This window comes from Chlamydotis macqueenii, chromosome 1 (genome assembly GCF_036417535.1).
Source record: "Chlamydotis macqueenii isolate bChlMac1 chromosome 1, bChlMac1.mat, whole genome shotgun sequence".
Classification (NCBI taxonomy): domain Eukaryota; kingdom Metazoa; phylum Chordata; class Aves; order Otidiformes; family Otididae; genus Chlamydotis; species Chlamydotis macqueenii.
The window spans coordinates 89,091,340-89,162,276 of NC_141556.1; the positions used below are offsets into that span (position 1 = coordinate 89,091,340).

The 70,937-nt window shown below is 46.6% G+C and overlaps 1 protein-coding gene across 8 annotated transcripts; it reads left to right on the plus strand.

Moving 5' to 3' along the window:
- Positions 1–1,899: 1,899 nt before the first annotated feature.
- CD58 (CD58 molecule) lies at positions 1,900–37,994 on the plus strand. Of its 8 annotated transcripts, none has more exons than XM_086760966.1 (11): positions 1,900–1,971; positions 3,829–4,128; positions 5,168–5,422; positions 7,599–7,691; positions 9,165–9,224; positions 9,439–9,495; positions 12,155–12,202; positions 13,839–13,910; positions 17,679–17,747; positions 19,869–19,957; positions 20,937–25,912. In XM_086760966.1, exons 1-10 carry the CDS (start codon positions 1,968–1,970, stop codon positions 19,955–19,957), a joined length of 1,047 nt encoding a protein of 348 aa, XP_086617092.1. In that variant the 5' UTR covers positions 1,900–1,967; the 3' UTR covers positions 20,937–25,912. The 8 variants fall into 8 exon arrangements, 5 of the variants coding, with proteins under 5 accessions (XP_086617092.1, XP_086617103.1, XP_086617121.1 ...); XM_086760977.1 differs by lacking the exon at positions 20,937–25,912 and adding an exon at positions 20,076–20,930; XR_015260361.1 differs by lacking the exon at positions 19,869–19,957 and adding an exon at positions 17,282–17,347 and having other exon boundaries at positions 1,902–1,971; positions 13,839–13,920; positions 20,937–20,998.
- Positions 37,995–70,937: the final 32,943 nt, after the last annotated feature.

Consider the following 70,937-nt stretch of genomic DNA (forward strand, 5'->3'; position numbering starts at 1 on the left):
GTCTTGTTTAGGCTGCAGTCCAAGCTCTACATTCAGACAAGTGAGTTTGTTGCATGGAGTTCCAGGTTACATGCATTAGCTGAGTCATTGTCAAACATGAGAAAATCTGAAATGTTTTCACATACCGCAAACCAGGCTAGGATTCCTGGCTTGCTGTTCGCTGCGGGCCAGATCTGTGCACCCATGCTGTTGTTGTGGTTCAGTTGATGCATGGTAGGCAGAACGCTCAACCGTGGCTCTGAGTCCTGGGTACGACAAGAAGGCTGCGTAGGCAAAGGTATCTGACCGCTGGAGAAGTGGGAACAAAAGATGACGTAGATGAGATGAGGTGGTGCATTTGCAGAAGAGGCTTTGCTCATGCAGTATTAGCTTCTCTTTATCAGTAACACTTTCATTATAGGATTTGTTTGGAAGGATAGAACACAAAGACGTGGCTTAAGAAGGAATTTGGAATGAGTTGAAGGAGATAAAGGAGCAGGTATTCTGATAGTTTCTCTAGAGGCTACTGAGGGGTGTTAGCGCAGCACTATTTTGTTGTGTGAACTTTATCTTGGAATAATAGGCTACAATAAGGAGAGAGGGAGAAAGCAGAGGACCATCATTCTTATTTCTAGCCTTACAAAAAGAGTGTATGAGAAAGTGTTTGACTGTTACTTCTCTTTGTTCACAACAGAGAAGCTAACTGCTGTGCAATGGGAAATCTGTCTCCGTATAAAGTGAAGTAGAAAAGAGGGGCAGAGGCTCCTTGGAAATTTAGAAAATATATGATGACACATGCTTTCTTCAGAAGCTCAAAGATACGTGGTGGAGACGTTATGCAACATTTCTGTATGGTGTATAATTTCCTGGAAAAAAAAGAAGCTAACAGCGTTGAGTGGGAGGTTTCTTCACTTTGTCACTAGAGAGTGAAGCAGGGAAGTAAGTATCCAATCCCTGGTTTTAGACAGGAGGAGACGACGATTATCCTGAAAGGATAACTTTTCCCTGTCTTGCTCCTGGGAGCCCTGTGTGTCCTTGGGCAGGAGCTCTTCAGCTTCTTGCTGTCAAGCCTTTCTTTCACGAGCCAGCAGGAAGAGTGTGTGGAAGAGGGCAGCGCTCCCGTATACCTAGCAGAAGTTGTGGAGGGGAAATGTGTTTTTTTTTTTTCAGCTCTGCTTTCCTCCAGTCTCATTTCTGGGCTTGAAGAAGAAACAATCTTACCCTTATAACTTCAGCCTAGCTCTTATGACTAATTGAAAGAGCAAAGATATGGAGAGTTTACATGCATGAACACCCAGGCTTAGGAAGCTGTTACTTGTCGGCTGAGCAGTGGTGGCTGTCCTTGCTCGTGTTTTTAGTCCCCAGCAAATGGCTGCTTTCCTTCCAGAAGAGAGTCCACGTTACCTTGCTTTCTCAACAGCTGCTGTGGCTTGGCTTATGCATGGTGATGTTAAGCCACCACAGCTTGATTGTATCTGTGAGCCAAAGCCATTGAGAGGTAAGAATTTCACAGTGGGCAGAGCAGGAGTTTTGCTCTATGCTAGGAATAGTATAGTTCCCTAGGCAGTGAGAGATGACTTCTTGAGGAAAACACACTACTAGAAATTATCTTTACAAAACAAAAGTCTGTAACAAGACTCTAAGCTTCATCAGATCAAAACAATGTTTTGTCTTGCCCAGTGTCCTGCCTTCTTCTGGTCTTCAAACAGAAATGTTGGAGCTCCTGGCTTCTTATCTTTTCTGGAAATTGTTAGAGATAGGTGGAAAGAAATGCTGATACATGTGCAGCAGGAGCAAGTGAGATGTTTAAAGTTGTCTAAAGAGGATAAGAAACAAAGAAAGGCAGGTGGGTTGCATTCAAAAGCTGTGGAAGTGATAGCTGAGCCCTCTCTACTCTATTTACTTTTCCAGCTCCTGTGCCTGGAGAAGACCACAGCATAAGTGCAGACAAGAAGTAGAAATTGTAATGACATGAGAAGAGTACTTTGATGGGTAAATTGCAAACAAACTGGATAGTCCATGAGAAGTAAAGCATGGAGAAGACCTTCTGTGTGTGCAGTTCTGTACCCAAGCACAAAGAAGTGTGTTTCCCATTGCTTGCCTTCAGTCTCCTGTCTGAGAAAGTCTTTGTTTCTATGGTGTAGCAGAAGAGCAGGACACTTAGTATTCTGATGAGCATTATTCTTTGCCAGTGGAGAACCTAATCTTTTTAATGACTGGCCTGACTGACCTGGCTGCTTTCATATGGAAAGGAGAAAAGATCTGGAGCAAGATGGGCTATAGTTTGTTTTCTGGACTTCTATACAGTGAAGGGAAGTGACTTGTTTTGATGTGATAAAGCTGTAATATCTGCATTGATTTATGAAAGGTAGTAAGTTTTCATATGATGATGACATGAGAAGTAAGGGAAGCACAGAATGATATAAGGATTGTGGTGGGTTCATGACTTGATGCCATTTAGGAATCATGAAAAAAAATCAAAACCAAAACAAACCCAAAATAGTAGCTGTCACTTTGGAGCAGTTGGCTTGAGGAGTAGGCTTCTGAAATATTTCTCTTTCACCACACACAGTTACTATTTAAAGGGAAGTTCTCCATGGTGCATATTGGGAATCTCGCCTTAATATCAGACCTCATTTATGTCTTAATCATGCCCTTCCTTCAACTTAGTAGTAAAAAGTTACCACCCATCATGAAGCGGAATGGAGTCCTTGATGCAAGTGTAAGTTGAACTCAGTATTGACATAGAATCATAGAATCATGGAGTGGAGTTGGAGTTGGAAGGGACCTTCAAAGGCCATCTAGTCCAGCCCCCCTGCAAGGAGCAGGGACATCTCCGACCAGATCAGGTTGCTCAGAGCCTCATCCAACCTGGCCTTGAACATTTCCAGAGATGGAGCATGTTTTGTCTATGTCTACATACATGTTTGGCATGACAGTAGTCTTGTGATTTTATTTATGTATTTTTTTTTTTAAGCCATTCAGAGCTATTTGGAAGTAGGAGGTGATTGCTGAAGAATGAAGCAGGGACATAGAGATGCTAATAGCTTGCAGTATCCGTTCCCCACAGCAGAATTTGGTCTCATCTGTTACATAATTTTTTCGCACATGTAGCTGTTTTTAATAAAAACTAGAGAAAATCTCTTATCCCTCTTCTTTTTTATTGTCTGGGCCTTTTTTAGCAGAATATGATTGATTCAAAACCAGTAACAGTTAAGGTTTCTGGACAGCTCCTCATTCTTGCTTGCAGCTGTGCTAGATCTCAGAGGTTGGGATGCTATTTCACATATACTGGCTGTGAAATAAACTTGCTTAAGTGACATTTCCAAAGGAAATCCCTAGTATCCCCATGATTTTAGCGCAGGTGGTTTGAACCAAGCAGCAATTTTGTATCGAAGTGTGCTTTTTACTAACTCTGTGAATATTCATGCTGGAAAAATTGCAGTTTTTTTGCTCAGCGGGAGCTTCAGTCTGGGCATTCTGCAACAAGATGCTGAGATAGATTTTGCTGGTGACAACAATTCTTCATTTCATCTTTTTCACCAGACCACAGGCAGGAGGCCTAATTCAAGCGAATAGAGGGAAAGTACTGAGGATAGAGGAGCTTAGGATATATGATTGTACTTGAGACCAGAATGTGGAAACGGATCCCTTAGCGGTGCCTGTCACATGATTGGGCAGATAGGCTGAGTTTAGGTAGTTCTTAACAGACACATGCCTTACTTTGCAACATTTTGATGTGCTTCTAATCTGAATTCGAAGGTGTCTGATGGTGCATACAGGATTAGTCAAACAGTAGTTTATAAAACAGTTGTTAAAGTAACTTCTTGCTTTTTCCCCCCCCTGTAGCACCCATCCACTGTGAGGATGTGTATGGCATCGTGGGAGAAAATTTTACTTTTACAGTAAAAATGGACCAAAGACCAAGGGAAATGATGTGGACGAAAGACAAGGATAAAGTGGCTGAATGGGAATGGCAAAACAAAACAACATATTATACTTCTCTCCGTAACAGAGGCTTTCTTAACAAGGAGAATGGGTCCTTGACTATATTTAACTTGGAGAACAATGATACTGGCACATATGAGTTATACTACTGGTATTCTGCAGAAAAAAATTATGTCTTAACCTTCAAAATTGCTGTGTTAGGTAAGTAGTGGAAGAACTGCATAAAGAATTTGCACTTTATTCACTTTAAGGAGACTAGAAAGGGCATCGTTTATTTGTCGGGGAAGCAAACAGAAACAGAGAGGGGCTGTTCTTTGGCTCTATTGTTAAGTTGCTTTAAAGAGACTTTAAACAAATTTTCAAAGGTAGCATCTTATTTGTGTGCCCATTGTTACTCATCTTGGAATGACTTCTAAAATGTGTGTAGATGGCACCTGTACTTTCAGGTAGATAACCAAACTCTGTGAGCAGGCCGACGAAGTTTTCCCAGGCATTATGTGTCTACTAAAGAAGCTCCTGCAGGTGTATTATACATGCTTGAATATCTGTGGCATCATCCTGTGCAGATCTACGCAGCTTCACTTGGGAAGTCTGGGAAATATATTTGACCAGTGTGCATATTAGTCCTATTGACAGTGAACCATGAGGACTCTCAAACTAGACACTGAAGAAGCACAAATCCTGCAGTACTGCATCCAGTGTTGGAGCCCCCGACATAAGAAGGATGTGGACCTGTTGGAGCCAGTCCAGAGGAGGGCCACAAAAATGATCAGAGGGCTGGAGCACCTCTCCTATGAGGACAGGCTGAGAGAGTTGGGGCTGTTCAGCCTGGAGAAGAGAAGGCTCCAGGGAGACCTTATAGTGGTCTTCCAGTACCTAAAGGGGGCTGATGTAGTTGAAGATGTCCCTGCTCCTTGCAGGGGGGTTGGACTAGATGACCTTTAAAGGTCCCTTCCAACCCTCACTGTTCTGTGATTCTATGATATATAGGGCCACTTTTAGAAATACATTTCTCACACACGTGTGTACATACACGCACACATCATACACATCATACACATCTATGCAGTCACCTGCTGGTTTTTTTGCTCCAGCCCTTGTCCCGTGCTAAAATTCAAGGCAGTTTATAACCAAAGTAGTACAGAGGGTGCACTCTATCCCACTGTCCATGTCACCAACAAAGATGTTAAATAGGGCTGATCTTGATACTGGTGCCTGAGAATTTTTTCTCTGTTTTTAGCTCCCCCTTCGGAGCCTGAAATAAGTTGCAACATCAGTGGTGATGACCTTGTGTTAAAGTGCACAGCAGATTTCCCGAAGCCTCTGAATTATACTTGGAAGCTCAGTAGCACACCAGTCACTCATCAGGCCCCGGAACTTTTCATCCCGAAGAAGAAAGTTGATCCTTCTGAGAAACCTACATGTTTCATTAAAGTCTCTCAAACGGAAAAGAGCTCTGAAATCTCTTTGACTCAATGCTTTCCAGATGGAAAAGGTAATGAGTGTGTCAGGTTGTGTATGTAAGCGTGAGAGGCTCGGTTGGGAAGCAGCATGGGCTTTGACTGTAAGATTTCTCCTGGCTTCTCAGGAAGTTGAATTTAAAGAGTAAAAAGCATCAGAAGTAATTTGTCTGCTAAAAGTGTGCTTAAGGTTGGTGAAAGATATAAGGTTGACAATTTGATGCCCCCATAAGGATATTTTTTGCAAGGATCTCAGCTGAATAAAACCTTCAGCTGTGACTTGAAATGCATAATAATAGAGGGAGACACACTTAGAAAATCTCTTCTGAACCTTCTGGCCTTGTGTAATTAATGCTAATGGCTATTGTGCTCTTTGTACTGCTTTCCATGAGCTGTAATGAAACTGTTCAGTCATTTGAAGTGAGTCATCTCGCAGCCACTAGATAAAAATAATTTTTCATCTAGTGTGGGCATAAGTCAGTGAGCATGCTTCTTTTTTTCCTTCACAGACAGATATAAAAAGGAGAAAAGAGAGTTTTCCCGCTGTTGCTTATTGTTGCTTTGGCACAGCCTCAGCTGAGCTTCAGGTCAGCTTGAGGTTTGCTTTTTTTTTTTTTAAAAAGAAAAAACAAACAAAACAAAAAACCTCAAAAAACCAAAACCCAAAAGAAACCCAGAGGATGAGAACAAATTTTGAACCATCTGGTTTGTAGGATGTGTAAGGCAGTCCCTAACTGACAGTTTTTCCCACTTTGTGCAAAAGTTGTTTTCATAGTTTACCAGTATGGAATTCTTCCTCCTTCACTGAAATTATGTGTTAGAGACTTGTTAGAAATGAGGCATGTGGTGGGTTGAGCTTGGCTAGCTGCCAGGTGCTCCACGAGCTGCTCTGTCACTCCCCCTCCTCAGCAGGACAGGAGGGAGTAAATATGACAAAAGCCTTGTGAGTTGAGATAAGGACAGGGAGATCACACAGCAATTACAGTCACAGGCAAAACAAACTCAGCTTTGGCAATAAATTAAATTAAATTTTCACCATCAAAACTAGAGTAGGATAATTAAAAACAAGAACAAATCTAAAACTGCTTCCCCTCACCCCTCCATTCTTCCCGGACTCAACTTCATTCCCAATTTCTCTATCTTCTCCCCCTGAGCAGCACAAGGGGACAGGGAATGGGGGTTGCGGTCAGTTCATCACACGTCTCTGCCACTCCTTCCCCCTCACACTCTTCCCCTGCTCCAGCATGGAGTCCCACCCATGGGAGACAGTCCTCAACGAGCTTCTCCAGTGTGGGTCCTTCCCACAGGCTGCAGTTCTTCACAAACTGCTCTAGTATGTGTCCCTTCCATGGGGTGCAGTCCTTCAGGAACAGACTGCTCTAGTGTGGGTCCTCCGTGGGGTCACAAGTCCTGCCAGCAAACCTGCAGGCCCCACGGGGTCACAGTCTCCTTCAGGCATCTGCCTGCTCCAGCGTAGGGTCCTCCATGGGCTGCAAGTGGATCTCTGCTCCTCCGTGGGCCTCCATGGACTGCAGGGGGACAGCCTGCTTCACCATGGGCTACACTATGGGCTGCAGGGGAATCTCTGCTGGGGTGTCTGGAGCATCTCCTCCCCCTCCTTCTTCACTGACCTTAGTGTCTGCAGGGCTGTTCCTCTCCCATATTCTCACTCCTTTCTCCCAGCTACTGTTGCGCAGCAGTTTTTACCCTTTCTTAAATATGTTATCCCAGAGGTGCTACCACTGTCGCTGGTGGCTAGGCTTTGGCCAGCAAGAAGTCTGTCTTGGAGCTGGCTGGCATTGGCTCTCTGACATGGGGGCAGCTTCTGGCATCTTCTCACAGAAGCTGCCCCTGCAGCCCCCCCCCACTACCAAAACCTTGTCATGCAAACCCAATACGAGAGATCTGCTGAAATTTCATTTGGCTAAGATGTGGCTCGGCCTTTCATAGGCTGAAAAATAGAATAGCCATCGCCTTTCAAGCGGTGGTGTGCCTTCACTGAACTAAGGTATTTACCATGTAACTTTCCTGGAGCTGGCTTAGGGTTTTGCTAATAACCGAGTCTGGTGCATTCATTTATTGAGGTTACTTTTTAAAAAAAACAAATAGCTATAAAACATACTTTGTTCTATGAGTTATATTTCTACTGAAGTAGTGTATCACGGAGTTGCTTTTTAACTAACCAATTATTTATTTATTTATTTATTGAAGGAGACAGCTACCACAAAAGAAGCAGAGGTGGTCTTATTGCGGCTTTTGTTCTCTTAATTCCAGTCATAGGACTACTATTCCTGTGCAAGAGATGTAAGTATGGCATTTCCTAATTAAGCATAACGTGCTTCAAGATTATGCTGGTCTAAGGTTTTGTAGAATATGTGAAAGTTTCTGACCTTAGAATGTGTTGTAAATACAGTAGTAGAAACAAGTACAACTTAGACAAAAGCTAATAGATTTGAAGGAAATAATATACTGAACTTTCTTGCACTCGGACACTGGGTTCTATGTACTCGGAAACACTGTAGTTTGTATTTGCATATTTCTCCTTCAGGCTATTTCATTTACTGTATGTTTTTACTTACCAAGTATCTACGGCCTCTCCCATTCCTACCTGAGTCTGCTTTCACTGCTTTTTTTGAGAGCATCATAAAATTGCCCTCAAGATCAAATTTATTGTTGGGACAGGCTCGTACCAGGGCCTGTTAAATACCTTATGCTGAGTCTAATCTGACAACTCAGTGTGCTTAGCTGATCCATAGGGAATTCTGTGCCTCCTGTCAGCCTCTATTGCCATTATCTTGAAGTTTGTATTTGTTTCTTTATCCATCCCTACACTGAATTAGATTATCTTTTTTGTAAATCTGACAATTTACTAGGAATGGTAGTTGTAGGCTGTCACCGTGTGTCTCTTGTTGATGCTTTTTCAGGTTAATATGTCAGATTATATTCTGGCTTGAAAAAGAGGTGCACACCATCTCTTCTTTTTGTTTTTGAGAGAGTCTCGAACAGGAATACGTTGCTTCATCCTAACAGTACTCTACATGCAAAATTCCTGTTGGCTTCCAGGTGCAGTCACCACTTGGAGGTGGCATCAGGGTGAAGAACATGAGATGCATCTCCTACCTGGGAAGGCATAATTTATGATATTCTGGAGGGAGGCTCTGATCAGAGCATACATAGATGTACATTGCACATGGAACTTATGCTTTCCTGATTACTCTCTGTTTAGTTTCTGTTGGCATGGAATCATAAAATTAACTAGGTGGGAAGGAATCTCTGGAGGTTTCATCTAGCTTGCTGCTCACAGCAGGACCAGCTTCAAAGCTAGAGCAGGTTGTTCAGGGCCTTGTCCAGTCAAACTCTGAATAATTCCAAGTATGGAAATTCCCCATCCTCTTTCAGCATGTGTTCAAGTGTTTCACCACGCTAGAAAATAAACTTGTTATACTTCAGTAGGATAAGTACTGCATAGGTATAGTCAAACAGAAGATGTGATTTAAGAACAAGACTCAGAGTCATGAACTGCCAAACTCCACTTTAGATTTGGTTAAAAGTGTTCTGACTTGATATTGCAGGAGGCCCATTTTGTTGATGTCTCACTGATTGTCTTTGTGTCAAAACAATATTTCACTGTTTCTTCTTTTCCCAAGTCAAGTATTTAGTTGCATGTCCTCAGTTGTCCTATTTGAGCTGGAAGGGTGGGGAATGGATAGAGGCTGTGAGCTAGTTTCCAAAGGTACGAAACGTTATTCTGCAGGTTTTCTGTTTGTTTTGGTGCAGATATAACTAAACTTGGAACAGGGAGAGCTGCTGAGAAAAACAGTCCACTGCATGGCTCAGGTAAGAGAGCTAGAGTGTCATGAATGTGTGGGAATCAGACTATTGCTTCAATTTGGTCTAGGCTTGTAATTTTTTTTTCTCTGTGGCAGCATAGTCTTTCATTGGAGAAGTAAAGGAGTAAGTTTTCTTTCAGGCTTTAGTTGTTTTACAGACTGTAGTTATTTTTTCCAGACCATTAATATGCACTTTCTAAAATAGATAAATTTCATTATAGGAGAACATCAGCTACTTTTCCCTGTGGACATCGAAGAACAGCCTAACTCAGAGAGAGGTAAGAAACTTGTGTTGGGGTATAAATATTTTCAAACATCTACTCTGGTTAGAGCAAGGACTCTGATCTGCTCTTTCCTTTTTTGCAGTGTGTAAGCTTTTAAGTTGATTTTCAATGTCTGCACACACGGTCTCAAAGTCTCAGCTGAGGTCCAATATTGGATAATCATAGGGCCCTGCACTTAGTGGATGTGTTAGTGGAGCTGGCAGAATTACTGACAGTGAATGGCCTGAGATTTACCTGGTCAGCAGCTCTCTTTGGAGGTGAATTCTGCTTCTGGCAATGGAGAATGGGGGTTGGCCTCAGGATGAGAGCTGGAAAAGCACACTCTATTTTGCAGACCTATATTCTCCTTGTAACAGTCAAGATGAGGGAAGGAGACTGTCAGTGGAGGATCTTCTCACCTCTTTCCATTAGGGCAATCTTTCTGTTGGAGAACTTACTGTTTACCTGTTTGGTTAGGGCTGGTTTACGTGGTGAAATGAGGTTAATATTTCTTCCATCTGTTTTAATCTTACCTGCCTGTCTCATTTATATAAACTTCTCTTAGAAATTTGGTTGATTATTTTTCAAAACCCAGTGTTCAAATCAAGTGCTTAGAGCTCGACATGAATGTTATATATTACTTATTCCCAATGTCTCCTGTGGCAATTTCTTGTTGGGCTTCTTGGAAATTGGGCAGCTAGCCTTTTTCTCTGTGCATTGAATTTGACTTGGAAGGCTGGTGGTTCCGGTGGGTGGGGGTTGATGTTGTGCATGTAGCAGTAGATTTAATGATGACCATTGAAGGTGTTACCACATCAGACTGGTTAGAGTTTGCTGTTAGTTTACCTTGGTCAGATCTTGAAAATCCATCCAAGGACTGGTGAAGACAGGTGTGTTGCTAGTTTGATATGTAGAACTCTGGTCCTTGCTTTTGGTGCATGTTTACATCCTGTGGGTCAAGTTGCAATTGCCTTCTTTTTCTGAACCCTTTCAGTTGTTTCAGGAAAAAAAAAACAACTTTTAATAAGGACGTTTTGATTCACTCTTACTCTATTTTGCGTGGAGCTGGAAAAGCACACTCTATTTTGCAGACCTATATTCTCCTTGTAACAGTCAAGATGGGGGAAGGAGACTGTCAGTGGAGGACCTTCTCACCTCTTTCCATTAGTTCCCAGTCTGCTGCCCATCTATGATTTCTTTATGTGATGCCATTGTGCATGCAGTACAGATTCTCAGGGTTGTCTCCAGTCCTATTTTCCTGTCCAGATATCTGTTTGTGTTTGTGCTGTCCATTCTAATACTACTTTTTCTTTTTTCTTTTTTTTTTTTTTACCTTTCCTTAATTTGCAGCAAGATTGCTTAGTTCTCTGGCTTGTGGGTCTCTGTGGGGTGTGGGAATCACTCTGTATGATGAACAGCTAAGGAAGGGGACAACTCCTTTAGTCTGTGCTCCTTTCACAAGGGTGAATGAGGCTAACTTCTTCCACCTTTAAAATGTATGCATCTTGCTGCCAGGACCACTGTGGTCTGTTCTTATGAACCAAACTAAATCAGCCCCTAGGCAGTCAAGCAGATTAGGGAGAGCAGGGAGAGACTCTTAAAAATACTTTGTTGTGGAGATCCCAGACCAAATACTGTTTCAATGGGGAATGGCCAAAGCTCTCACCATCAGATACGAGCTCAATACCCTTTTGGAATGTTCTGGTGTTGAACTAATGATGGCTTCATCTGAGATACTCACTCTGGTGTCTTACACAAGCTACTGGAGTTGGTATAAGGCTGGAGCAGAAGGTTTATTGAATTGCGAACTACTGTGTCACCTTTGCAGAGATTTTCTGTACGTTTAATTTAATTTGTCATATTGTTCTTTAATTTGATTTCTGAAGTTTCTTGTATGTTTTTATGGGTTTAGAGGGTAAAATAATGTGATTAGGTCCTTGATGATGGGCCTGGAAAAGGTGCCACAGGTAGGGAGACAGTTCTGTGAAAGCAGAGTTTCGGTTTAAATCAAAGTCTTAAGAGCTTTTTAGCAGAATTTTTGCATAAAGAACTTAATTTTTCTTCTGATATTTCCATGCATTTGTTAAAGCTGTGGTTTTAGTCCACAGTTCAGAGATAACTGAAGTCTGGAGACTACTGATGGGTTTGAAGGTAAAAAAAGGAGTATAAGAGGAAAAAACAAAAAAACAATTCACCTGCCCCGCCCAAATCCTCTTTTGCTGCTTCACTTAAATTTAGCTTAGAATGGTCTGTGTTTCTATTAGAGATTCTTTAAGGTCTGCAAAGAGAAAGGGTTTAAAGTCACTGTGTTAGTGCAATATATAAATGAAGTAAAGAAAGGAGATGTGGATTCTCTTCTCAGCTGTCTCTGGCTTCTTATGGGAAATCTGTGCAGCTTTGTCACCTGAAGTAAACCTACTTCAGAAAGATTTTGTAAAGCTGTAGGCGTAACTATAGATAGTGCTGGTTATGGTCTAGGACCTTAAGTAGTTGCTGGAGGGAAGCTGAAATCCACTGTGAGGCCTTCAATAAAGTGGCATAACTTACTAGTTCTCAGGGGTAGAGAGCAGAGCTGAGAGTGTTATAATGAAACTGTCACTTTAAGGCTGTTTTGCATGTTTTGCAGACTGCTGTGCTACCTCCATTTCTAAAAAGGATTTCTGTTTTCTTGCAGCCACATCTTCACAAACTGTTGACTACAAGAATGAAAAGGCTGAAGCAGGTAACAAGTGAGATGTTGCCCTAAAACAGAGGGAGACGAAGGGAGGAATTAATTTTGCATGTGGCCTTTCACAGTCCAAAGCATACTAACGTGTTCTCAATGTAGACATTACCATTACCCTGTTGGCCTAGAAAGACCTGGTGCCTTAGGAACAGTAAACATTGCTGAGTAGATCACTAGATGAAATGTCAAAAAGACCTTGTGTTTGTTAACTAGTACTGGGCAAATACCTTCCTGGGACTTCAGCTTCCCTCTTGGTAGGTTGAGAATGATGCTGCGTGCTGTGTTCGCAAATCACTTCACTATCTGTGGAAAAAAAGCACTAAGCATGTGTGAGGGAACCCCTTTTTATAGTAAATAAGCAAATTACTCTTTTATGTAGTGTTACCTTTTATTTGCATGCAAAAGAGTGCAAGGATATTTTTGTAGTATGTTATCATGGGTAGGTGATCTTTGCTTTCTGCTGGAAAGAAACCATCAGGCAGGAGCAAAGATAATGAGATGCTGTGGCTTCAAAGCTTTGTTTGTATTGATGGCAAATAGATCTGAGCCTCAACACACTGGTTTAGAGACGGGTTGCTTACAAGCTTTCAAAATGCTAATTTAGGAGGTATAGCAAGCTTCCTTCCATAGAGAAGCACAATTTCTGGATCCAGTATCTTCCACTTGATTTATGCTCTAGGAAAGTCTTTTGACTGCATTCATCAGGCAGCTAAGCAAAGTCCCAGTTTTGTTTTCTTAGTACAGCCAGTGTAAATTTCAAGGAAATTCTAGGATCTGTATTTTTTTCCAGAAATTGTTTTTACTCCAGAGGGCTAGTCAAATAAGAACATTGTAGTTAAAGTCAGAATTTTTTTTTTCCCCCCAAGCTGTTGCACTGATCGTTCACTAACTCAGTCTTCTACCATTTTCCACAAGTAGCTGATAATAAGGAGGTGGGAGAAGGCAGAGGTTTTCCCTGGTAAAGGAAAGATCACTAATGATGGCAATAAGGAAAAGGAAACCCAGAAGCCCCTGGGTTTTGCTGCTTATTCTTCCTGGATGAATTGTAATGGGTGTAGAACAGCTGTCTTCATCTGAAGAAATAGGGGTTGTGTAGCTGGTGGTGAAGCTGTGGTGCGTGATGGGATTGGGTTGGGCCTTACCACTTGTGTAGCTATTTCCACATACATATACAGGACTGTAGGAGAAGGAGGTTTATTTTATGCCTGTCTTATGGAAGAAAGGAGGGAAATGTGCAATTCAGGCAAAAGAGTATCAGGTCCATAAATAAAGGTGATCTGATCAGATTCTAGAGGAACAAAATAAAATACTGTATTTTGTTGCAGTATAAAATGGGAACCCCAGGAAGGGGAGTGAGTGCACCTTTATGCAGTACACGCTGCAGCACTGAGGTAGCATGCAATCACTGCTGTACCCTTGGGAAATAGCAGGCAAGGCTGCGATGTTCTGTGAAATACGTGTACAAAGCAATTTTAAATAGGACTTCTGCTGGTAGGACAGTGGTATGTAACAATTCAGAGAAGGTGTGCTGCTGAGCTCTGGACAGCACAGGGCAATGGCCTATGCTAGTGTGGGGAAGAAGGAGGGGAGTGTGCTCCTGAGGGACTGTGGCTTTTCTCTGATCTCTTTTCAGACAAGGAATTCAACAAGGAGAACAATGCACTGAAAGATAAGCAGACAGTTAACGATGGTGTGAATCAGGTAGGTAAGTGCCTGTTTTATGGAGCAGTCAATGCTGATGACCGACTGGTCAAACTAGCCAGGATCCCTTGGAGCTGAAGGCTCAGAGTGACTTCTGCATAATGCTTCTTCATGGATGTATCGGAGGGGATTGTGCCATGAATGCTGAACACTTGTCCTCTGTGCGTGAGCTTCAGGAGCAGAGTTAACCAGCCTTCAGGCTGTCGTTAAGAGCAGAGCGAGTCTTGCATTTTTACCACCTTTGGAAATAACCCCAACAGAGCATACAGACTTGAAGGACCTGTGTTTTGGAGATTATTGAGGTTTAAAAAAGTAAACAAATAAAAAAAACCCTGCCAGAGTGAGATGAGAATACTGATCAAGTGGCAGTCCTTGCTGAAGTGCTGGCTTCTGGTCTTCTGATTACCACTACCTGTTGGGAGATCTCTGGAAGGGGGCCTCCAGTCCTCCAGTGTGTGAAGATGAAGCACTTAGTGAGGAGCAAGAGTTGATGTGACCAAGAGGAAGCTTTGCCAAGTGGTAGCTTGGTTTGGAGAGATTGCTGCTCTGTGAAATGGAGTCATGCTGTCCTTCATTGTCACTGGTGGAAAAAAGTACTCTGTGCGTGTGTGCATCTGTCTTTAATCTCCCCAACATCTGCTGGAAAAGCAACAGAGCAATTCAAGCAGTCAGGAAGATTTCTGGGCAACATCACAGACTTCTTCACTCAGGCTATCAGATGCACCAGCAAGGCCTTATGTGCAGCTGTATCTGCTGCTCACTAACAGAGAGGGACTGCATGGGGATGTGGTCACAAATGGCTGCCTTGGCTGTAGTGACCAAGAAACAGCTCCCGATCCTGAGAGGAGTGAAGAAGGTAACCATCAGAGCACAGGCCCTGCACTTTCAGAGAGCACATTTCCACTTATTCAGGAAGATCATAGGCAGGATCTCATGGGAGACAGTTCCAAAGAGCAAAGGAGCTTCAGACAGCCGTCAGACCTTTAAGGAAGACTTTCACCAAGCACGAGCACAGGCCATCCCCATAGTCAGGAAAAGAGGCCGGCAAATCAGAAGATCAGCTGGACCAAGCAGGGAGCTTCTGTCTAGACCTTCAGTGCAAAAATTGCTTCGACTAGATGTGGAAGGAGGTGCAGGCCGTGATGGGGGTTACCAGGCCAATGAGATTAGCTTCTGTTGATAGGTTATCTGTAAAAGAATAAATGAGGAAAACATGACCCTGTTACTGAACAGGGGATTGATTTAGTGATATCCGATGCTGTTGGAAGTATAAGCTAGATGAACAGACAGTGAGGTGGATGGAAAACTGGCTGAATGGCTGAGATCAGAGGGCTGTGATCATGGGTATGATTGGAGGCCAGTATCTAGTGGTGTACCCCAGGGGTCAATACTGAGTGCAGTCCTCTTTAACATCTTCATTAATAATCTGAATTATGGGATGAAGTATACTTTCAGTGAGTTTGCTAGTGATACAAAACTGGGAGGAGTGGCTGACACACCAAAGGGATGTGCTGCCATCAAGAAGGAGCTCGACAGGCTGGAAAAATGGACTGGACAGAACCTCATGCAGTTCAACAAAAGGAAGAGGATCAGATCAGAGATTTCTGGAGAAACTTTGGCCCAAACCAGTCCATATACAAGGGTTGCTACAAGAGCTGGCAGATGTCATTGTGAGGATGTTTTTTGTTACCTTCAAAAGTTACGATGGGGAAGATCTGTGACAAGTGGAAGAAGGGAAACATTGCAGCTATCTTCCAAAAAGGCTGATGGGTCCATCTGTGGAACTACATGTCACTCAGGCTTGCTTTCATCCTAGGGAGAATCATGGGGCAAGTCATCTTGGAACGTATTTCTGGTCACAGAAGGAAGATAGTGACTGGGAGCAAGCATAAATCAAGTTGACCGACTTGACAAGGTTTTGGTTTTTTTTGTTAAATGACTAGATCTGTGGATGAGGGGAGAACAATGGATGCCATATACCTTGACTTTAGCAAGGCTTTTTATGCAATGTCCCTCAGCATCGCTGGAGTACTAAGCTAGGTGAATATCCATCTACATGAGGTGAAAACTTGTTAGATTGTCAAGCCTGCAGGTAGTGGTTAATGGCTTGTACTCCACATTGATGCCAGTGGCAAGTGGAGTACTACAGAGGTCTGGTTTTTTTTGGAGACCTGGACAAGAGAGAGAAAACAGTGTCAATGATTTTATAGATGACAGTAAAATGTGGAGTGCATTCAATCAGTATGAGGGCATGACTGCTGTTCAGAGGAAGCTCAAAGGGAAGAGGCTTGCATGAACCTCATGAAATGCTGCAGGGCAAGTGCAGGGTCTTGCACTTGGATGGACCAACACCTTGCACTCATGCAGGCTGGGCACTGACTGGCAGGGGAGCACCTCTGCTGAAAAGTACATGGGAGTCCTTATGGACAGTACGCTATCAACAGTCAACAGTGCTCCCTGGCAGCAAGGAATGCTGATAGGATCCTAGGCTGTTTTAAGGAGTGCTTAAGGCAGTAGAATGAAGAAAGTGGTTATTTTCCATTACTTGGCACTTGTTAGATGACATGTACAGTATTACATCTAGTTTGTGGCCCATCCAGTGCTGGAAAAGTGCTGATAAATTTGAGCAAGTTCAGCAGAGCGCTGCCAGTGTGGTCAGGGGCTGGACTGCAGTTCCTCAGGCTGAAGAAACTGGGCTTGTTCCACCCCAGAGAGGAGCAGGCTTTCAAAGTACCTAACAGCAGCTCTCAGTACCCGTGGGGATATTGATAAGAAGGCTGAGCCTGGGTGTTTACTGAAGTGTATTGTCAGGATATCAAGGTGATGGTCCTAAATGAAGTAAGGGAGATTCTGTGGGGATATGAAGAAAAAGATTTCTGCCTCTAAGCGTAACTAATCTAGGACAGGCTGCATGCAGTCATCGTGGAGTTTCTGCCTTGGAGGTTTTTAAGACTGGAGAAAGTCCTGAGCAACCTAGAACTGAATGTTGACCTTTGATTGAGGAAGGTGTTAGGTTAGAGACCTCTAGGGCTCCCTGCCTGAGTGACCCTAAGTGATTCTGTGTGTCGTATGAATTGTAGCTGGTGACTCATCTCTAAGTAGTGAGACGCACTCCAGAGGACTGTAGCTGTCCTCTGATCTCTTTTCAGAACTCTCTGCCATGCAGAACAGCACCCTGACATCCAAGTGTGTGGTTGACTGTAGTGTAACTGAGGGAAGTGGTGGGGAGCTCTACTGGGGGCAAGGTGTTGGCTTTCTGGTGTTAGCTGATGGCAATATGTTGAGTTGTAGCTAGTAACTCGCTCTTACACAATGGCCAGTACCTTGAAGCTGAGCAAGTTAGGGAACTGTAGTTGTCTTCTAATCTCTCTTCAGACATTGTTAAGGAGAACAGCAGCCTGCTGGCTGAGCATGCAGATGACCATGGCGTAAATGAGGGAGGTAAGTGCCTGTGCTATGAAGCAATCTTTGCTTGTTGTAACTTTTGCCTGACGCTTATTGATGTGAAGTTACGGGTTGCACCATGGGTGCTGAGTGCCTTCTGTGCTTGGCCTTTGCAGGGTCTGGAAGGGAGCACGAGGACTGTGTGGAGTTGGATATGGAGGAGAGAGGGGAGGTGTTGTATGATGGCCCCTTGGGAGTGGGGGATGTTGGTCAAGGCTGCTGAAAAATGGCCCAGGTCTCAGTCAAATTACTCTTGATCCATCTGGGCCAGAGAGGGGGAGTGTTGTGAGCTCCAGCATTGTCTGAGTATTGCCTGTTGTCCTTGCAGAAGTGACCCAGGATGCAGAAGGTGAAAACAAGGAGCACTTGAGCAACTCTCCCAGCTGCAGTAAAGAAGGTATGTGAGGGTGAAGCTCCCTGTGTCTCCAGAGGGCGTGCAAAGTTGCACAGAGGCTGGGAGTGGCAGTGCTGGGCCAGGCTGTGCATGACCCTGACCCTTTTTTGCTCAAGTAGAAAACAGAGTGAGAATTATTAGGATGGAAGAGATGTGTGTGTGGTGGGCACATGCGTGTGTGATGTATACTAGGGAATCATATGTTTGTGATGAAAGTATTTAGAAGACTGGCTGATTTAGCCAGTTAAGAACTGTAGGATTAAATGTTACTAATATTCATTAATAACACACCTCTTGCTCATGCTTGCACTTTTATTTTATTCCATGCTTTAACAAGTGATAAAGGATTATAGTGGCTGAGGTATCAGTAAGGCAGTATGTTTTTGTGTCAGTAGATTTCTGAACTGCAGTTCTACCTTATTAGTTATGAATACTGCAAAAACGCAAATGTTTCTCAACAATTGTTTCATATTCCTTGAATTGGTTAGAAATTTTACTCAGGCATCAGTTCTGTATGCTGCATTTACTATGAGGGCATCATATGCCTCCATTTACCTCCAAAGATGTTTTGCTCTCATCTGTTTTCTATGGTATGTGTGCAGACCAGAGCATCTGTGAGGTCGCACACTTGCATCTTGGAGTACACCAACATGGAGAATATCGAAACTCAGATTAGTCCTGTCCCAGATCTGACAACAGAAGGATATAAGGGTTATCTTTTAATAAACTGCACAGGCAAGGGCTTACATTGGTCTGTCATCCACCCAGAGCATAATAGTGTTTCTATAGAGTTTTTCTAGAATAGAGAAAACCTATGGAATGCTAACTAGTTTCACTCTTGTTACTAATTAGTTTCATACTGTGATTCCCAAGAAGTATCAAGGATTGTAGGTTTGGAGCTGAGATCATTGACCTTTGGTTTATAGTGAAAAGTCTCACTGAGACATCTAAATCTTGTAAAGAATACCAAAAAAAGTCAAGCCCTTGCCAAGAGAGCAATTACTACACTCCAAGTTTGCCTTCCAAAGCACCTGGTAGTGTTGCAGAAGATCTTACTGAACACTTATCTGTTGAAAAACCAAAGTTCCTATCTGTGAAACAGGAAGGTTCCAGGCAGAATAGTTAAAGCTGTAGCATAGTGCTATATCTCAAAGTCTTTGGTCTTAGTGACAGCCAGGGGGTGGAGGTAGAAGTTATTTCCCCAACCTAGCAGATTCGGTGGCAGCATAGAGAAGTGAAATCAGCTGCCATCAATAATTGTAAATTTCTTGATTCCCAAGGAATACAGTTGAAGTGCATGATTTGCTTAGAAAGAATTTCTCTGGAGTTGTGTAAGATTTTTCAGAAGTAAAACTGTAGGTAAATATGTAATAAAACTTTCTCATTGCTGGTGTGTCTGCAAAGCTTACACAAATTAAGATGGTGCAGAGAACCGTTGCTGAACTTTGAATCCATCTAATGAGGGCAATCAACTTATCTGGATTTGAGTGACTTACTGTAATTTACCATAGTTCAAGCATGCTTTACTCTGACTCTAAGGGAGCTCTGTCTTCCCTGTGGATGGGTGAAAATTGTTCCACATAGACTATAATTTGTAGGATGGCTTGAGCCAATCCGGCCACTTACTATCACTAAAAGTGGATGTCTTGCTCTTTGGACCAGCTCTGATGTTCATCATCCCCCTCTGTGAGCCAGTTTACCTACCTCATGTACCAGGAAACTGACCCAGCATAGACTGTCCTGAAACAAGGGAACAGACTTGAACCAGGGCTGTATAGCTGGAAAGGAAGCTGTGGTATCTTGTAACAACTGAGTCAGATCCTGTTAGTTGCCAAAGAGTAACACTGAAGACCAAATGAAATAAGTCAGTGTGTCATTCCTGGCCTGTGTGACGTTTTGCTTTGCAAGGGCTACTTACTTGGCTAAATTGTGCTGCTACGTCCTGATTAAAGCCTTAGCATCTGAAATAGTTTTGTTTTTATGTCCTGTCAAGACATCAGATGTAGCTGTGCTTTCTTTGATGCTGTTTGCAAGCTGTGTGGGGACAGAACATTTTGCATGTTCTGTGGGGAGTGTGAAACCTGATGCTTATCACTGCAACTATAAAATTAATTTCATATTCAGGCCCTTTCACTGCAGAGACACAAGCAAATGGCAGCCTCCCCCAGGCCGGCTTCTTGGTCACGTTCTTTAGCTGCATAAGTCAGCTGTAGGTAAGGCAGTAAACTTGCTTGGATTTTAAGGATACAAATCATAAAAATACTCCAGGCCTATCCAGGAACCTTGTGAGAAGCAGACTAGGGGCATCTTCATTTTTCTCATTGTCTACAGAGATGAGTGCCATGTGTCACTGTGTGCTGCTTTCCTAGACTGTCTCCTGGCATCTTATCCTAGGTTGGAGTAACACTGGGCTAGAGACTAGTGGAAGGGACGGGTGGTGCTATCAAAATAGGAGCAAAGACTGGATGACACAGTGCCTTGGCACATCCACTTGATTCCCCTTATACTGTTGCTCTGTGTGCACCAAGACAGAAACACTGAGTTAAGTAGGCCTTGTTGGAAATCAGTCAGGTTAGAGGTTGATGCATGTTGCGTGCAGTGAGTTAGGTTAGGCACATAGTCTTGAACTTGCTGGAGTCTAATTTCCTACACTGTGACTTCCCTTTGCCTTCAGTTTCCTTGCTTCTCAAATAAGAGCTCTATTTGCAGTCCTCAAGAGAGAAAACTCCAAAAGCACCTGGCATTATTGTGTGGAAGAAATAGCAGCAGCGTCACATGCATGTATGGTGCACAGCTGATACTAAGATTATAGACCTGAACCTTTGCATAAAAGTGGTGTCTTAAGTACCTTGTTATCTGATACAAAGTCATGGAGTCAGAACAGTCTCGCAGATTACCAGCTGCTTAGCAGATGGCTGGCAATAAGTGATAAATGTTCTAATCTGCTCTAGTTGCAGAGGAATGTGCCTAACCATAAACAAACAATTTGGGTAAAATGGCTAGTGGCTGTCAGATGCCATGGGTCATGTAGCTGCTGTCATTTGATTGTTTTGGATCACGTGACAATGTCTTAATTCATCTTCATGCTCTAGTAGTATGTAAAGCCTGCTGTATTCTTGTATAACTAGTTCAATTTCTAGAAGAGAAGACATAGTAATTTATCTGTGTGCTTTTCTTTTTCTTTTGCTTCAGGTCTTAAATCACAAGTAAATAATTGCTTTGTGGATCAAACAATGGAAGAAAGGCGGTAGAATTCAGCGGTGAAGGAGCTGCTATCTTTTCTCTTGGAGGTTTTTGACCAGCACTGAAGTCATCCATAAAGAAGTGTTCCAAGATTAGCTGAGCTGTTTCTGATCACTGTTTTACTTTTCTCAGAAGGAACAGCCTCCTTTTCTGGTGTCACTGCATGAAGATAAATAGGCTGAATCATGGACAAAATCCTTTGTATTGTTTGGTGTCTAACTTCCTACACTGTAACTTCCCAGTTTTAACAAACAGTGCTCTACTAACACAAAATGTAAGAGCTAAGGCCTTTTTAATATTTATATTTAGAGATTTAAGAAAGTCATATCTATTTGCATGAATGTGGATGAACCTTCTTGATGATCAGCTTGTAGGTATGGGAAGGCTACTGTTAGGTACCCTCCCAAAGCCTACTCTTCTCCAGGCTTGAACAAGTGCATTGCCTTCAGCTTCTCTCACCGTACAAGTGCTGTGACCATCTTGGTAGCCCTCCGCTGAACTTGCTTGAATTTTATTGACATCTTCCCTTCTTGAAGGGGTCAAAACTGATGCAGTAGTCTAAATGCAGTCTAATGTGTGCTGAGTAGAGGGGGATAATCACTGCCCTCAATCTACTGGCTAAGCTTCTGTTCATACAGGCCAGGATCCTGCTGGCTGCCTCTGCTGGCTCATGTTCGGTTTGCTGCTTACTGAGATCCCCCTACTTCTTCTCAGCAGAACTGCTCCCCTGCCAGCCAGATCCTAGCTTGTATTGTTGCAAGTGGTTTCTCTTTCCCAGAGCTTTACATTTGTCCTTTTTTAATTTTAACCTGTCTAGGTCTCTCTGACAGCCCAGTACTTTAGTATATTGACTGCTTCTCTGCAATTTGGTGTCATCTGCAGACCTGATAAGACTGTACTTTATCCCCTCCTCCATAGCACTGATGGAGATGTTAAATGGGACTAGTTCCTACATAGACCCTTGTAGTACTCCGCTTGTCTCAGCCATCCAGGTAGAGTAGAACCTGTTAGCCGCTACCATCTAAGCACTGTCATCCAACCAATTCTTCACCTATCTATAGAAGCATAGAATGCTTTGGGTTGGAAGGGACCTTAAAGACTTATCTAGTCCAACCCTCCTGCCGTGGTCAGGGACATCTTTCACTAGATCAAGTTGCTCAGAGCCCTGTCCAGCCTGACCTTGAACAATCCCAGTGACAGGGCATTTACAATGTCTCTGGGCAACCTGTTCCAGTGTCTCACCACCCTCATTGTAGAAATGTGGTTCTTATCTCCAACCTAAATCTACCCTCTTTCAGTTTAAAACCATTGCCCCTTGTCCTGTCACTACAGGCCTTAGTAAAAAGTCTTTCTCTGTCTGTCCTATAAGCCCCATTTATGTATTGAAATGCTGCAATGAAGTCTCCCCTCGGCTTTCTTTTCTGCAGGCTGAACAACCCCATCTCTCTCAGCCTGCTCTCATAGGAGAAGTGTTCCATCCCTCTGGTCATCTTCATGGCTCTCCTCTGGAGTCACACTAACAGGTCCATGTCTTTCTTGTGCTGGGGACAGTACTCCAAGTGGAGTCTTAGCAGAGTCAAGGGAGATAATAATCTCTCTTGAGGGGCTGGCCACTCTTCTTTTGATGCAGCCCAGGATACAATTGGGTTTCTGGGCTGCAAGTGGATATTGCTGGCTCATATCTAATTTTTTGTCCACCAGTATGTCCAAGTCCTTTTCCACAGGGCTGCTCTCAATCCATTAATCCCCCACCCTGTATTGATATTGGGGATTGCCCTGACCCACATGCAAGATGTTGCACTTGACCTTGCTGAACCTCTTACGGTGCATGTGGACTCACTTTTCAAGCCTATCAAGGTCCCTCCTGACAGTATCCCTTCCCTCGTGTATCAACAGCACCACTCAGCTTGGTGTTAGCTGCAAACTTGCTGAGGGTGCACACAATCCCTGTATATATGCTGTTGATGAAGGTATTAAATAGTATTGGTCCCAGTGTGGACCCTTGAGGGACACTACTCATTAGTGGTTTCCACTTGGACATTGAGCCATTGACTGTAATTCTTTGGATGTGGCCATTCAGCCAATTCCTTGTCGATCCCACACTCCATCTAGTTCACCCATTCAAGCCATAATGTTTTAACTTGGATAAAGAAATTTTGATGGAGATAGTGTCAAAAGCCTTGCTGAAGACAAGATGTAAAAATACTGCTTTCCCCTCATCCATAAATCTAGATATTTCATCTTTATAGAAGGCAGTTGGGTTGGTTAGGCATGATTTACCCTTAGTTAAATGTATGCTGACTATTGCCAGCCATTTCCTCCATCACGAGCCCAGAAATGTGTACCAAGAGGACCAGCTCCGTGATTCTTCCAGGGACAAAAGTGAGACTGACCAGCCTGTACATCCCTGGATGACCTTCTGGTGCTTTTAAAAAAAAATGGATGCGCTTGTTCTAGTTTTCTAGTTTTTGTAGCCTAGTCAGGGACTTCTTCAATCTCCATGACCTTGTAAAGGCAATAGCATTCACATGACATCAGCCAGCTCTCACAGCACCCTTGAAAACATCTGATCAAGTCCCATGGACTGGTGTGGATCTCATTTTGTCAACTAATCTCTGCCTTCTGATAGTTTTTTCTTGAGCCTTTTGACTAAGCATGGAGCCCCTGAGACCTTATGAATGAAGACTGAGGCAAGGAACAGATCAAGTAACTAAGCCTTTTCTGATATCCTTAAATTCCTCAGTTCAGGAATGGGCCTGTATTTTCCTCGTTTATTTCTTTACAGTTAATGTAGCAGCAGATGCAGCTCTTGATATCCTTTGCAAGTCTAAATATAACTGAGCCTTGGCTTTCCTGACACCATCCTTATCTTCCCAGACAGAGTTCCTAAATCCCTATGTTGTAGCCTGCCCCTCCTTCCAAGTCTGGTAGAAGTAATTTTTGCACTGAAGGTCTAGACGAGAGCTCCCTACTTAGCCAACCTGATCTTCTGATTTGCCGGCCTCTTTTCCTGACTATGGGGATGGCCTGTGCTCGTGCTTGGTGAAAGTCTTCCTTAAAGGTCTGACGGCTGTCTGAAGCTCCTTTGCTCTTTGGAACTGTCTCCCATGAGATCCTGCCTATGATCTTCCTGAATAAGTGGAAATGTGCTCTCTGAAAGTGCAGGGCCTGTGCTCTGATGGTTACCTTCTTCACTCCTCTCAGGATCGGGAGCTGTTTCTTGGTCACTACAGCCAAGGCAGCCATTTGTGACCACATCCCCATGCAGTCCCTCTCTGTTAGTGAGCAGCAGATACAGCTGCACATAAGGCCTTGCTGGTGCATCTGATAGCCTGAGTGAAGAAGTCCGTGACGCTGCCCAGAAATCCTCCTGACTGCTTGAATTGCTCTGTTAACTTTCCTGGAGATGTCAGAAGTTACCCCATATGTGCCAGAGTCTGTCTATGAGTCAGAAACTTCCTCAATCTGTTCAGAGAAGCCTTTACCTTCTTCCATACCTTGATCTGGTGGCCTGTAGCATGTTCCAAGCATGTCGTCCTCCCTACTGGCCTACTGTGGGGTCTTGACTCACAAGCTCTCAGCCAGCCTGTCACCTGCTCTGTATCAGTGGCTCCAAGCCACTCTTTCAGAGAAAGGCCAGCCTCTCTTCTTCTCCCTCCATTAATTTCCTGTAGAGCTTCTACACGTCCACTGCAGTGCTCTAGTCATGCCCACAGTCACCGTGTCTCAGTTATTCCAACAATGTTGTAGTTATGTGAACTTGTGGAGAACTGTAATTCTTCCTGCTTGCTTTCCATGCAGTTGTGCGTGTACCTTCATGCCTCCTGCAATTTTTTTTTTTTATTTTTTTTTTTTTTGCTTCTGAGGTCTATTTTGTTCCTGTCACCCTGTACCCTTTAGTTTGGACTCCTATTCACCACTACTTAATTGTGGTTTGTGATCTCCCTTCCCATCATTCCTGCTTCAGCGCTTTCCTGATGAGGTTGGGCAGCCTGTAGGCAAAGATTTTATGTTAGATGCTCTGTAGGACATTTAAGCTACTCCTGTCTGCTGCTTCTGGTAGTGAAACCTAACAGTTAATAACAGTATGAGGAGCACAGGTAACTTATGCCCATATCCTGCCCTGTTATAGGAAGTATGGACCCTGTGGAAAACTTGAGATCTTTCCTTATTCCTGCATGTACCACTTAGACGTTTACTTCCACTCACACAATTTCCTCTGCTCTTTGCAGCTGCACTGCCGGAGTGTTCAACAGGATCTTTTGTTAAAGTTGTCTACCTTACCTCTACTGCTGTCTGTAAATATTTGCTCATGATTTATTAAAAAAAAAAAAACTTAAGATGTAAAAAACTTTGCCATATCTTTTTGTAATGTGTACCCACACTTTTTATTTAACCATAGAAGTCTGTAGCTGATCCTCAAAACAATTTTAACTCAAAGTGATTTATTTTATATATAAATACTTTTAATTTACAGCTCCTGAGGCAAGTGTCCTTCTCCATTGCACCTTCAATGAGTTTATCAGGATGATGCTGTCTACTTGTTAATAACTTTTTAACATTCCACACAAAGATGTCCTTTGTCATTTGTATTGTGGTAAGGGTAAACTTGTAGCTTGTTTTCCTGCTTGAACAAAGACTTGCTTTCTGTTATTGATATGATAAATAATGTCCGAAAAAATGATTGTTTGGAGGAACTGACTGAAACTGCTCCCAGAAGCTGTACCAGTTAATCTAATGCACTGCATTAATCTTCTGCAATTTGATACTGAACAGCATGCAAAAGTCTCACATAGGGTGTGGTTTTTAAAATTCCTTGACACCTCATATGATCGACTTTGTTTCCAATGCAAAAAGCATCAGCCTTCAAAACTATTAAACAGTTGTGGTTAGTTAACCGCAGTTAGCAGTGCTTTTTTAAATTGGTTTTGTTGTTTCTTTGGTTTTTATGATGGGTAGATTTTCTTTTTTTCCATAGGGATGTGAAGCCAGACATTTGGGAGAATAAATTAACCTGATTTCCTGCCAGTTTTGGTGACAGTATTTGCAGTGCCATTCCCCATGTCCCTCTCTCCAAGTGTCTCCTGTGCAGTAACTGAAGAAGAATAAACATTTTTTTTCTGTGAAAAATTTGGGTCCAGTCTTACGTTGCAGTGAATGAAAAAATAAATAATTTTCAATAGCAAAGAGAAGCAGCTCACTTGAGATGCAAACAGTTACTTCTGACTCCTGTATGACCTTAGTCCAGGAAATGCTGACTATATTCCAGGAAGCGAGCCTGCCCTCAGACACCCCGGAGTCCCAGCTCATGCTGATGTTGAGACCTGATTGTTGCTAATAACAGAAACTCACAGCGAGTAGAAGCTGCTGCTAAGTACTGGTGCTCACGAGACACATCACAGTTGATTCCTTGGTCCTCATTCCTTTTCTTTATACTAGTTTTAACCTACAGAAGCAGGGCCTGCAGGAGATGTTGCTCCTCATTTATCCCAGAATAAATGAGGTGAGAGCTTGAGTACTGGTATGGAACTAATTTTATGGATTTTGGATATCAAACTCAAACCACAGTTGTCAAGGCAACTTCATGTTGTGCTGACATGTACAGGCTAGCTTTCGGTTGTTTGCAGACACCCTGTCCTGGATCTAGCTATGCTGGTTGAAAAGTTACACTGTCCTCCCTTGTGGTTTAGCCTGAGTCATCACACTCTCCCCCTCCCCAGTGGGATGGGGGAGAGAAATTGGGAAGAAAGGAAAACTTGTGGGTTGAGATGAAGACAGTTTACTAGAGTAGCAAAGGAAAACTACAATAATAACAGAACATAAGGATACTAAAATATACTGTCGTAGTTCAGCCTTGATCGGGACCAGACTACGCAGTCTCTCTTCCGCTCCCCCCACCCTCCGAGAGAACAGGGGGGAGATGATATAAGGAAAAACGGCTTGAGGTTTGAGATGAGGACAGGGAGAAATCCTTAAAGTTACCGTCACGGGCAAAACAGACTCGACTTGGGGAAAACTATTCATTTATTTCTAAAACTAACAGGAGAATGAGACAGGGAACAAAATAACCTCCCCCCACCCCTCCCTCTTCCCGGGCTTAACATTATCTCTACTACCTTTCCCTCCTGAGCGGCACGGGGGAAAAGGGAGTGGGGGTCGCGGTCAGTTCATCACGTGTTGTTTTACGCCGCTGCTTCATGGTTGGGGGAAGAACTCCTCGCATTCCTCTCCTGCTCCTTTGTGGGGTCCCTCCCACGGGCCACAGTCCTTCGTGAAACTGCTCCAGCATGGGTCATCTCTTCCACGTGTGCAGTCCCTCTAGAACAGCTGTCCCAGCAGGCCCTCCATGGGCCACAGCCTCCTTCAGGCCTCCACCTGCTCCGGCATGGGGTCCTCCACGGGCTGCAGGTGGATCTCTGCTCCTCCGTGGACCTCCATGGGCTGCAGGGGGACAGCCTGCTCCACCATGGTCATCACCACAGGCTGCAGGGGAATCTTGGCCAGGAGCCGCATTACTCCTCCCACTCCTTCACTGACCTTGACCTTGGCATCTGCAGCCATTCCTAACAACAGGCTGGCAGACGCCTCTCAGGATCTTTTTTTACATCTTACTCACTTCTCATCTCCTCTCCACTTCTTGCAGCCAGGCTGGGCCGAGTTGGGCCCAGTCAGCTGCCCAGCGGGAGGCCAGAGGGTGAGGCCTGCAAGGCCCACAAGGCTCGCGCCTCCCCCTCTCTGCCCCAACTCAGCTGCTTCACATTATCTCCCCTTTTTTTTTTTTTTTCTGTTTTCCCCTTCTTAACTACGTTATCGCAGAGGTGTTATCACAGGACATTCTGCTACCAATTGGCTTGGCCTTGGCCACCAGTGGGTCTGCCCTAGGCCCGGCCAAGTCCCACTGAACAAAGGGGAGCAACTTCTAGCAGCTTCCTACAGAAGCTACCACCTTAGGCCGACCCTCACTAAACAAAACCAGAACATATACAAAATGAACAATGCACAATTTCTCACCACCCAATGTCCCAATGACCAATACGGCCTGTCCCGAGCAGCGATCATGGAAACAAAACCGAGTGGCAAGCAAAGGAGCGAAAGGGAGCCAGCAAGGTAGAGGCAACAATACCAGCAAGCAAGAAAAAGAGACGAGATGGAAAAATGGATGCTTCTCCTATGGGCAACCCCCACTTAAATACTGAGCATGAAGTTTATGGCATGGAATACTCTCTTTGGCCAGTTTTGGTCAATTATTCTGTCTGTCTTTCTCCCAGCTTCCTGCATCTGCACATTAGCAAGACTTGGAAAGCCAGACAGTGTCCTTGGTCTCATTAGCAACAACTCCTATCATCAGTGTGTTTATCAACGTTCTTCACATACGAAATCCAAAACACACCAGCTACTGAGAGGAAAATTAACTCCATCCCTACTGAAACCAGGACATCACTTTATTGTTGGTGCCCAAGAGCTAACTTCATCTGCTGGTAACACCTGGCAGACTGCAAGAAAGTGATGCATACCCTATAGGATACACTGCTGCTGGAACTGTTTGCAATGCTCTTCAAGCAGTAGGAGGTTAATTTACTAACACCCAAAGCAGAAAGGGAGAGATGAGCTTGTGTGTTCCCACTGTCTCTGGGTGTAGTTTGAACTGTGGTGTAAGTACAAGGAAGGACATGAGAAATATTTCTATGGACCCTGATGAGCATGTGAACAAAATTCTGAGGAGCTTTACCTTAGGATTGATCTCAAGGGAACCTTCCTCCTTAAAAAGTGGTGAGTAGAGTTGACCATGGGACACTGGAACAGGTTGCCCAGAGAGGTAGTGGATGCCCCATCCTTGGAAATGTTCAAGGCCAGGCTGGATGAGGCTCTGAGCAACCTGATCTAGTCAGGGATGTCCCTGCTCCTTGCAGAGGGGTTGGACTAGATGACCTTTGAAGGTCCCTTCCAACTCTAACCATTCTATGATTCTATGATTCATGGGAGAAATCAGTGCATCCTATGCCGAAGGATATATCCAAGTTTCTACTTTGTCAGGTTTTATATGACCCAAATATGAGACTTGGGTCAAAACGTGGGTATAATGCAGCTTCTGGTTCATCCCTGTTGCATATCTGAGGACGGGCCTCTGAGTCCCAAAACTTGTCAATTTTTTTAGAGTTGGAGAGACAAATTGTGCCTCTCTACTTAAAAAAAAAAACATTCCTAGCCTTATATATCACAAGTTTTTATCTCATTTAGACTCTGTTTTTCTCTTCTATCATACTGTTGGGTGTGTTTGCCATTCCTCTTCATTGGGGGATTCAGTGCTCTTTTTGAGTATGCATTTTTGATCCTTGTTTGGTTTCTGGGGAGAGAGGGGGAAAAGAGCATGATGAATTGGACCAGGAAGATGGAATGGAGGGAAACTGAGCAGTGAATGGTAGGAGGAGGTAAGTGCAAATAAGCTCCAGAAATTCTGTGTACAGTACTGCAAAACAGAGGATTTTTAGGATCCCAAGGAATCATCTCTGGAAATGCTTGTCTTATGCTGCAATAGACTACATCTTGCAGTCCTGGCAACAGAGGAGCCACATCTTTCCACTGATATCAACATTCCCCTACTCATTCTGGTTAAGAATTAAATTTTCAGAGCTTTCACTTCCGGTCGCAAGTTCTCAGTTTGAAGTGAATGTTAAGCTAACCTAAATAACCAATTTAAATAAACCAATCAGGGAAAGTCATTGGTGGTGATTGTGTCTGTCACTTAAGCCAGAGGAGCGTCCCAGGAAGACAACATTTGAAAAAGAGGTGAGAAGCTTAAGGTGCTGGAGTGGCAGCCTGAAGCTCTGTGTGTCCAGGTGGTGTTCTGCTGGGGCAGGGGCAGGACCTAGTATTGTGGAGGGTTATTCCCAAGTTCGCTCTGCTATGTGGAGAAGTGAGTTTTCTAAGAAAGGCCATTGATTCAGGGGGAAAGAAAAGGGCTCCTGAAGGTGGATCACCTATGGATTAGCTGATTTGCATTCAGAGCTGTAGGAGGCAGGTTGCTGCCCACTTACTCAGACAAAGGGCATTTGGTGAGTGTGGAGGTGGCTCACCCTGTGGGATAGTTTCTTGCAGATGTTTTCAAGGGTCAATAGCTTTTTTTGTTCTAGAGGAATTGGGAATTGGTAAAGACATGCGATGTTTTTTATTATCTTTAGAACATTGGAAAGAGGAGCCTGGACCCTTGTGGGAAATTATCTCAGCAGCATCGCCATGATTTAGGGTAATGCAAAACCAGCAGGCAGGATGGGCCTAAGTTTGGGTTTGAGAAGAAGAAAACTGTAAAGAAGTGCCTGTGGGACTTTGAGGTTGAAGGCCTGTATGGCTGAGGGCCAGCCCATGGGGGTGGGGGACTTGTAAAAAGGTGTTGTGACCCAGGGATGCTGCGGATCACGTTTCCTATTACACGTAGGCTGCTAGTGTCGTGTGCTTGTGTACTGGGCTCTGAGGACCCTTCTACTTCCTACCTCCACCACTTTTCTTCCTCAACAGCAGGAGGAGAAAAATTTCACCAAGGCAGCAGAATTCTACCACTGAGGAGTGGAGTGAGTTCCCTGCAGAGTTCTGTTGCTCAGGTTGCTAAATTACATCTGCTCTGAAGCATGCTCAGCATCCTGACAAAAGTTTTGCTGGCTTCCAGTGGATGTGGACCTGGTTGGTCCCTGTGGCCCATCTAGCAGGGAAGAAGGTCAGGGAAATAATACCTAATTTGTGACCGCTGTTACATGATCCTCAAATGTGTCAGTGCATGGAATGCAGCCAGACTATTTTTTTGTGTGTTGTACTGTTCTTTGGCTCCATGACGATTCTGAGCCATGAGTTTTGTTCAACAGCACGGGTTAAATGTGAAAGTCCTCTGATTCAACTCTGTAGTATATCAGCCCAAACGAATTTAATAGACTTTTTCTAATCACTGTGGTATCACAGTGGTAAAAAGGATATGGTGAATTGAAATGTTGTAATCGTAAGTGGTGTGCTCCATATTAATAATTATTTGTCATCTGGTTGTTTTTCTGTTCTCTCTTTCTGGAGCCAAATAGATTATGACAGATACTAATTGTAGTGGCAAAGCAAATACTGAAAGATTAGAGAATGCTGAATTCAAGACTTTCTGTGCAATCTTCCCTTGTTGCCCGTGTACTTAATCCATTCTAAAAATAGGCTGGTATTCTCAGCAGTTTCCTGTTGCTGGGAGTAAATGGATCCTGCTTCAACATTCCGTGCGATTTTTTGCAATAATTTTGTGTAGCCCCTGGCTTTCTCTTTTAGGGGTAATCGAAGATGTACTTCAAAAAGTAATTAACTTTCTTTCAGATGTTTTTGAGTTACAATGTTCACACCATAGCATCTGACCATTTCACAGACAAATTTTCTACCCTCTAAGAAAGATGGTGGTATAGTCCCCTTTTTATAGATGGAAAAACTGACACACAGGGAAATTATGACCAAGTCTGTCAGATGTGTTCACTGATTAAGGAGCATACATGACTAAAAGTCTTGGCTTTCCTGCATGCTTCTGTAGTCTTGGGACCTTCAGATGGTTAAGGTAGAGCTCCGTTCACCTGAAGCTGCAGCTACAAGCTACTAGCAAGATCTTTTGTTGCACACCTGGGGAAACAGGGAATGCACAAATAGCTTCAGCATGGCAATCCACGTATGAATTCTGTTTGGGTTCATCTGTGTGTTTAAGCAGAAGAGAAGATGGAGTTCCCTGTGCTCTTGTCCTCCCCTTCTGTAGAAAGAGAAACAGTGCATTCAGGAGAGAAGTTGTCTATAAATGAGCTGTACAAGCTGGTGCTTTGACTTGTTAAGTGAAGACCAACGATGTTTGGAAAACTTGCCCTTTGTGTGTGTGTGCAGATGTTTAGGGTCTGTATACGTGCATGAATGTGTGTGCATCTGTGTATTGTGCACTGCTCATACGGGGAGGAAAGTATGCTGAAGAGGGAAATTATTGGCCTCTTAGCACGCTGGAGCTTTTGGAGTAGAAAGGGTCTAAGTTACTACAGTATTTGCCAGTAGATTGGTGCTTGTGCTAGGCTGTGAACTGTTTGGGGTCCATTTTCCCTAGATGTAGTGGTCTCCACTTAATTGCGCTGGAGCAGATGTAGGGAGAGGGGTACTTTCTTCTGCTGAAACAGGAGGATAGTTAAAATCTGTGCAGCTGCTGCCCCAACACAGACATTTGGCCAGTGTCTACCTTAAATACATGTTCAGCTGAATGTTTTGGTTTATGTACAGCATGGGGGAGCTCAAACAGCAGTACAGATAACATCCAGTTCTTCAGAAAGGCATTTAACAACTGTAGGTTGTTTTTGTCTGCCTGCCCACCTCCCACCTACATCTGCCCTGTTTGTGCTGAGGATGTAAAATGTCAGCCTCACAGTTCAAGTGTGGCAAAATAGCAAAGAAAGGAATAATGGAAAGTCTCTAGTTGAGGCTGCCTCACATGGAACCACCTGCCATCAGCAAGAAAACATGGGTCTGTGAGTGTTCAAGAGAGAATTTGCTGTACTGTTTCAGCCCCTGTAAGACCCATGAAGATGGATATATCCCTTTGCCATTACCAGTCTTAGCCATTTTAAACTCCTGCCTTAGGAGCAGAGGGGTGTGTGTGTATATGGATAGGTGTGTGTTGTTACCTAAAAGAGCTGTAGGCTCAGGGGGGTGTAATCCCAATCTTCTGACAGAACTCTATTTTCTTTCATACTGTAGGTTCATTAACTACATGATACACTACATATTTTCTGTTGTTCACATACAAGGGTGCAGGTTCTTTAGGCAGAACAGGTGGAGGAGATGAGGAGGGAGTGTCACTTGGTATGCCAGTGACCAGCTGGAGTGCATGGACCTCCACCTGGGGATGGATGAGGAGCTGACCAAGAGCTTGGGGATCAGGATTAAAGGGAAGGCAGGGACAGGTGACATTATAGTAGGGATCTGCTACAGACCACCTGACCAGAAAGACTTAAGTGGATGAGGCCAGCTGTAGACAGATAGGAGCAGCCTCATGTTCACAAGCCCTGGTCATCATGGGGGACTTCAACTACCCTGATATCTGTTGGAGGGACCACACAGCAGGGTGTAAGCAATCCAGGAGGTTCCTGGAATGTGTGGATGATAACTTCCTTCTCCAAGTGATAGAGGAGCCAACAAGAAGAGATGTTATGCTGGACTTTGTTCTCACCAAAAAGCAGGGGCTGGTGGGGAATGTGACACTCAAAGGCAGCCTTAGCTGCAGTGACCATGAAATGGTGGAGTTCAAGATCCTGAGGGCAGTAAGGAAGGTGCACAGCAAGCTCTCCACCCTGGACTTCAGGAGAGCAGACTTGGGCCTCTTCAGGGACCTGCATGGCAGAGCACCATGTGATAAAGTCCCAGAGGGCAGAGGGGCCCAAGAAAGCTGGTGGATGTTCAAGGATCACCTCCTCTAGGCTCAGGAGCAATGCTTCCCAATAAAGAGGAAGTCAGGCAAAAATGCCAGGAGGTCAGCATAGATGGACAAGGAGCTCCTGGACAAGCTCAAACACAGAAAGGAAGCCTACAGAGCATCCAAGACATTGCCTCTGTGACAAGAGTTGTTTCACCCGCAGCATCATTTCTCTCTTCCAGCACATCATAAGGAGAGTAAAAGGATAGCAGTTTTGGCACCTGTTCCACCCAGTTTGCATAACAGTGGCATTATTGACATTTTGAATATATTTCTATATGTAAAAGGTATGTAAAATGTCAGACCTTTCAAAAGCTCTCAGTGATTTGAGGTGCCTTACGTTCTTAGCATCCAGCATTAGACAGGTGAATGAGCTTGCTTGGATGACACCGTCCAGAATCTGAACTTTCACAGGGAGTTGTGTTATCAAAACTGCATCAGTTATACCAGAGTAATAAAGTCATCTGTTACCTTGAGATTGGCTTAAAAATCACAGAAAACCTTAAAAAGAAAGATGAAAAACAGCATGGAACTGAAGTCCGATAGAAATAAATACCAGACTGATTCACGAAACTGGGACACCTTACTTGCAGCGAGTGGGAACCTGGATGCTGGCACTCCGGCAGAAACACGGTGGAGCTGGACACGCACCTCTTCCCTAGAAATGTTTTCCTGAACTTGACTGCAAGTTCATCCTCTGTGGAAACATTTCCAAGTGCTTCTCATAGGACCGGCCAGCAGGCACCGCTGTAGCCTCAGCAATTGCTTGGCTGCTGCAGCATCTGTTTGGCAAAGAGCTCGTCCAGGTCCCTTCCAGCTCCCTTCTATAGGGGGTGGTGTGGTTACAGCTCAAGGCACCAGTTCTGGCTGGAAAGCTCAGGCATGGCCCGAGGGGGCTGTGAGAGGGGCAGTGAGTGTATTTACCTGCTTCCTGACACGGGGAAGGGGTTGACACAAGATTTGTGCTTGGTTACTGCAAGCAGTTCTTGGACTTCTTCGGTGTTTCAGTACACCTAGACATAGCAATGAAGTGTTACTGGCAGGTAGTTGGTCAGGAGGGAGGTGATTTTAAGAGATTATTATTTAATACTCTCTGCTTGGAGGTTTTTGGAGGAGCTACCTGAGCGCATTTTCAAAGAACTGGGAAAACAGATTTCCTAAGGAAAGGCTTTTGCTTGCTGAATTGGATTTTAGCCCTCGGAGTGCCCAGTGACTTGCAATAAGGTGCCCTTGTGCAAACACAGTTTGTATACCCCTCAGCCACATCCAGACACGACCTGTTCTAGTGTGCTTCTTTCAATACAGCTGTGAACATCCCCCCTCCACCCTCTGGTCATACAGGTTTTGATCCCACACTATTAAAGCAGTGCAAAGCCTGCATCTTGCAGACTAGCTGTAATTAAATCTCCCAGCCGCAGAAGTAGTTTAAACAGGTACAGCTGGAACTGACTGAAATTCTTCTTTACTGCCTTCTGGGCTTAGGCCAGAGCAGGGGTCCTGCTGCCTCCCTGGAGCAAGTAAGGGAGGGAGCTGTAGGAAGAGGGCAGAGAAAGACTGTAAAAGTGACAGCTTTGTCAGCTAGAAACTGACTGAGTGACCTTTCTGTTCTCTGGACTGAAGTGGGACAATTTCCTGTGTGTCCTGACATTTGCTCCAGCCCTGTCCTTCTGCCGCTTTCTTCACCTCCGCTTCACTTCGTAATTGCCTTTTGCATTGTTGATTTACCCCACCCATCCCCATGCTCCTTCCCTTCAGCATCTCCTCTCCAGGGATTCCTCTACATCAACCTGGCCAACACAGGAGGCTTAAAAAAGAGAGCCATGGCTCTGCTTTTGTTGTGCAGTCCTTCCCATTCCTTTAGCTTGGGTCTGTCTTATTTGAGAGCTCATGCCAGTTACAGCTTCTGTTTGAAGAGAAGAAAAAGCTGTGAGGATCCTTTTTTTTTTTCCTTTCCTCCTTCCTGTGCAGATCTCCTGGGGTACTCAGAGTTTGACCTCTGTGGGTTCTCACACCCTGGCTGGAGCTGCAAGAGAGTGAACTTTTAAATAGCATGTAATTTCTTACTGATAAGTTGTGCGTCACTGTTACTGTGTTTATACAGTTGTTGCTTGCAAACAGCACTTTGTGAGTTTGACTTCCCCTCTGTCCCCTCTCCTCTGCCCCATTCTTGCACTCTTTCGTTTGTTCCTGGTTTTGTCATGATCTAGGCTAGACAGCCTGGAGACGTTTTAGGCTCCCAAAGACCTGCATTTCTAATGTAAGAAAACAAGTGGAAAAACACTTAATCTTTCCCTTGGACTGACATCCTACATCCCTCATCTATTGCAACAGCACATAATGGGCATAAGCGGCATTTCTTTTCCTTTGAAGGTCCTCTTGGGGGGGGGGGGGGTGGTGGGAGGGTGGATGAAAGACAATTCAGTCAGTAAAACAAGAAACCAAGAGGTAAGATCTCTGATTTCTGTCCTCAGAAATCTTCTGCCACTTGTTGGCTGTCTCACTCGGAGCTTGTCGCTTAAATTTTGTGTCAAAGTTTACCTCACTGTTATAGAATAGCTGTGTCTACATTTTCTCAGGCTCTTGCCTGCAGGGGGTGATTATGGAAAAGGTAACATTTCCCTTAACGGCTGAGCTGCAGTCGATTTAATTTGCAATTTATTACGAAAGAGTAGGTATTGTTTTACCTTCCTTCATCCCCACGCTGGGGGAATGGCACAGCAAGTTCCAGAGATAAATGGCCAGCCAAATAATTACAGGGCTGGCTCCTAGGGGTGGCTTGAGGATTAATGGCTTTTTGTACAGCACTTGGAGATCCTTAGCTGAGATGTGCTGGCACTGTGGACTGGAGGTGATGGGTACCCCCAGGCTCTGGCACAGGTCAGCACTGGAGGATATCAGATCTTTTGAAGCAGAAATGCAGCTTCAGGGATGTGGCTGGCCAGACACAAGAGGAGGTTAATGTTAGACCTGGGAAATGCTCCTAGGTGGGATAGGAAGGTGAGAGGGAGAGCCTACCCTTCAGGCTCATTGCTTTTAAACAGATGTGGCTGCATGGAAGAGAGACCTGAGGATCCCGTGAATGCTACTCGAGCCATCTTTCTATCAATCAGTGGTGTTCCGGCTGGTAAGAAGTCGCCAGTGCTCAGCACCATGGATATAAGAAGAAAACAGCTTGAATTGCCTTCTAATGCCAGCCAGAGCATCCTTGGTCTTTTCCCTTTGGGAACCCCTGGGTGACCTCCATAGGTTGCATTAAGCCAGAGCACTGCATTTCAAGTGTTTTGGAGCTAGTACACTGCAAACAACCACAACTCATCTAGACTGGGACAGTCACTGCCATTGTCACAAGTCAGGAAACTTTTCTGTCAGGTGTCTGTACTGTGTTGGAATCCCAGCCTGAATTTTACAGCCCTAGAAGGAAGTGCTGAGTACATTGCTGTTTGATCTTGCCGGGGAGATTTTCAGAGGGGAGGCTGTGCTGTGGGAAGCAGTGTAAGACACGGATGGATCCAGCCAGCTTGTGCTTGTTTGAATCCACAAGCAGCTGCCAAGAGCCAGGCAGTCAGGGAAAGTTCTCCCTGTCCCGTGGGAGGAGCATGTGCGTTTGGAAAGATCCTTGAGAGCAGCAGCTGTGGGTGGTGCAGGAGGGGAGAATTTCTCCCTGGGTCTCAGGAGTCCCTCAGGGTGGTGCAGGGAGCAGTCCAATGCGCCCAGCATCATCCTAAGCAGCAGGTGGTGGTGCTCTGTGACAAGGTACGGGGACTCTCAGGAGACTGAGTATGTCAGCAACTGCAGTGACCATGGGGGAACAGACCAGGTCAGGTTATGGCTGGGGAGTCTGCACTGTACAGATGCAGTAAGTCCATCCTTTGCTACTCATCCCATACTGCAGAGGAAGGGAGAACAGCTTATCTCCTTCCCTCTGCAGCACAAGGTTTCAAGAGAATATCCAGCATCTCTGAGCTACGGAACATCCTCCATTCTTTGTTGTCTTCCTGTAAGAGGCATGTTTTAACTTTCTATTAATTCAGTGCTCAGCCCACCACACAGCAACAGCACAGGTACAGCCCTTCATCTGCTAGGACTGCGCTCCTTGTGCTGAATATCCCCTCCTTAGTATCTTCATCCCTCCTTTTACGTTTGGTGATGCCATCAATCCATGCTCTAACTTCCTATCTTGCTAAACCAGTACTCTCTGCAGTACATCCAACATCTTCCTGCTAAAAGGCTTTTTAAATGACTGCTGGTAGTCAGGGACCTCACCAGTGTCGGTATTGTCCATCTAGTTGGGGAGAATTTTCTGGGGAACACACCTGTCATCTGATCTTTGCAATTTTCTTTTTTTCTCTTTGAAGCTTTGACTCCTGGTTATGGCTAATACAGATAAACGTGGTCATCCCCATCACCCCTGCCTCTGGAGAGCAGCACGCTGAAGAGGAATGAAAGGGCCATGGGAATGCTAAGCATCATTTTATTACTACGACCTTTAAGGAAACAGTGTGAGGATGGAGGAGGAACACAAGGAAGACACTAAGACAAGGCCACCCAGACAGTGCTTATGAGGGGAGAGCAAACCCAAAGGGATTTCAAGAGACAAACAGATGGGAGGGGAGGAAGATAGATGGCAATAGGAGACTAAGCAGGATGAACAAGGAATGGCAGAGCCACCTTCTTCCAGTTTATCTGGGGAGTGGCAGGAGCAGACCTGGGGTGCTCTGTCCATGAAAAAACAGCCTTCTGCATGCCACTCTCCCATTTTCCTGAAATCTCTGCTTTTGCTCCTCCAGGCAACCATTAATCTAATATTAAGCCCCTTAACCTCTCTAATTGTTCCCTTTCAGTGTCAGCTGGTTTCCTATTAACCTTTCAATCTCTCAGTAATGCAGTTACTTCTGACTCCAGCCAGCCCCGGCTCTTAAAGCTTTACCTCCGGCAGTGAATTTTCCAAGCTTTCACTTTTTTTTTCTCTTTCTTTTCTGTAATGATTATTACTGCTGTTAAGGAGCCAGTTCGAACCAGCCTCTAAGTGCACAGGGCTGAACCAGTTGGAGTCTATAAATAGCCCTTCACTAACCTTGCGCCTTATTTCATTAAGTTGATTGGCTCTCCACTTCATTGCATCTCTGTCTCTCTCTGCCCTCTCCATTATTGATGCTGGTTCTTTTGTTGCTATCTGAGGCACCTGCTTGTTGATAGCAGGGTTGATCAGTCCTAGGTTTTTCTCTCCCGAACAAAATAGCATTGTTGCTGGGGAAGCATCTCTAGAGTTTCATAACAGAGGGAAAGCAGGGGGTGAGGCAGACCTGAAAGAGCAAGTCAGAAAAGCTCCACACTGTGCTAAAGGAAATTTCATAGCTGAGCACCAGTCACAAGGACAGAGTTTGCCACCTATAGGCTGGATTTCTCCTGTGACACTCAATGCAATTGTACTTGAATGCAGTCTCCTGTGCAAATCCCATTGTGCAATATCAAAGCCAAGATGTCTGCCTAAGGACAAATGGAGCTGCAGTCCAAATGGAGAGTCCTGGCCTAAAGCAGACGTACAGATCCCAGAACCTGCTTCTTTTAGTGCTGATGTGGTTTCTGAGCTCTGCTTAATCCTGGCACCTCTCCCCAAGGCCTGAAAACTGCTCCTCTTTTTGTAAAATTCCATGAATGTTTGCAGGGAAGACTGAGTTGGAGCAGTTGCACGAGATAAAATCTCTGGAGTCAGTGTAAATCACAGCTCAACATTACAAGGCTGGGTCTGAGTTACACTTGCAAACCGCTTGTGTGCAGCGATGCAGTGTGGCAAAGCACATGGGTTTGATGGACGGACCACTCGGTGGATAAGGAGTTGGCTGGATGGCCACACTCAGAGAGTGGCGGTCAACGGCTCAGTGTCCATGTGGAGACCGGTCACGAGTGGCGTCCCTCAGGGGTCCGTGCTGGGCCCGGCCCTGTTCAACATCTTTGTCGGCGACATGGACAGTGGGATAGAGTGCACCCTCAGCAAGTTCGCCGACGACACCAAGTTTTGTGGTGCCGTCGACACGCTGGAAGGGAGGGATGCCATCCAGAGGGACCTTGACAGGCTGGAGAGGTGGGCCCGTGCCAACCTCATGAAGTTCAACCAGGCCAAGTGCAAGGTCCTGCACCTGGGTCATGGCAATCCCAGGCACAAATACAGGCTGGGCGGGGAATGGATTGAGAGCAGCCCTGAGGAGAAGGACTTGGGAGTGCTGGTGGATGAGAAGCTTAACATGAGCAGGCAATGCGCCCTTGCGGCCCAGAAGGCCAACCGCATCCTGGGCTGCATCAAGAGAAGCGTGGCCAGCAGGTCAAGGGAGTGGATTCTCCCCCTCTACTCTGCCCTGGTGAGACCCCACCTGGAGTACTGTGTCCAGTTCTGGAGCCCCCAACACAAGAAGGACATGGACCAGTTGCAGAAGGTCCAGAGAAGGGCCACGAAGATGATAAAAGAGCTGGAGCACCTCTCTTATGAGGACAGGCTGAGAGAGTTGGGGCTGTTCAGCCTGGAGAAGAGGAGGCTCTGGGGAGACCTGATAGCGGTCTTCTAGTACCTCAAGGGGGCCTACAAGAAAGATGGGGAAAGGCTGTTTAGTAGGGCCTGTTGCAATAGGATGAGAGGTAATGGTTTTAAAATAGAGGGGGGTAGATTTAGATTAGAAATTAGGAAAAAATTTTTTACGATGCGAGTTATAGAACACTGGAACAGGTTGCCCAGAAAGGTGGTGGAGGCTCCATCTCTGGAAACGTTCAAGGCCAGGCTGGATGAGGCTCTGAGCAACCTCACCTAGTCAGGGATGTCCCTGCTTCTTGCAGGGGGGTTGGACTAGATGACCTTTGAAGGTCCCTTCCAACCCTAACCATTCTATGATTCTATGATTCTATGATTCTAAGTACTAACAGTGTTATTGCAGTACCATAACAGGTTTGTTTGATGGGCTCAGCAACAGCAGTGGCTTCTGCAGGTGGGGTAGCACCATCTCATCACAGAAGAGCTGAGATCAGGGATCCAGTCATGCCTCTGTTTTGCTGTGTGTGGAGGGGCAAGTTCTTTCTCCATGGAATCTCATTTTTTCACAAAAAAAAAAAAAAAAAAAAAAAGAAGAGAGAGATTCAGAGGAAGCTTTTCCAGTCCATGTTTAGGCTGATGTTTGCAGCCTTTTGCTTCAGCTCAGAAGAAGGATTTGTGTGTCTAAAAGCTCCTCTGTTTTTTCTAGCTGTATCATTTGTCTAACACCAGCTGTTACCTTTCCCTGAGAGTCCTCCCTCAAAGTCAACAGCGACTTACCAAAATAATAGGAGCTATTCTCTTCTGCTCTCTGTGCGGCTCTCTGTGTCCCTACTTGCCCACTTACTGCTATTCCTTGTTTTTGGAGGGCAGATTCTGGCAGCAACAAGCCTTTGTCTTACTTTCTGGCAAACAACCTCAGTCTGCAATACGGCAGGAAAGACAAACAGGAAAGAAATGAGAGCTGGTAAAACTGTGATTAAAGGAGAAGGTTAACTTCTGGTGGCTTCTTTTTTAACCACCAAGTTTGACATGGGGAAAGGTTTGTAAAAGCCCTGCATGTGTAGAAAGCCGCCCCCCCCCCCCCCCCCAGGGCAGCTGACAGCTGGCACTCGGACCTGTTTAATAATACAGGTTCTCCAGGATGGCTGTGTGCTTGCCTTCATGTTTATCTTCTTAAATCCTCGGGCATTGCCTTCACTCCCGTGCCTTTTGGGTGCCCAGGTCCCACCAGGACCCCTGGGTGCTGCAGGGGGGCCCCAGGGCAGTCACTGGGACCATGCCTCCCTCCTGCCTGCCCATCAGCCCTCTGGGTTACCATTTTGGTTTCTGCTGATTGTGGAGGGAGCTCAGGAAACTCTTCACGTCACGGCTCTGGGTGCCTCATGGCAAGTGGGTTGGCTGCTGAGCCAGGCCCTGGCTGTTCTTACAAACGGCTGGGTTCAAGGCCGGGATGTTGCCCATTATTTCTGGGAGAAAGGGGAGCCCAGGCCTCTCTGGTCCCTGCTGAAGCGTGGGGCAGCAGAGGAGGATTGGTTGCTTCCTCTCCCTCCAGGGCCCGCCAACAGGTGCCATCTCTGGGCAAGCACCATCTAGGAGTGCTCCCCTTGTTCCTGAGATGGGGTCTCCATGAGCTTTGTGATCTGCCCGCAAAGAAGGGCAGCCATCTTGCAGACCCCACCAGTGCGGGAAGGCCCCGTGGGGACCACTGCTGTGGCTGTGGATGGGGCGAAGCCCCTGAGGCCAGTCAGCACCCCCTAACAGAGCCCAAGCAGAGCGAGGGGCACAGCCTGGCCCCAGAAGAGGTCTTGGGGGCTGAGCTGGGTACTGCTCTGAGAGGGGGTTTAGCTCCTCAAGCACCTATGCTGGAGGGAGGAGAGGAAGAAAACTCCCCAGGTTACACCAGGGGGTGCCTGCTGTAGATGCAAATGACTGTTTACTTTAGCTCTCCACCTTTTGTCTCCCAGGAGGAGCAGTTTCGGGGCAGAGGGAAGGGTCAGGCTGGTACCCTCCCCTTGATGCTGCTCCCATGCTGTCAGGGCTTGGGGGCTGCTCAGAGCCCCTGCAAAACTTCCTGGCCCACCTGCCTTTCCTGGAGGGTCCCATGCTGCCTACTGGAAAGTCATAGCCCATGGAGAGCCCATCTGACTGGCTGACGAGCGTGTCGGCCTTCTGCAGCAGGCGGTGTGCTGTCCCTAGGTGCCGGGAGAGGGGATCAGGGCTGACCGGTGCTGGCGAGGCCTGGCGGGATGGTGCCATGTTGTTGGAGAGTGACACGGCCTGCCTCGTCGTCTCCCTGTCTTGCCTGCTGAAAAACGCTGGCTTGCAGGATGGTGATCTGGAGTCCTGAGTCAGTGGTGCAGAACACGTGTTTAGGGGGGAAGCCGATGGGAAATATAACTCAAAGCAAAGCTACTCTTCTTTTTTTAATTTGCATTATGACAGGCGAATAGTATCAGACCCTCCCTTAGCTACACCCCAGATGCCCATTTTCCCTGGCTTCTCTGGTTTGTCCCCTTCCCTGGGAAGCTTCCTAAATATTTACCCCAGTGATAAATCATATGACCCCACCGTGGCAATGTGATACGGCTTTAGCTGTGCTAATCAGCTTAGCCTGGGCCCCTGACCCCTGTCATCTTATTTTGGGAAAAAACTTTACACAGTGCCTGGCAAGGGCTGTTCAGTCCAGAGGATTTAAATCCAAAGTGAAAAATAGCAACACAGACTTTTGCTTTTTTACTTTGTAGCCAGAATTCAGTTCACCATTACAGCTTCTGATTTGTCATTTCTCTAGGAGGAGCTGAGCTTTGAGTAATACACAAAGGTTTCAATTGCATGGTAAAATATTTGACTCTTTTGACTGTTAACAAATAAATACACCAAATAGTAAATGCTGAGTGCTTTTGCTGAAGCACTTAAGAGATGCTCAGTCGTCCAAGTGGACTTGGACACTGAATCACTTCCCTTCTTTCTCCTCCCAACTTTAAAGGATGTCCTTTCAAGCAAAATGTGCTCTAGAGAGAAGAACAGTGTTTGGTGCAGGGGACTGGAAACGTTTATCTTGAGCCTCAGGGGCTTTTGTGAGGAAGACACTGGAAGAGACATGGGCCTAAAGATAAACATATTCTTGGAGCGTTTTTTTTTTCTCCGCAGACGTCTCTACTCTGATGCACCAGCAAAAGCCAGAGATGAATGAGCAGCCAAGATTCTCCTTTGTAGCATCCCAAGGGAGACATAGCAACTGCCCAGGCGTAGTAGAAGACTTTGAACATCTTCAAGGTTTTGAACTTGTATTGTCCTCTTGACACCCATGAATATAGTCTGGAACTGATTAACTTGGCTGCTTCGATCTCTAGAAGGGAATGTTCTTTCTGCAGTTAAATATTTACTCATCATTGCACTTAGACCAGGCATTACAGAGGCTGGGGCTGCATTTGCATCTTCTCCCCATGAATTGAAAAAGAAAGGAGCATCCTCCAGTATTTCAGTGCTGCCACATCCATCCTTCACGGTAGTCTAGTCACGCTCAGTTCAACCTAGCTATCCTGTTAGCTTCAGCAGCATTCCTAAACCCTATGGCCGTGAGGTTTGTAGCTCATGCCATGGGGAGCTCACATTGCATACCCCACAAATACCTTGGTTCCAAAGTACATCCTCAGAGAACAGCATGAATCGCGTTTCTGAAAATCATGTCTCTAGCACTTACAAATGCCTTTGCATGACATTACTTTGGGAGAGATAGAGCTCTCCCCTCCCCAGCCTTCCACTGGCAGAAGGACTTCTCTGGTAAAAGTAATTTCTGTCTTAGGCAGCACCACAGTGAAGGAGTTAAAGTATGAAAAACTGAAGAATCAGTATGGGCTTTTAGAAACACAAGGATATCCCCATCTTCCTTTTGGCTCCTACCTGCAGTAAATGCTGCTGATATAGCCAGCAAGTACCTATCATCCCCCCCCACTGCTGCCCAGCACCAGACTGGGAGTCAGGGATTTACACTGCGTTCAGAGGAAGAAGAACAGACTGGGCCCCGCGACTTCTCTGGGGCACTGACTCCTTCTTTGCAAGCAGAGAAGAAGATGAAGAGCACATGAAGGAATTAATTGAGCTCATGGAGCACTCCTGACAGCCAGGTCCATGGGGACTGTCCTCCTGGCTGATCCGTCCTGACTGTGGCAGGACAGAGAAAGCTGCTTGCCAGCCTCAGGATCTGATCTGGCCCCAAGGACACCAGCAGCTACTGGGTCTGTGGCAGGAAGAGAAGAGAGGCCGGAAGGTGTTTTGGCTCTGCACAGGGCTGAGCAAACACAGCAGCTTTTGCCTGGTAATAGGTACAATCCCTGGCCGCTGTGGTGACATCCCTGCCGCTCCTTCTGGCAGAGGGAGTCTCCTGTTTCCTCTGGCTCAAGCAGGGACTCTTTTTTTTTTTTTTTTTTTTCTTTTCTTTTCCCAACTCCGTGGCACCCAGCTGTTAGCTTACCATGTCAGGCACCAATGACAGCAGTCAAAAAATAGTACCACTGTGCTCAGTTGATTGATAGGAAAATCCCACATTGGCACACAAAAGGTGGAGACGGCGCTCACGCATTTCCCCTCGAGGGCCTTGGGCAATGGAAATTTTCTCAAGCTCTGTTCATTAACGAAATAGATGAGCAGTTATGTAAGGTCACGTGAGGGAAGTTGTTGGGCTTTGGTCAATGAAAGAGTTAGTCACACATTATCGAGCTTGATGGGACTGTGAGGAAATGTGGAGCCACTCTTTGCTTGTTCAAGGACTGAAGAGGGAGAATTTTAGCCATAAATTCTCAATACCCCCTGAGTTTGGGCACCACCTTTACAGACTAGGCATTGCAGAAGGCAGGTAGTGGTGCTAAGAGGGTTGAGATCTGCTGAGATCCTCTCTGCCTTCCTCTTCCCTGATCATTCACCCCTCCTCTGAAGGACTTAAGCAACCACCTGATGATTTTGGGGTGCAGTTGTGCTGTTGTGCATCCTCCCAGCCAATCTGGTCTGGAAGCACTCAAGGGGTAAGTAAAAGAACATCGTATGATTCAGTGGTCACAGGGCAGATAAAATCTGCATCAAGGCTCTCAGGAACCACTAGGGCATTACTAGGACATTTAGTTGTGGGAGAATTTTCAAGGATGTCTTCTGAAATTTGCCCATTCCTAAAGTTTGTTCCTAATTTGGAACTGTTGTCTCTCCAACTTCAAATCAAAGATGACATTCATGGTACAGAATTTCTTTTGGACTGACGGTAGGAAGCAGAGAAGATCGGGCACAGATTGGGATCCACACTTCAGTACCCAGTTAGATGTGGTCTGGAATAATATCCTCCCACTTCTCACTGGCTCTTGTCCTTTGTCCTGGTAGCCCAGCCAGGAGTCCTCCAGTCCCCTGAATTTGGGTTACCTTGGCCCTTGGTTCTTCTTAGCTTCTGCTTTGGGGCTGGCAAATCTGACTTTTAGACAATGATGTCTTATAGAAGACAATCAAACCAGCTTTGTTTTCTCCCATTTCCTCTAATCCCTGGGTGCTGAATAACTAGCCTCAATCTGCTGTGTACTTTCACCTTGCAGCCAGTCTCCTGAAGGTCATTTCAGACGGTTGGACTAGCAGGGCAGCAAAGCTTGGCTGGCAGCCTCCACGGAAGGTGGAGCAGCAGTCACCTGGCACAAGCTATCAGCAGGACTCCTGGCCTGATGAGTGCAGAGGGCAGAAGAGGCCTAGGAAGGGAACTCGCGTGGGGCAGGTAGGGAGGATGTGGGTGTCAGGGTATATCTGAAATGTTGTTTGATGCCTGAAGATTGGGAATAAGTGGGAATTGTGTAAACCAAAGTCCCTCCCACATTCACTGGTCTGCCCCAAGTGCTGAGGTTCTGAAACCCTGGAAACTTGCTGCGCGGAGGTGCTCACCCTGATGGCACTGCTCAGGACATCCTAACCCACCCGGGAGGGGCTGCATTGCAGGGTGCGGCTCCAGCCCTCAGGAAAAGCTCAGCTGTCTCCCTGAGCAGATGGTTTTCTGGGGGAGCCACATTCCTAACGGTGAGGAGCTGCAAGGACTGTGTATGGAATATACCTTAAAATAGACAGAGATATAGGAACAGAGTTCAGGTCCCAGGCAGCATGGACTTGCTGGGAAGTTCACAAAGGGAAGTGCTGCAAAAACTACAGCTGCCTCGGCCTTGGCTGCAAGCGTCACTTGTAGCCCCAGGGTCATCTTCACTCAAATGAAGGATTCTGGTTGAGATTTTTTTCCCCAGCCAAATTCCTTTCTGTCTTATTGTTTTCTGCTTCTCTAAAAGCCAGGTTGAGTGGGAAATAGATTTATCCTCTCCCAAAGGTTCAAGGTATTGTGGAAAAAGTTGTGTCTTGTATTGGGAGAAAAAGCTAAAATCACTAACTTTTCAAATAACTGATATATTGCTAGAAAAAAAAAAAAGGTCTTTCTAAAATATTTTATTTCAGTAACCTTAATTTTTTTGAAGAACCATTTAAATTTATCTATCCTTCTGGTTTTTAACAATTAAGTATTGTAAAACTGTGGTGATTTTTTTTTTTTTGCTTTAAAAAATGTCTAAATGTTATGACACATAGAAAAGGGATCCCCTCAGCAACATTTCAAGCTGACAACTTCTTTGAAAGCAGCTCTTCCCTTGAAATGCTTTGGTGTGAGGAACTGACATTAAAATTTGAGAAAATTTTGGCAGAAAAAAAATCCAGAAAATGCTCCTGAAACCTGTATCTTTGCACTGTAAAGCTGTTCCTGGCCATTTGCGAACCAAGCACTGACGGGTTGCAAGGCAGAGCTTCTTGGTGGCAGCTGGAGAACTCAACGAGATTAATTTCTTTTGGCTTCCTTTCTTATTCATTGCTCTTTGAAATAGTTGTTATACGCCCCTCGTTGAAATAATACACCACAGTGTCATTTATTTCTGTAAAATACTCAGTGTGTGCAGAATCTGCAGAGTTCAAAGAGCTGTTGGGACAATGTGCCACAGGTAGGAAGACCCAAGTGCTGACAGGTCAGGACACAACATCAGCGAGCAGAAGGAGAAAGCAGTTTTTCCTTACTCCCCACCTCGTACTTAGCTCTCCAGCTGGCACAGCCTGACTACCTTGCAGTGTCTGCTGGAACATGTGGCACCAGGCAATCGCGTGAGTTAATTATTAAACAAAATGGAGTCATTATTCCCTGTACCACCACTGTTCCTGACATAAAACTGCTGCATGGTAGAAAAATAATTCTGTGCAATGAGGACACAAACCTTTTCACGATGAGCAGACTTTTCTCTGCTGGAGAGCTGCTCCCACTTCACCTTCCCTGGAGCTGGAAGAGTGATGCATCAGGTCTCCATTAAGATAGAGTTTGGGAAAGACAGATGAAAGTGATACAGAGACTTGTGGCACTGATTTCCATGAATAATCTCCCCAGCTGTTAGCCTAGGTCCAGAGCCATTTCCTTATCAGAGGATACATTTCTACGAGCAAAATTTCAGAGTCCGGAAGGAAATATTTTAAAGTTACCTTTGGCATTTCAATTGAGCTTCCCTGGACCTCTAGATAAAATATTAACTCCTGGGCAAGGTGCAGAGGATCCAGCCAGCTGTCAAGCAGCAGTACAAATGAGATGGACTCTGGGACAGAGGTGGTAAGATAGCGCCCAGTACTTTAAAATCCATCTGTGACTACTTTCACCTGACATTCACACAGGAAAAACCAAAAGCTTACAGGCGAGCTTCACAGATGTCAGCCACCCAGGAAAGGATCCCTTTTGCCAAAATAGCTGGTCACCTTAGCTCTGGGAGAGGACAGCAGAGAGCTGGTCTGGTTTCTCTGCTATGAAGCCTCTCTGAAGTCCCTTCTCTCACACAGAGGGGGAAGGTTCTCTCTGTGGCTGCTAAACCTGGCAGGGGTGGGAGGTCCGGGAAGGGCACGGGCTGGGGCAGGAAGGGCGCATGGGCTGGGGCAGGAAGGGCGCATGGGCTGAGATCCCTGCAGAGCTCTGGCGTGCCATGTGGCTGCAGGAGGACCTTGGCTGAGAGGTAGGCAGCGGAGATGCTGGCAGTGTGATGGGTCAGGTCAAGGGACTTAGGCATTGCTTAGATGTTTGGCTTGCATCCATAATGTAGTGTTAAGGTGGAGACATTACTGAGTGGAGATAGATGCCTGAGCCTCTGCCTTTCACCACCCAGCAGAGCAGGCCCATGGAGGTAGAGCGCTGCAGGGTGGCCAGGAGGAAATAGATGGGCAACATTGCCTCTTTCCATGGGGATTTACTTCCTAAGGATCTGTGCTCCAAACACTTTGGCAGGCAGCCTCCGTACATGACACAGACATTATACTCTCTCTGTCTTCACTGGCTGGTGCCAAGCTGAGTTGGCCCTTTGCTGCTTTTCTCAAAGGAGGCAGACATCTTGTGGAAGGAGTTCTCCCACTTTGCCACATGCTGTAATAGCAGGGAAACAGAAATACAGAGGTCCTGTGGCCTAAGCAAAGCCAAAAAAGCAAGGTGACTGGCAAGGCTGGCTATCGGAGCCAGGAGTCCTGGCTCCTGGGAGTCAACCGCTGGCTTACATTGCTTCCCTGAAAGTTGTTTAAAGGGACAACACCAAGCACGCGCTTGCTCCTGCTAGGCTGTCAGGTGTGTTTGTTGTAGCTCCTGCTTTACTTCAAAAGCTTACCTTGGATCTTTTCCTATTGCTTTGCTGGCAGCCTGTGGAAGGATTGCAGCAATCCTGGTCGTCCCCATATGCAGGAGTGTCTGGAGTAGACTGAGGAGTCAAGAAATGTGCACATTCCAGAGCTGGCTACAGGCTGGTTAGCTGTGCTTGCAGGGCTGCTAATGCCCAGCTGCAACTGAATGTGAAGCACGTGGTGAGGTCCTGTCCCACTCCTCGCATGTATTGCACACCTCTGCAGCGCTGTGCTGCAGCCACCTTCCTTGCCTGTGACCCTGCAGGTGGCACATGGCTGCCCAGCCTGCACTGTAGCTTCTTGGCTGTGATGTTGAGCATCATCCCCTGCTTGGTGCTGGGTATCACCACACGCCAAATGCTGCCCCTTTGACGAGACGCCTGCTGCACTGACTGCTCACGCCACCAGAGCTGCTCGGCCACACACCACCTCGGCTTCAGGGACGCAGATGCTGTGTGGAGAGGTCTGTAGTAACATGCAGAGGATATTCAGCAGGCTGCTAAAGGAAAGCAAAGCTTGTGAGAAAAGAGGTTGACACTTGGCACTCCATGGCTGTGTTGTCTGTTTTATCACAGACTCTCCTTCACTCTGCTTCTCCATCCCCTCCTCCAGACAGCATCACAGGGAGATGGTACGAAGGGGCCCATATCTGCAAAGACTGAGGAAAGCCTGGACGCAAGTAGAAAGCACAGCTGACCTGCTTCAGGGTCACTGGGAAGTTTAGTTCCTCACTGAGGCGAGCAAGGGCACATCTCCACAGGGAGGGGACAAAGCCCGTCTCCTTGCCTGTGCTGTGGGCTGGCTGGATGTGAAATAGCTCCTGTCCAAGGGAGTCATAGGTGCACAAGACCTGTGACTGAGTTGCTGTACCCTGCTTCTTGGTGTCTGTAGACTGTGTGCTTTCCACTTCTGTATGATTGCTGCTGGCACGAGCCATAAGGGAGCTTCCCTCTCTTTTTCCTCTCTGTCTCTCCCTGAGCAGCTCAGAGGCTGTTTGTGACCAACCGGCTCTGGACAGGAGCTAACTGGAAAATGTATTAAATGAACATTGGTCCTTTTTTTTCCCAAAATTGGCTGACACAGAAAGCTGCAAGTACACATGGCAAAGTCCCCTCTGGTGTCTTCTCCACCAGGGTTTCTTGAAAGTTTGGCTGACTAAGGATATGGGGACAGGCTGGTCACTCTCAGGTCATTCTGGACTGGTTCACAGTGACCCCTGAGCTGCACCTCTCCCCTCTCCTCCTGCCTCCCTGCTTGTCAGAGTCTCGGTCTAACCCTTGCAGAGGAACAGACTCCCCTCTGTAACTGGACAGCCTGTCTTGCCTGCCTAGGGCCAGGACCTTGCAACTCAGTGCTTTGTGGACTCTCAGCATCTCCACTATTTCATGGGCAATAGACATGCAAGAAGTTTCCCAGGACAGCTCTGCGTAAAATATTCAGCTTCCCAGCAGGAGCAGGATGTCTCCAGTATGTATCATATCACTTAGGCTCAGCTTAGCCATAAGTCACTGTTTACAGATGGATTTCATTTACTTGGAAATGTGAGTGAATCTGGTCCAGGGATGGAGTCAAGTTAAAAAGAAAACATGCAAGTGTCATGCAGAACGAGGATTACTCTCAGCAGAAAGTACCTGCAGTTGCTTCAGCATCATGGCTGACTCATGAGGCTGACTGTTCTGTGCCCTAAACCAGGACTAAAAGGCTGAGAGAGGTCCTAGAGCTTCATCTTTCCTGCCTCTGGTGACTGAGGAGATACCAGGGCTCTGGTGCTGGCTCTGGGCAGCCAGCACCTTCTGTCACCTAAAGGGGAATGGACAAGCCTTCTTCACCTGCCCCTTGCAAATCTTAGCTTCCTTAGCTGTTGTGATGGGAAAACACAGGGACTTAAGTCATTTAGTCTCCCCTCCTTCCCAAAGAGCTTTTATGTATTGTTTCTACTTTACACCTTGACTGGATGTTATTCCTGAATTCGGATGTTAAACTGTTTACCCATGTCAGCAGCCTCCCTGTAACCATACAAACTACAGATTAGGAGATGCGTATCACAGCAGGGGATCTGGCACAGTGTGCGTCTTTCTTCCTCTGTTTGGAAAGAGCAGGGACAAATATTAGTTTGAGATGAAAGTGAATGTCTTCACTTTGTTAGGAACAGGGCACTGATAATGACTCTGCCTCACATGCTTGGCTAGCCTTGTGCCATGCCCTGGGAGGCTGCCAAACTTACGTTCAGCTGATCCCTCGCTATCTGCGAGGGAAGGCAGAGCCAATGCCTACTCAACGGGACTTTGTCCTCCTGATGGCAGGCAGCTTATGAAACGTCAGCCTTTGCGTGTGCTGGCACGGCAGGAAGGCTCTGGCCCTCACAATAGCAGCGTTCTCTGAGGACTCAGCTGGGAAAGGCTAGCACAAAGTTAAACCTGAGCGCAGGCAGGCTTAGAGCACTTTTCAGCAAGATCTCATCAGTTCTTGGCAGTACCTGAGGCAATGACTGTGCGTTGGATGGGCTTTCCACAGCATGAGTATATGAACAATGATGTGTGCGTGCGCATATATGCCTATACTTGCATGCATTTTTCTGTACATGTAGACTAAAAGCCACAGACTTTAAGAGCTGTTAATAATCATCCACCATGTTTCATCTATTCTGTCTGTGGGGGACAGGGCAGCGGGAAATGCTGGTCCTGTCTTACGAGGACCATACTATGCAGACACCGTGCCTCAGGCTGTTGCTATCAGAGCACTCTGTGGGTTGCTTCCACATGAAGCACATCTTTGCCAATGCAGTTAAGTCTTTCCTGTCCAGAGATGCTTTCAAACTGTGAGAAAATCCCATTCTGGCTTTTGTAGTCCTCTCAAAGGGTGAGCTTAGCTGTTCCATTAATGCCTTTGTGTTTGGATCTGCTGCTGTCAGGATCGGGTGCATCTTCTGAGCATGCGCTGGCCCTGTGGCTGTCTATAAGTAAGGGTTAATAAGGAGGTGAGACTCTAAAGAGTGTAGCCTTGTTCTCCTGCCAAGGTCTGAGCTGGGAGATGTTCCTCTGAGCCTACTTTGTGCTAGGTGCTCGAAGAGGGAGCTCTGCCTAGGACATGATTGAGAGAGCAGGACAAGGGTGCTTGAGGGAGCTCTTGCTGGCTAATAGGAAGGTAATTCACCGACGTGGCTGCCGTTTCCAAAGCATTCTGCCCTTTTATTGGAAATCAAACTAGCTGACACAGGCAAGGGGAAATGTTTATTCAGTTTGAGATCAGAGGCTCTTGTTTTGAAAGCTCAGTTTTATCCTCAGTCCTAACTTCCCTCCATGCAGCATTAATCACTGGTCTGGGAACGGAGGATTTGAACTGTCTCCAGAGCTATACAAGCAGATTTTGGTGGCTCTCAGTAGCGCTCTGTAAATAAATCCCAGCAGGCAACTGTGTAAGTAAACAGCTTCTTTGCGAGCACCAGTGCCTTTCTCCGCAGGTTACTTAATCTGGCGGAGGGTGCAACAGAAGGGCTCTGCCAGCTTTTGCGGGGACAGCCTAAGCACCACACACAACAGGCAGGGAAAATCCGCAACGACCAACCGATAGTTTTACCACCCGCTTTGCTGCAGCTCAGCAAGAGCAGGGTTTGTGTCAGGGAGCCAGGAAGCCAGCTGTGTTGCAGAAACAGCTGTGATGTGACATCATCTTTGTCCCTTGGTGCGTATGTGTTTCAACATAGGCTTTAATTACACAAGTGTGGACTCATCTTACCCACAAGATGAGGGACAAGTTTCTTACAAAAGCAATTTGTGCCTGCTGGAGGAAAGGCATGGTTTTAGGATGAATGAGGGAGGGACTAATTGTCTTTTAATGCTTCATTATAGACTTCTAGAGCAGGGCATTCTGGTATAGCTGAGAGTAATATATGCCCTGAGACCTTGTCAATATTTTTTTTGAGTATTCCTCTTAGAAAATGATGGGGTTTTGACCATTTGCCTAGAATATTTCAGAAATTCTTTGTGCACATTTGTGTGTGGTTGAAAATTTAGAGAAGAGGAATGCATTTGCCTTTTAAAGTGTTTATTTCCATTAAAAGGCTATTTTTCTCTTAAGTAATACCTGTTGTGGTCTTTTTTTTTTTCCCGGCTAGATAATATTGCCTATCAGGCAAGACTCAAATTATTGAACCACCAAGGATACAAATAAATGCCGCTAACTGGTTTAGCTCAATGGCCTTTGCCCTTCCTGGGGGATGGAGCTCACCTTCCATCAATATGATTAGCGGAGGAGATTGTGTATTGATTAATTGTCCAGACTCATTTCTCATCAGCAGGCAGTAGCTTGTGATGCGTGACCTTTTATACTGAAATCAAAGCAGCACATTTTACTCCCTGGTGGTTGGGTGCCCGGATCCCTCAAGCTCTGAAGGGCCCACGCTAACAGATTTGATAGCTGTCTCAGTGAGGATAAACGATCCCCCAGTCTCCTTCAGGATGCTTCTGGGGCAAAGCTGAAGCTGCCTGGCAGGTGGGAGGAAAATGCCCTGCTACTCTCTTGTCAGATGAAGGAAAGCATTGCTGACGCACAGAGCTTTGCAAAAAAGAAGCACAAAATACAGCCTGGAGTGCAGGTGTGCACCGCGCCTCACACACAGCTCATGCGTTGGCTGGTACGTTGCTGAATGGGCTTCTTAAGAAACCCATCTGGGCATTGTCCGTAAATCGACGTTTTCCTGCCGGGGCTGGAGCGCAGTCAAGTTGGACGTTTCTGCTTTCCCGGGGAGGAACCTGCAGTCCCACGGGCGAGGGAGTGCTGGTGCAGTTGGATAGGGCCCCAGCGTTTCCAGTACAACGTGTCCCCAGGCCTCCAGCCTCCAGAGCTGGCACCTCACACTGCCTATTGTGTGCGTGGCGAGAGTTAACCTGTTCTTGAGCTTCACAGCAACGCCTGGGCATTGCTGCCGCACTTGGATGGATATTGTTTTTTCCCAGCAGGGCCTGGCCCTGGGACAAGTGGGATAAGGAGGTGGCATTTGCGAGCTCTATTCCTGTCACTGCCACACAGTTTGACCTTGAGCAAGGCTGATGGGGAGACAGTCTCGTGATAATGCTGCTGTCCTTTGCTGTGCCATGGCAGTTTGCTTCTCAGCCCAGCAAGTGGGAGCATAATGTCACTCGCCCTGGACAACGCAGCCCTGTCTGGGATGGAAACTTAATGGAGGAATAACACGTGCTCCACCTGAGTGATGCTACCCAGCGGTGCTGTGCTGAACAGTGTGATACCCAAGCGAAAGAGGCAGGAGAGCTGTGGGAAGGGCTGTGGTTCAAGCATCAGCAGAGGGGAGCGGAAGGTATGACACTTGGACCAGAGTGCTGAAGATGTGTCCATCGTTTTTGCCTCCACCTGAGTTAATTGTCTAGGACCGAGGATTCTAGGCAACACAGTCAGGTGGAGATACCTACAAGGGAGGCACATCACCCAAGTCCCCTGCCCTCCTGGCAGCTCTCACTCAGTGTCAAGGGGCAGGGAGCAGCTGTGTCTGTAGCTGTCTTGTCAATAACAACAAGCGGGTGACTTAACCTCTGTCTGCCACTGTGATGTACAATGCAAGTAGCAGCAGCTGCCTACCTCCTGGGGAAATGAGATTGCCAACTCAAACTTGTAATGGGAATTGCTGTCTTGAGGTAAAGGCCATTGTATGTTCTGGCCTTGTGCTGCTGCAGACCACTCTTGCTGCTTTAAGTCAGCAGGCCACTTCAGAGCTGGGAGCTGGGTAAGGCTAAATTAGGATTACAGCTTCTGCAAACACCAGAGCAGAGTTTATCAGGCACATTAGCAAGTTCTTCCCTGCTACTGCAATATTTGAAGTTCAAGAAAAAGCTTGTGGCCTGGCAATGGGGAGGAAAACCAATAAGGAGATGGGAAAACCTAAACCCATCAGAGAACAAAAAGAGGAGGTGGGGATGGCTCAAAGTCAGAGGCCAGGGAAGCATGAGTTCAAGAAACTGCAGAGGCTGCAGGTGGAGCTGCAAAGGGCAAGGGGAAGGGACAAAATGAAGCTGGAGACTCCCAGGAGCAGCAGGAAAGGTAGGTCTGTGTGAGTGGGGATGCTTTAAGAAAAATCATCACCCTGTTATGAAGGGGATCTGGAACTGAAAAGGAGCCTGACGGGTAGAGAGAATAATCCAGTGATTCTCTTCATGTTGAGACAAACGAGGGAGCCAGATTCCCACTGAAATGGAAGAAGGATGACTGCAGATGCTGCTCAAGGCACTTTACATGCCTCAGTGAAACATGTCCTAAGAGAAGAAGGGCAAATCTATGGCCCAGATGTTACAGATACCTTGGGGACTGCTGCCAGCCATGTGTTGTCTCTTTGAAGACATTCCCAGAAAGAGGGCTCTCCTTGGCAGCTTGAGTGTGCATGTGGAGGACCGCAGCCTGCTGGGAGCGAGACAGCCAAGACAGGCTTTAGACTAAGACATGGGGAGGAGGACTTGGGATTTTGTGTGGGCTTTTTAGCTGAGACTTGTGTGGTTTCTGTGCTGGCTTTTGATGTGCAGTTAAAGGAAGTACGTGGATATTAAGATACAGCGATGACTAAAGGAACACATGAGAGCAGGCGCGTAATACTAATTTGAGCAGGAAACTGATACTCTATCCAAGACTATACAGCTAGTATATAGGGGCAACTGGGAGAAGCAATAGAAGTGCCTGAACGCTAAGAGAAGGAGCTCATGAGCAATATGCAGAGCTAAGGGTAGGAAACTGTATGCCAGAGCTTTCGGAGGCAGGATGGACCACTGAGATGGAAAGATTTGCGCTCCTCATAAGAGCAAAGAAAAGTGGGGGGATGTGGTAGTATTGCCTGTGCATGGTGTTGTTAAGTGTGAAAAAAACAAGCAGCAGTACAAGCGATGAAACAAAATCTATCTGAGTTCAAATCACCTTCAGGAAAGACAGTTGTAGTTCTGCTGCAGTTATCCAAGGTTGCATCAGGATATTAATGAAGGTCTCTAATATCTTCAGAAAGACATGCAGCACCCGGGGTTGTCATTACTGCAGGTTTTAGCTTCTTACGTGGAGAAAAATTGCTACTAGCATAGACTGGGCCTAGGTATTCCTGGATGCACTGACATATTTTGTCACTAAAGAGGCAGCAAACTTATCAGAGCTGCTGTTGTGTTTGACCTGGTCTTGGTAACCAGTGAGACATTACAGAACAATGTGGCGGAAGATAACTTTTAACCTTGACTGGGCACAGGCTGATTCTGTTTAAATCAAATGGAAGAGTAAATATAATGGGGCCACAGCTAAGATTTTTCGGCCTCAAAAGAGGAATGGTCAGAGAAGCTATGGGACTGAACTGATGAAGCAATTTGAGTTAAAAGTCTCAAGTACTTGTATGTAGAAGGCATTCAGAGTCGGCATGGCAAAAGCTAACTTGCTTTCCTGAACAAGAGAGAGGAGGCAGAGCATATAGAAAAAGTGTATCTCTCTCTCTCTCTGGAGAAAAAATTTCCTCAGTGAAAGATGGGAGTGGTCAGCAAAGAAATCTACATTGCAGAGGTCAGACAGGTGAGGGGAAAAGATACATCAGTCAGCAGAAATCAAGGTGAGATAGACCTGGCAGAGTTGCTGACAGGTAAAAGGTAAAAAAGGTAAAAAGAACAAGGCAAGAGATCAAACCTCTGCACAGTGTGGCTAAGACCAGGGTATGCCTCAGAAAACAAAAATTTTGCCTCATTTTGCAGGAAAGGCAGTGTAAAATAAGAGGATTACAAGTTGATGGCTAGAAGTTTCTGGAAACAATCCCATCAGAGGTCAAGGCAAAACTTGCAAAGTTTATTCAGTTCAGAAGGTTCCTGGGGACACATCAGGTAGTAAATCCAATAACATCGATGTTCAATCAACCTGGTCAACTGAAGATTGGATGAGGAGCACACAGTTGCATAGTATCAACAATTTTATCTAAATTTTATTAAGTAACCAAAAAAAAGGGATATGGTTACTTACAGACCCAAAGGCTTAAAAGAACTTTTCTTTTTATCCTAGAAGAAAGTAGGAAGAATTAAAGATATTGAAGTACATAGACAATGGGACAAAATTCAACATGGCTGTATGAAAAGTAGAGTATTTTGGATTATTTCTGTGCTTAAGGGAGGAGAATATATCCTTTTTTAAACACAGGTTATGTGGTATATGAAATGTGTCTAGGTTTCACAGAAGGTGGTTGGGAATTTGTGAAAGCAGGGGAGTACAGGGTTTCACACTTGATCTGAAAAGTGGGTAACAAATTGCTTAATGACGAGACTCTGAAACATAAAGTAGTAGGCAACTGCTAATGAAATTCCTTAGGGACTGGTTTTGGCACCAGTTAGTTTCATATCTTCACTGATGACCTTGGAGAAAAAATGCAAATGGTTGCTGAAGAGAGAAAACAAGGAGGCATTGCCAGTACTGAGGAGAAGTGCCTTCCACAAGAGCTGGAAAAGGAGAGGGAAAATTGTAACAAGAGCAAAGAATGCCACTAGAGTAATCTGGGGGGAAAGAGAGAGATGATGGTAGGAGTCTTTGCTTTTTTTAGCCTGGCAAAAGGAATGTTAAGAGGGCATATGATTGCTGCCTATTAATACATCAGGTGGGTAAATCCCAGTGAAAGAGAACTGCTATTTCAGCTATAAGATTGAAGAGTACTGGCATGAGAACATACATGCATCACCTACTTAAAATAGAGACTAGATACTAAGAGGTCATTTTAACCAAGTAACATAGAGGCCTCCTTCTAGCCACCCGTAAACTGTTTTCAGATGTGTGCCATAAAAACCAGCTCTGGAGACAAACTCTCTCTCTCTCTTGACCAGTCTCAAATAAGCTTAAGCCTTTCCCCCTGCTCTGTTGTGGGAAATATTAGCTAAGCCATGCTGCAGGTAACTCATAATTCCTGCAGCAGGAGGTCAGTCCCCCCAGATGTCACAGATTCAAGGGCGTGTGGCTTTGCCCAGCTTCACTTGAGCTATGAAGCACAGTCCGTGGTCTCATTGCTCCTGGGATCTGGATGCATGGGTGGCAGCTATTAGCATAAAGAAGAAACTTCTTTGCTGAGCTCCCCAAAATGCACTATTTGGCACAGTCTTTACCATTGTGCACTCTCTGATACAAGTGGACATGTTACCACAGCTTGTCATGGGGCTCTGGACAGTGGCATATGGGTTAAGCAAGATGTCTTGCACTGCAAAGCATCTTTTATCTTCTCTTTTCATTTTCCCCCTGAAATTACCTTACATATATGTGGAGTCATCTGGCCCATCCCTACTGTAAAAAAACCAAGGATCCAGGACCCATATCCTAGAGGAGAGTCTGAGATGCTTTCCTGGGCTGCTTGTGGAGGCCTCAGGACAGAGGCAGGTCTGGCCTCATGTGTATGCACCAGCGCCTGCTAGGCTTCATGCGAGTCGTGTTGCCTGGCATCTAACACAGTTCCAAGGGGAAAAATTAGCTCTTGAGGAAGCGTAAGCAGAGAGGAGGAGAACATTAGTCACGAGTCCTTTGTGTTGTCTGATGTGGTCAGCTCTACCTGTTTAACTTCCGTTCAGAAACGTTCATCTTTTGTTCAAGGAAGGCCACTCCTTGTAGTTGCATTACCTTGTACAAATGTGACCTGGAGACACAACTTTCAAAGACAGATTTGGTCAGCAGGCATCTCCCAGTGGTGCGACCTGTGTACCTGTGTGTAGACATGGTGGCCACTGTATGATGTTCCTGCTGAGGTCTTTTCATCAAAACTGCAACGGGGGCTGTAGCATCTATTTTGGCTCCTCCATACACTGCTGTTTGCGGCTTTCAGAGGTTAAAAAAAATATTTCCCTGTTTTCTGAAAGGGAACTTCAAATCTAATGTACTCTGCTGCTTTTGTCTGATTCCCTTGGGGTACAATGACACTTAGGATTTCTTGTTAAGTGCTACAAGACATCTGTCTGTCTGTCATTATCTCAGTGTACTGTTCTGCTTGTCCATGCAAGATCCTTATTTTGCAAGTGGGTCTCTGTGTATACATTTCCGAATGGGTCTTCTTGTATATTAGGACCTGTGTGCATCAGGGCATGGCCCTATTTTGTGTTTGTGTGTCTCTGTGCATGTTCATTCCTTTATACCAAGAACCTGAGAAATGTAATGAAAGTGAAATCCTTTTGCCACCAAGTTAAAGAGCACTAGAAATGTGACTGGAACAATGCCACCAGACTGATAGCTCAGACTAGAGCTGTGCAGAGTGCCCAGACTGGGAATACTGGGATCACATCAATTGGGCCTGCAGGTGCGCTCTCAGGTCCTCAGATATTGCCCCACTACATATGCTCTCCATGTGCAACACACAGACTCCAGGAGGGCAGACTTTCACTGCCAGCCAGAGGACAGCTGAACGTGGGAAACAAGTCTTCCAGCCAAGTTCCTTGTCTGGGAGAGCTCTGCCACCCACCACAACGTCCTGCAGACTCTTTCCCTCTGCCAGATTATGGGTGCAGCCACTTGCCAGAGATACCAGCTGAGAGGCTGCCTCTTCTTGGAAAATCATGCACCACAGGCTCAAATTATACCAGCAGCAGTAACTTACCCCTTCTCGGGTGCTGGAAAAAGCTTCTGAAGCCTTATCTTCCATGCAGGGGGAGAAGGAGGTCACCGTGATCAACGCCAGCTAAGACTCACTAACACAGCCTCCCTTTCTCCTGTGCTCATCTGCCTGGAGAGGTGAGAGAGCAGAGTTCCCAAGTGAAAAAAGTTTAGGAGGCTCTGAGGGTAACCAGAGAGATGAACCAGAAAGTGATAAGAGCACAGTGCATGCTCCTGGTCCTCTGTGGACCTGCTGGCTTGCAATCTGCCTGTGGTTGTGCTTAGTACCAGTGGGCTCCTGGGAGCACTCATCTCCATCAAGTGATAAAGAGACAAGCCTTTGCCTGTGGCCTCCACAGAGGGCACCCATGCACAAGAGGAGCATCTTCCAAGGGGCAGGCGTGGCGGTGGTCCTGACAGGAGCCAGCTAAGGCATGCTGTCCATAGCCAATATAGTCTTAAAGCATGCACTGTTCCAACATGCCTACGAACAGCTCGAGGGAGGTAAAGGAAAGAAGGGAGCCCTTTGTCACTGCTCTGGGAACAAAGGCCGGTCTGTGAGACTGAGAGTAATACTGACCCAACCAGCATCAGCTGCCGTTGTTTCTTCCGTCACGCTGACAATGCACAGTTGCAGGGCTTCTTTCCCTGCGAGGAGAATGGGATTTAGTGATACCATAAGTTAGTCAAACAGCAGCCAAGATACCAATTCAAGTCCCGTTCAATGGATGCAGCATTTGCTTTGTGTTGTTTTCCTCCTGCTTCCTGCATCTTGCACCAAGACTCATTTCCTCTCCCTTTCTCTGTAGCACAAGCATCACAAACACACACACACTTTCACTCCTCTTGCTTTCATTTATCTCCTGTTTTGGAGGAAGCAGCTGTGCATTTATATTGCTAGGGAGATCAAATGTTTTTGCCAACACTGCCTTCAGAGGAGCAAACAACGTTAACCACTGAAATTAGCATCAGTGTGCACCAACAGCATCATGTCCACCTAAATGAGCGGGAGAATGCATCGTGGTCCTTCAGGCTGCCTTTGCTGGGGCCTTGAGTAGACACTGGACCAGGGTCTTTCAATAAGTTTCCTCTGGAGTTGGGAGAGGCCACAACCAGTCCCTGCTGGGGGCTGGTCTCTGGGCAGGGAACACCATTGAGGAAGCAAAGCCGTGATGTTGGATGCCGGATGTATAGATACTGAATGGGTGTCGAGCGGCCTATCTTGGCTGCTGGCTGATGACCTTGTTGTTGCCGTTAGATAACCCCAGAACAAAAGCCAGCCCGGAGCTCTGGGTGCAGCAGCTGGCCCGGGAGAGCTGTTCCTGCCCTCACCACCCATCGGCCCTCAGCAAAAGGCTGCCTTCCCTCGTCTGCTGAAAAAGGCAGTCCTGACCGTGTGGCTCCCACCAGGCACTCACAGGACTCCATGCAGCTGGTGGGGTGAGGGATAGAGGGGACAGGTCACAGGGTCATCTGACTGCCGATGTCCTCTCACCTTGTGGCACCTTTAGCAGTGCGTGCTTGGCGCCCAGAAGCAGCTACTGAGCTATGGCTTCCCTTTTCTCTTGAGCTGTGATCCAGGTGCAAAGAGCACTCTCTAAAGTTTCCTTCTCCGTCACAGATGTGCTTACCATCTGCATGGTGAGGAGGAAGGCATGCAGTCTGGCTAGATTTTGTCTCCGTCTGCAAGCCACTTCCTCAACTGCTCCCCATTGTTACATATTCCTGTAAAATCAGGACAGTTCTGGCTGGCTACCTGAAGGGCTAGAGGTTGGCCACAGATAGGGAGACGAACTGGTATGTGTTCAGGTTGACATGGGAAACCTCTCAAGGACCTCCCTGGTGCACCTTGTTCATGTATTCAAGGGTAAACCAGCATCCAGATCTAAGCCAGGAAAAATAATCTTTGTCCTGGTCAGACAGGGAAGAATTGTAGGGATATACTTTGCTTATCCTGGGATTTCACCTGGCAGATCTGGTCCTGCTGTTGCAAGGAGCTGGGAACTGGCAGCCCTGTGGTTTCCAGGCTTTTGTATTGAAGGGTTTCCATCAGTTACAGGTGCTGGGAAGCATTTCCTGGGACAGAGAAGGGACAGAGTTTGCATGTAATCAACAGAAAGGCACCTCCTTATTGACCACAGGCAGGCCCCTGTCCTGCAAATTCATACTTGAATTGTTGAGCAATCTCTGCTGATCACACAGTGCCAGACATAGAAAGGAAACATCAGAGCAGAAGGATGGGTCATTTAAAGCTCCACCAGAGCTCTGGGGCCAGGGGAAGCAGCAGAGCAAGGTCAAAGACTGTTTCACTCTGCACCTATACAAGGTGTGAGGAAATAAAAAAGCCTTGAGAATTAGCCCTGGTTCTTACAGTGGCTGGCTCTGTTGTGCTTGATGGGTTTGGTAGTTTTAGGGCTGGATAAAGGAAAAGAGGAGCATAGCCAACTCCCTTAGAGGAGACCAGCCCATGGCTGGAACCGAAAACAAGAAGGACTGCTGGAGAGCCAGAACTAACCCCAGCTATGCCAAGCAACACAGTGCATCCCCTCCAAGAGCATGGCTACAGCAGGGCGGATAGGGTCTTGTAGCTCTTTGTAGAGCTGGGAATCCACCGCACCGCAAGAAAGGGAGTTAGGATCTGCAGAGCAAGATGTGTGGGTCAAGGATGACTGCACACAGACCTGTAGGCCCTAGGCAAGCCGTGTAAGTCATGAAAATGTGAACGTGGCTGGACGTAGCCAATAGCTGATGCTGTAATATGATAATGCGTGAAACTGGCTACAGTTCAGTGGGTCTATGGTAGAGCAGCCTGTACAGAAGGGATTCAGACTGCTGGCTCCTGATGCCTATCATCACCAATGCAATAAAGGAATGGACAAAATGGAAAATAATCCTATTTATTTGGAAAAAGACCCAAAGAAGGGCCCAAACCGTCTCAGAAACTTGCCATGGAGCTCATCTCCTGGATACCCTGCTATCACGGTTTCAGGAACACTTCTAGTGCGAAGCGCTGGGGAGCAACTAGTAATGTATGAGTATGGTCTCACGTGTGTAAATACAGACATGGGTAACAGAAATACACAGCCGAGGAAAACACCTGCTTCTGGTAGGAATTGCTAATGTCCTGGAGGAACCCTGCAAGTCTGAAGAACAGCAGCGGGTGCCGCAGCGCCTCTCAGGCATTGCCCTCCAGGCGGGTTGTTCTGGCTGTTTATAGTGATGCCCTACACTAACAAACTCTGCTGCTGTTCTCCCACTTTGATCTGAAAGGAAGATGTGGGACCGGGCATGGTACCTGCCAGATGTAGCCTTGACGGTCTAGGCAAGCTGCAGTGTGAGTTGTGCTGCACAGAAAAAGGCCAATCTGCCGATTTCTTGCAAAGATGCCGAGTCTCTGAGGAACCCCAGGATTACTGATAGCCCCAGAGGGCTCAGCACCCCGGGGTGGGTAGCCCACTGCCCTCCTCTGCCCAGCCCCTGCAGGCTCCTTCCTCCTCCAGGAGCAGAGCAGCCTGGGATAGGTTGAAGCCAAAACCGCCTGGCCAAAATTAACATGGTCCTTGTTGCTTAATCTGTGAGGACCCATGCCAGGGCATCCTGAAAAACCCTCAAGCTGTCATATGCACGGGTTGAGGGCAGGGCAGCGCCTTGCTTGCGTTAACGGTACCATCACGTGTTACCCTGGGCAAGGGCGTGCTTTTGGCACCATTATCACTGGGGTGTGATCGGTTATTGGAAAGCTTTCTTGCTCTGGAGAGCATAATCTAAAAGGAAGCAGCTGGATTACATCCCTGTCTCCCCTGGCTTCAGCACACATAACAGAGCTCCCCAAATATTGCTTTAACAAAGAGCTGGACACAGAGCAGAACAAGGAGGATGTCTCTCTTGCACGGCATGGTGACACCAAGCCCAGTTTCACGTAGTTCAGCATAAAGAAGGAACAGCACCAAAAGTCCTTGAGATTCGGCCAAAATCTGCTCAGGAGGGAGCTCCAGGTGCCACTTCTGCTGGGAGGTCAGGGCAGCATATGCAAGGCCAGATTCCTGTCAGAGGTAGCTCCGTTGGCTGCAAGGTGATCCCAAGATTAAATTTAAAATGGTGGGGGGCACCTGGTGCACCTCCACCTTGTCTGGCACCGCAAAGACCACGGATGCAGAGTACTCATAGAGCTGGCAGCATCCTCAAGCACAGGGATGGCTTTCCTCAGTGGAGACGGGGGATGGGGTCATCCTCCTGCCATGGAGAGTTGGGGGTTCTGGAGCGAGGACAGCCTCTTCCCACTGCCATGCTGGTGCCTGATGGCAGCCTTGCTCTGGTAGTGCCCTCCTGCCCCAACTCTGAGCCCATGCGCTGGGTGCACTGGCCTTGCAATTTAAAGTTGGCTTGATCAGCAGGGAATGATCAAGGAGCGTGTTCAATCTTAAAGAAAAGGGGGCGTGAGCTTGGGTTGTTTGTGGAAGAGGGGGTCAGACTGGACGAGGAGGGTGCAGGAAGGATTTAGTCTGGGGGCCCTCGTCTTCATGCAACTCAGGGTAGATCAGAGCCATAAATGTGCAGGGCAGGAAAGAGGTTAAGTGAAGAAGGGTGGAAAAGGTAAAGCCACAAATAACCCCATATGAAGGCCAGGAAGGGAACATTCTGCTTAGCTGCCTAGGACAGAGGTTTACGATTTTTTTTTCCTATGCAATTCGGCTGTTATATCCACTGTGAAAAATCATTGACCGTGGAGATATCTGATAAGAACTGAGCTGGCATCAGTTGGGAGAACAAAATGTCAAGAATGCATTGGGCTGCACCCCCACTTTTACCAGTAGGCAGGACATCGGGCTGGGAACAGTGTGTTGCTCACCCTTATCTCTAATTGTCCTGCCTGCCTAGCTTCTTTACTGCCTCCTAATGAGTGCAATTATGATGTCTGGAGATTTGATCTTTTCCTAAGAACCCCTTCTCCTCCTACATCTCACCCCCTGTCCTGTATTCCCCAACGGATAGCCTTGGCTGGTGATGGGAAGTTTAAGGAGCTAGGAATGGTGTGAATACAGAGAAATACCTCTAATTTGGCTATCTTTGCACTCCTAGACCAAGGGTGACATCATTTTCCCCACAGAGAGGCAAAAAGTTGCCATTTATAGCAAAATCTGTCCACTCTCAAGTGCGTTTCAATGAAGGAAAGCAAAAATCTCCTTTCTCAAGTTTTTCTGGGGGGAGAAAGGGAGCAGTGGGGTACTGAACAGCCTCAGTCTACACCACAACTGTCCAGGGTGCACCGGAGATGTCCCACCGGCTGTCAGGAACAGGCACCAGGAAAAGGAACAGCTTCAAGGGGAACCAGAAGGCCCAGGTAGGACACACCATGCACCTGCTCAGGCAGCTGCTGAGGGGCTCAAGGGCTTTTCTTCTCCTACCCGTGCCACGTCCCCTTCCATCAAACATACCCCTCTGACTGTGGCCCTCCTGGGAGCGTGCGACTCCCACCTCACCTCTGAGGGACTGGAGTGTTGTGTCCCCACCGAACTCAGTGAGTGCTGAAACGCACCCCATGGACATGTGAAGACCTGTCACACAGCATCTGAGGACACTTTTGTCCCTCAGCAAGTTGGGACAAGCTTTGTTAGGGTTGGACCACAGATGTTAGTCCAGAATTTAGAGAGGGACTGACCTTCCTTTTCCTGCTGGAGGCTTGGTATGAGTGAAGCTGTGAAAGAAAAAGCTTTTCTGTACTCCTTCCTTCCTCTAGCTTGCCTAGCATGGTGCCTTTCTCAAATCCGGCTTGGGAGGCTTTGCTTCCTCCATCCCTTGCAAGCTATTGTACGGCTCCACAAGGCACATCCTAAGCTGCTCCCCTGTGCTGCTGGCACTTCAGTTAATTTTCCTGAATCTTTGGGCAAAACACCTGCCTGATCCCATGTTTCTGAGCACAGGGTGCAAACCCTTCCCAGGCTGCTGCTGGAGGGTACCCAGAGTCAGCTCTCTGCTCTCCTTTAGGGCATGGCCAGGATGCTGAGCTGCTGGCAGGTGGGTGAGGTTCCACTGATACCCTGGGAGCAATAACATTGCTGCGCTCTCCCCAGACACTGGGACAAGCCTCTTCAAGCCTGAAAAGATGGTCAGGCAAAAGAGTATTTATGGAGCTGTATTTATATAGCCGGAGCTGTAAGACTTCTGTGGTCACGTATTTAAACGACAAGATCTTGCCTTGAGTGTTCAGGTGTTCCACCGATACGAGTGGAGACAGGGCAATATCCTTCAGGATAATATGAACAGAAAAGTCCTCTTATAGCATGGCTGTTACATATCACAAATGTGTGTTTTGGGGAGGGGGGTTCATGTGCATTGGCCGAGGATCCAGTAACCACGCGCAACGCAGTAGTGAGTGGAGAGCTTCACGCTCGGGGATGAGGCACAGCAAGGATGAAGCGATGCTTAGCACTTCTTCCAAGTTTGGTAGTAACTTGAGGATTTCACACAGCCTCATTTATAAAATGAAACCAGCTACATCACGAGGGCATGAAAACATGTTGACATCAGTGCAAGTTGCTTGGTGCCAGTAGTGACGCATGACAAGGATGTAGATGAATTCAGACAGCTGATTACAAAAATACACTGAAATCCAGAATGAAAAAGAGGAAGGCACAGACAAGCTGTAGCTATCCGGCTACTTCCAGAGGAGGTAGTGAGAATCTGGCTTTGACTGCTCCGTCTGTGACCAAAATAGATCTTCCCCAGCAGATCCTGAGGGTGCTCATCCCAGTGTTAAGTTTTCTTTCCAATCATACCTTCATATTTCCAGATGATCACAGTTTCCACCAGCTTGTGCAGACGCCGGCAGCGCAGCTGAGCCATTCCTGACCCATGGTTTACAGTAATGAGAAGACATTGCTCGAAGCCTGCAAGTGGTATCTGTTGCTCCAGGAACAATTAATTCAAGATGGTCATTTTTTACTGAAGAGGAGAAAGAAGGTCACTCAAAAATATTCTTCTCTGCAAGGAAAAACTCTCTTCTTTCTATTTTAATCTCACTGAGGATTAATTGCCTCTTAAAAAAACTGGGAGAGCACAAGTAAGAACATGTGGGCAAGCACGTGTGAGGAAGAGGAGGCTGGGGACAAACATGTTTCAGACTGGCTGTCGCACTGATTTGCTTTTGGAAAGTATTTTTTAAAGGGAAAAAAAAAGAAACAGGAAAATAGTGCCTGGATAATTAGCTGTAGTTACAACTGAAAACAACAGGGGAAAACAGCCTAGCCATGGAAAAGAAAATCCAACTGCCTAAGCCTCTTCCCCCTCTGCTCTGCCCATGGGCCCAGCTTAGGGCACTGGGACAGCAGGGAGCTGGGGGAAGATCTTCTCAGCTGTGTCAGGCTTGACGATGTGGTGAACCTGACATTAGAGCAAACACACCCGGGCCATGCCATTCACAGGGCAGACAAGTGTAAAATTTTGGTTCAAAATCTTTTGCGAATTTCTGAGACAATTATTCCTGTACAGCCAGGCTTCATACCTGTGCTGCTCTGCTTTTTTTTTTTTTCCTGGATCAGGTGCCACCCATCCTCCTGCATGTGGGACGAAGCCACCACAAGCGCCATAGGGTGCTCTGGCTCTTTCAACAGAATTGCAGCCCTGTTTCCCCTGCCAGATCAAATTTATAGGGATGGGTAACTCAGGCGGACATTCGTTGGACATAAACGACCAGATCCTCACCACTTAATATATATCACCAAACATATGTGTGGAAGGTGTACGAATGAAGAGTATTAGGGGGTTATTTGAAAGCCAGGTTCACCAAGTGGTATCACAACTTAGCTGGGTCCATTCGTTGCAGGCAAGGGCCCACAACCAGAAGCTCCTTTGGCTAGTGCTGCTGCTGAGGAGTTGTGTGGGGCTTCATCCTCCGTAACGGCGTTTCTGTCGACTTCTTGGCTGTCTCCTCATCAGGCCCAGATCTGTTCAGTTGTGAAACTTGAGAATAATGTCCTATGTCTGGCAGGTATGAAGACCCAGATAAATAACCCTCAATAGCAACCACACTTGTTACGGAGGGAATGCATGCTGGATTTCTTAATTCACCTTGGAGCTCATTCACCAAAGGCTGCTCTGAGCCTCTTAGCACAGATTTCTATTTTTAACCCTGATTCCAGTCAGCTGTAGTTCATGCAGGTGACATGCTGCTAGGAATCCTTTTTTTTTTTCCTTTAACATTTAAAAAATTACTGTGAACCTTTTTTCTGCTGGCTGTTCAACCCTCTCGCTGAAGCAGTACGGGGAGGAGCTGAGCTGCTCAGCATGTGGAGAGGTTTCCCATTCCTCACAGCTGACGGTTTTCAACCCATCCCTCACTTTCTAGCTTGTTTCTAAGCATCGAGGATCCAGTTTGGCAAGTGTACTGGATATGAGGGTGCTGGCTGAGGGGTGACACCAGCTTTCCCAAGCACAAGGCCCAGAGTCCCATGCTCCTTAGGAATTACAGCTTTTTTCCCGATATAGTAGGAAAGTTCCCGTGGCATTTCACTGCAGAGGTTTTTTGATATCTCCCTGCCGATCAGATCTCCCCTCTGGGCTGTTTGACCTGGCCGTTTGCCTGACAGCAGCACAAGCCTCCTGGAGGCAGAGGGAAATTTGGGGCCTTTTAAAGTGAAAGGAAGCAGAGAAATACAAGATCCTATTGCTGCTGTTACCAGAGCTGGGCAAACTGGCAGTATTTGCCTTCCAGCCTTCTGAAGAGTCAGAGGGCTCAAAGGTTCATGCAAGTGAAGATGTCACTGTGTTTGGGAGGCCAGATGAAAGAAGCAGGGAGACAGATGATCTCATGGGAGGAAAGATAAGTGTGATGAGAGGGATTTTCATCCCTCCTTATGGAAAGTAAAACTTTCCAGAGATACGGACCCTCCACCATACTCTTCATCAGCAAAGCCTAAGGGTCCAGAGGCTCTTGGGGTGGCATGTGGAATAGGGGGAGAGAGAAGAAGGAGGGCCGGAGAGGAGAGACGGCAGTATGTGAAGGAAGTGCAGGTAGGCTCTGGGCAAGCTTGCAGCAGGGAGCTACAGGAGAGCACAGAAGGGGCCCCAAGCATCCGTACTGTGTGGGAGCTGACAGAGCACCCAGCTGTGAGCAGGAGCTATGGGAGGTTCCTGGGAGGCGTGTTCAAAGCCAGGCTCCTGGGGAGCCTGTCCGAAAGATTTTACTGAGTATGTTTGTTTATACATTTCCACTTAATTTGGGTTAATCTGCTTTGTGTTTTGGCTAATCTTCTTGTTCAGAGGCCTAATAGGTTGGAGGGGGGTGTTTTGCCCTCCTCCTGTTTTCAGGCTGTGGAGTCAGGGGAGAGAGACAACTGTGGAGGGGCTCAGAGCTGCCTGCTGTCAGGTCTGGCGGAATTGTGCTTTATCCCTTGAGGAACAGTGCTGGGGAGCAGGTCCCTGGGAGGGACTCGTGCCTTTCTTCTCGCTAATTAACGGGTCTCACAAAGATGAAGGATTACTGGAGGGGGGGGTTGGGGGAACAAACCACCTTGGCAAGAGCCTGGCACTAAGCGAGGTAATTGCTCTGAAGAGGTCTGCTGAGGCTCCCAAATCCTGGTGGGCACCATCCCCAGCTGGCCCCCTGCCCTACCCTCACCCTTCTGCCTCAGGGCCCCACCTCGAGCAAAGGCGATGCATGGGTCGGGCACATGCCCCTTCTGTCCCCTGTGAACTTTGTCTTCTGGGAGCCCTTCTGCACCTGCCTGCTCAGGGACTGCTGCTGTTTCAGGTCCCATTGCTGCCTGGGAGGGGGTGAGTCATGGGGATCTCATGCAAAGTCTTCCGTGTTGCTTTGGGTTAAAGGAGACGCTGTTGCCACCAGAGGAACCTTCCGCCCTCTGAGAGTGGAAAAAGAGCCAGGGGGATGAGCTCAGCTGTGAGGCAAGAGTCCATTGCGCTAAGGGGAAGCTGCTGTAAATGCTGCCCCTCCTGCCAGACCCACGCATAAACTGCTTTTCATGGGACCTCCCGAGCTCAAGGCTTGCCAAAGAGATGTTTGGTCTAATGCCTTTGTGCTTGCAAGGTCGAGGATGGGTCTGATCCCTTCAGTGTGCCACACAATGTGGTTTCCAAACCAGTCCCTAAAGAAACCTTAATTCCTCTAGAAAACCCCTGAAATGTTCATCCCACACGTCTCTCAGAAGAGTCAACACTTAGAGGGTCTCAGAAAACTCTGAGGTCACTGGGTGAGAAACCAAAGGGAGTCTCGAGCCTCATTTAGAGCCCGTAAGTTTCAGAAAAATGGGCAGAACAAAACCCAGGCTTCCTTCAGAGCTGCTTGCATGCATTCTCCCAGCAAGGTGACAAAACCACAAGCAAAACAACGCTGGCGGTGTGATGATGCCCAGCTGACTGGCAACAGACACTCATGGTCCGGCGTTTTTTAATCACAGCAGACACGACCTTCCTGTTACTCAAAACCATCCTTGTGCCAGCTAGACCCATCCGCCCCAGACGCCTCGCAGTCCACAGCTCAGCCTTGCCTCCCCTCCCTGCCAGGGGCTGCCAAGGGACCCAGTGGGGACCCCTCCATGGCTTTGCCAACCTGCCCATGCAATGGGCTGCCCTCAAAGCCTAGTTCATCCAAGCTGGGGAAGGAGCCTCTTGCTGAAGCCAAGGTCAGGGGAGCGTGGCAGCTCCAGCTTTTCCCCCGTACTGTTTGTGCAAGGCTCCTGCTGCTTATGCTTGGCCCGGCTGCCAAGCCCGCGGGGCAGTGATTAAACCTCCACGCCTGGCACTGGTGCAGCAAATTCAGGTGGTTTCCAGTCAAGCTTTTTCACCTCCCTTCTGCTGGCCAAAGTGGAGCTTGCTGCTCTCACAGATGTGGCTGGCCCCATGCCTCTGTGTGCCATAGGGTGGCCAAGTTGGCTTCCCAAAACAAGCAAGTGGGCTGCGAGGCTTGAATGGGGCTTTGCAGGTGATGCCTCAACCTGCAGATGTGAGGGGCACACAGCAGCTTTGCCAGGGGCACATGAGATGGTGGTGACTGGGTGCCACCATTACCCCTGAAGACACTTGGAGGCAGGTGCTGACCCCCTCCATAACAGGCTGCTGAGTCAAAGCCCTATCTCATCACCTGCCCACCTCTGCGTGGGGTGACCGAGTGGAAATACCCTCAAGCTGTGAGGTCGTGCCACACCACACTCTGGCAGAGGCCAGCTGATATTGCATCCTCTGGTGCTCAAGTCCAGCAGCAGCGATGGAGGGACAGCATCACGCTCCCACCCCTGCAGGCCTGAAGGACCAAAGGGCCCTGGATGCCTTTGCTGACTCGCTGCTCTTGCTCTCTGCATCTGGGTTGCAAGCCAACAGTAAGCACAACCCCTAGGTGCTCTCCAAGCTGTGCCCTGTCCCCTGCAGCACAGCCCGAGCACGTCACCTTTGTGATCCTAAGTCTACCTGATGGTCCATGCAGCCTCAACATCATGGCAGCAGCGACGCAGTCCCATGCAGTTGATACTGTCTCTATTAACGTGAGCAGAACAGAACAAATACTGTTGCGCTGGTAGTCTCAGCCCTGGGAAAACTGCTGAAATAAACTTGTGTTCAAAGAGCTGTTCCATTTCTGCACCATGATGGAAAGAAAGAGGAAGGGAAGTTTTGCCTGCTCTTCTTCAGTTTCATGACCTCCCAGGACCAGCTCTCCAAAGCAGTATGAGGAGCACGTATGTTACAAAAACCTGCACTGTTTTTA

Coding starts and splice junctions, on each gene's coding strand:
- CD58 (XM_086760966.1), top strand. Junction 9,225..9,438: donor CAGTCCACTGCATGGCTCAG/GTAAGAGAGCTA, acceptor ATTTCATTATAG/GAGAACATCAGCTACTTTTC. Junction 9,496..12,154: donor ACAGCCTAACTCAGAGAGAG/GTAAGAAACTTG, acceptor GTTTTCTTGCAG/CCACATCTTCACAAACTGTT.